General features: G+C 40.3%; 2 protein-coding genes across 6 annotated transcripts; one reads left to right on the plus strand and one right to left on the minus strand.

Annotated features, from left to right (window-relative positions):
* Positions 1 to 2,117: 2,117 nt before the first annotated feature.
* Positions 2,118 to 11,396, minus strand: WDR12 (WD repeat domain 12). 2 transcript variants are annotated; one of them, XM_050899812.1, is made up of 13 exons: positions 11,324 to 11,396; positions 11,144 to 11,238; positions 9,750 to 9,844; positions 8,966 to 9,072; positions 7,951 to 8,066; positions 7,398 to 7,552; positions 6,598 to 6,643; positions 5,709 to 5,794; positions 5,378 to 5,518; positions 5,163 to 5,268; positions 4,231 to 4,363; positions 3,318 to 3,390; positions 2,118 to 2,582 (listed from the first exon to the last, which is right to left on the minus strand). In XM_050899812.1, exons 1-13 carry the CDS (start codon positions 11,362 to 11,364, stop codon positions 2,505 to 2,507), a joined length of 1,272 nt encoding a protein of 423 aa, XP_050755769.1. In that variant the 5' UTR covers positions 11,365 to 11,396; the 3' UTR covers positions 2,118 to 2,504. The 2 variants fall into 2 exon arrangements, with proteins under 2 accessions (XP_050755769.1, XP_050755770.1); XM_050899813.1 differs by lacking the exons at positions 7,951 to 8,066; positions 9,750 to 9,844; positions 11,144 to 11,238; positions 11,324 to 11,396 and having other exon boundaries at positions 8,966 to 9,005.
* Positions 11,397 to 12,286: 890 nt separating this feature from the next.
* On the plus strand, positions 12,287 to 50,344 carry CARF (calcium responsive transcription factor). 4 transcript variants are annotated; one of them, XM_050899851.1, is made up of 21 exons: positions 12,287 to 12,346; positions 16,492 to 16,613; positions 18,208 to 18,429; positions 19,550 to 19,670; positions 21,969 to 22,098; positions 23,651 to 23,735; positions 27,310 to 27,499; positions 29,883 to 30,003; positions 30,948 to 31,091; positions 31,538 to 31,771; positions 32,166 to 32,328; positions 33,317 to 33,392; positions 37,197 to 37,327; positions 38,329 to 38,695; positions 41,080 to 41,773; positions 44,787 to 44,918; positions 46,141 to 46,184; positions 47,531 to 47,723; positions 48,151 to 48,204; positions 49,412 to 49,576; positions 49,692 to 50,344. In XM_050899851.1, the coding sequence occupies exons 2-15, from the start codon at positions 16,503 to 16,505 to the stop codon at positions 41,178 to 41,180; spliced, it is 2,196 nt and encodes a 731-aa protein (XP_050755808.1). In that variant the 5' UTR covers positions 12,287 to 12,346; positions 16,492 to 16,502; the 3' UTR covers positions 41,181 to 41,773; positions 44,787 to 44,918; positions 46,141 to 46,184; positions 47,531 to 47,723; positions 48,151 to 48,204; positions 49,412 to 49,576; positions 49,692 to 50,344. The 4 variants fall into 4 exon arrangements, with proteins under 4 accessions (XP_050755808.1, XP_050755807.1, XP_050755809.1 ...); XM_050899850.1 differs by having other exon boundaries at positions 47,557 to 47,723; XM_050899852.1 differs by having other exon boundaries at positions 47,557 to 47,723; positions 48,156 to 48,204.
* Positions 50,345 to 71,051: the final 20,707 nt, after the last annotated feature.

Raw genomic sequence — 71,051 nt, forward strand, 5'->3', positions numbered from 1 at the left:
GTAGGATAATTTATAGGCAGTGGTAATACAGATGCATTCCAAAAATGTTGTACTTATGCTAGTATCACTTCATAATGTTAATACGGTTTACTTAGTTGCTTCTTTCTGTGTCCGACACGGTACTTTTCCAAATAAGAGAACCCAAAGTGAGAGGAGGGTGTAAATACCCTCCTGCTTCTGAACTGTGGTCTACCAAAACCCACCTTTCTAGTTACACTCTGTGTATTTACTACAGGTGACAAGTGTAATAGATCAAATGGATTCAGTATTTGAAATAATTAATGCCAGCTGGGATTTCTTAAATCTAAATAATACTAATCTTTCTAAGCTAAGCTGACAGTCCAAGTGATGTGACCTTTTTAGAAAGTATTTTTTAAATCTTTCTGGGAAGGCAAGAAAACAGTATTTAGGTTACCCATCTTGCATTCATGAGTCTTTAGACATATGCATATAAGAAAACCCACTTATTTTTATCAACTACTTAATTGGCTGGAGGTGCTCCACAGCTATCTGCCTGTAAAATACCACAGTAATTCTAAAAGCTATGCTTAAGCATAATTTATCTGAAAGTGAAGAGAGAGTAATAAAATGGATGTTTCTTATAATACACAAAATAGCTCAAGACTTTAGATTAAATGGTCAGTGGGACTCTTTGACAAGAAATGAAGCAAACCAGGTTCCAAACTTCCTTCACTGTCTTGCTTTCCACTAAAAACCTCTCCAAACTTTATTGGGTTAAGACCTCCAAAAGTCAGGTATACTGGATTAAGGATTACCTAAAGAGGATATTACTTTCTTCTGTTTTCACACTAAAAAATTATTAGAGATTTTTTTAAACTTTATGAATATTAGGCCAACGATTGCTAGAATAGACTGGCATATCCACAAATGTGCAGGTGAAATTATACAAATCTGTAATAGTGGGGAGGAAGGAATGCTGCATGTTCCAGCACATACTAAATCCCTGCTTAAAAAATGGTTTATATTTTTGGTAGGCTTACAAAACAAAATAGTTATTCACACCATATTTGCAAGTTCCAGTTTGTGGAGTAAATAGAAGGCAATGTTTTAAAGGAATAAAGTTTCAATAAGAAAAAAATACAATTAGTTGCTATATTAAGGTATGAATAGTGTATATTGCTTTAGAAAGAATATAATTCTTACATACTAAGAACATGCACATGGATAATAAGATGATGGCATGACAACTAATTCCTTGTAAGCAGCATTTGTAAATAAAGGTTAGTCTATTAGTTGCAGTACATTACTTGCAGAGCCAAGGGATCAGAGATCCTTCCCCTGTACCCTTGCTGTTTTCACCATAGTTTTGCTGTTCTGGTATTCCCTAAACTGCTTACTCAGAACTTGTCCATATTGTAAACCTGGAAGTCAGAGTTTTCACTCTTCAAAGAAAAATTATTAACCTTGCAATTTAAGCATTTGACTTGATTGTGCTGTACACACATTTATTGTAAGACACACAAGGTCTTACATTTATTGACTACTAAGACATTAGTGGGGATATTCAAGTTTGGGGATATTCAATTTTGGTTTCCACATTGTTAAATTATGTGCTGGTTTAACATCACATATATGGCATCTAACAAACTGCAGTAATAGCTTTTTCATTTAAATGCTGAATTAAAAGCAAGACCCCCAGCAGAGAAAATGAGCATGTTTGGATAGTACTTATCCTCTATCAACCTAAAAGCTGTTGCAACTTTTTGTATCCATTCTTTCTAGGAACAAATTAATTCTTCTTCTGCCTTCTCTGTGTGATCCTCCACTTGTTTCTATACATCTGCTGCTTTTTAAGAGTAAGATACATTAGTTGTACTGCAACATAACTTACTGTGGCACAAGGCAGGCACGTTGTTATAAAGTAATTTAAAGCCCTAACTTATGAGCAACAAAAAACTGGAATATTTCATCTGCCAGTAAATCTGTCAAGTTCTTTTATATCATACCATTTGCACTGCAAACATACTAAATCTTCATTCTAGAAAGAAGCCTGGGTTCATCAATTAAGGACCTAATCGCAAGAACTGCCAACAGCCATACTGAAAGGAGAGCTGAAGTCTGATTTTTATCTAAAGTGAGGCACTAAACCAATGAACTGTAGATAAAAGGTTTATTTTTTTTTCAAGGGAAAACAGGTAAACTAAAAAAAATAATTTAGTCCAGTGAGTAATTTTTCTGTAAGTATCAGGAACAGTTTACTCCTTATTAAAAGGGCTATACAGATAGTCATTTAAAAGATGTTAATTCAAAGCCATCAAAAAGGGAGGAGACACCCTTTGCTTTGTTTCGTACTAATCACATTCGTAACTGCTTGTTGCCATTTTTCTGTGACAAATATAGGTTACCAATACAAACAACAGGAACAACAGCTCTCTGAGCAACAAAAAACTCCTTTCTTCAGATGTTGGTTGTGTAGGGATGCTAACAGAGAGTGACTGCTGCAAAAATCTTTTTTTAAAAAAAAGTCTTCTGGCTGTTGACCTTCATGCTCCAACATCTGAGGCTGTAGCTGGGTAGCTGTAGCAATACAGTTTGTTGTCTGCGCCTCCACTCAATAGCAACTGATGAGAGGAAAAGAAAACTGTGATTAATATCAGAACTAAGCAAAATACCAACACAAAAGTTGAGGACTCTAATTTTCTTTCCTTTGAAGACATAAAAAGAAGTAATGAATAATGAACTGTTAATGCATGACTAAAACCCAGAATCAAAGTGCAGAAGCAACCTTGTCTCTTACCCTCCTCCTAAAATTAGAAGCAAAGCTTTTGCAGGAAAATTTCTAGTGCTTTTCCTGCCTTTTACTGAGAACAGGAGCCACACTGAGAATCTTGACATTAACAAAATGTTTTTTTCCCATTTTATACATGTGTGTACCGCCACAGTAGCAGAACACCTTGCTATAGAGGATTATATAGTTCCCCCCTTCTACATGTACTGCCATGCCCCAGCTGTCAGTTCATGCTGCTGCTTTAGTCTCCATGGCAGCAAATGGTACCTTGGAACATGAATTTTCTCAGCGAGGTGTGGTGCTGTTCTTGTGTCTCTCCTTGTTTGGAATATCAGTGTAATGCCCACTTAATGCTACAGAGCTTAAACTCCCATCCTACTCCTTTGCACAGTAGCATGGGGAAGTGCTGCAGTGCGTATGACAATAACAGCCAGTTATCAACCACAGCACAACTAAAACTTCCTGTTCTATCTTTAAGCATAAAGGAAAAAATAGTCCATGACTGCTTTTAGCCCTCTTTCTAACCACCATGCATAGCTATTGAGTAACTTGCTCTTCAGATTCTTACCCCTGCTTCTGTCCAGTCCACACACAAAACCTTGTCTTCATGAGCAGCCAAGTCATACAGAGGAGCTTTGCAACTGGTAAAACACAGGTATTTACAGTCACATGTTGGAAGTTACGTGAGCAATCACAGAAAACAAAATTGGTCCCTGGAAGAAATACTATCATGATGCTATCAAACAGATGTAGTCTAGCAGTTATAAACACTTTCAGAGAGTACAGATATCTACCATCTGTGGCGTTTTCTCTGCTTTCTCCAGAGCTGATCACATCAGTGTTAACCTCTCCTACATCCCCAAAGAGAAAAGCGGCAACATTTTTCACCTGCTTGCAAACTACCTTGAGACTGAAATTCAATCAGTCTGCTTGTTAGGAACAGTTTATCATATAGTTTCCTTCTTCCATGTGTGGATGCTGCTCGACTGTGTGTGTTTTCCAGAAAAGCCATTTATGTCTTCCGAATGCAAACCACTTCATTGCTTGGAAATTTGTAATGAAAGGTCTGAAAAGAGTATCAAGTGAAACTTCACACTGTTAGGCTCATTCCTTACACAGAGAATGTATTTTGTTCCTTAAAATAGAGGAATGGTTAGCAGACCTTCTGCTGTTCCTAATCTCAGCAGCAATATTATGGTTGCTGCCTTCTGCATGTCAATCAATGCTGCTGTTAATGCCAGGTAAGTCCCGTGTTGGAATGCCATACAGCTCTCACAGATGTTAAGCCACAGGTCTTCTGGTAGACTACAAGTATTTTTCTCCCTTTTGTTATATGCTTGACTCCTAAAACCTAGAGGATTTTCACAAATGCCACAGGAGTTTCCAACAAATGTCTCAGGCTCCTTTTGCTATTTCATTAGGTTAACTCACCCTGTAAGCTTACATGCCTTTGAAAAACAAAGAATGCATGTTTATTTTACCTCCTTGTGTCCCAGAGCTTCACAATGTTGTCCAGAGAACCAGAGATCAGCTGATGCTCATGGGTAGGTGACCACTTCACAGACGTCACCCAGCCTGTGTGAGATGTCAGAGAGAGGAGAACCAGAGAGCCATCTGGACAGAAAAAGAGGGGGGAAAGACATCAGTAGACGCCAACTGGAACCGGCACTTTTAAGATGCATACAAAATCCAGTGAGAAAAGCAGTCAGCAACATATTTGTGTTCAAGGTAAGTGTTTCTCCCACCAGTAATTCTAACTTCAAAATCAAAGTGAACTTTAAAGAAAGCAAACAAAAATATAAGCCACACAAGTTCTGGGGAGGAAAAAAAAAAAACCACCACCAAACAAAACTCAAAATGTATCTTCTTGTCACTAAACTCTCTTTTCAAAGATTTTTGAAAAAGGCAAACCAAAAAATGCTTTTATTATTAACATATAAGAAGATAATACTGTTAAACTCTGCATTAGATTTATAGAAGCTAAACAAGTAAACATGTCTATGAAATAAATCTGGTAGGCTCAGTCATACGTTATCCGCAATCCTGTCAGACATGGCACCACTATATTGCAACAGAGTGACTACTATTTCACTTTAATGATGGTCCGACCAACTTAGGTGTAAACCTTACCAAAAAAAATAAAGTTCAGGCCTGCAACTGCACAGTTGAACATTCATTAGTAAGTTTAAAAAAAAAAAAAAAGGGAAAACCTAAGCTGAGTTATTAGGTGAGAAATCAAAAGAAGTCTTGCACTAGATTACGGAAAATAGACGTAATCTTTGTATTTAATAAAAGCCTCCAAATGGGTTGTTTCAAGCAGAGGGACCAGAAAACAGTTTGTGAGATGTCTCCCAACAGGGAGAAGTTCTGATTTTGAAAAAACAACTTTGAGAACATGCATGTTTTAGCTCACCTTTGCTGCGAGGATCCCATAGTCTAATGTGTCTGTCAGTGCTCCCGGATGCGAGGCGTCGACACAGTGGTGAGTAAGAGACAGAATTAAACACTTTGTTTCCTGTCTGTCAGAAAAGAAAATAGTAACTCTAAGAGAGGAGCCATTATTTTGCACAACTTTTTTCTTTAAGCTGGACTTCAGCTGAACCTACAGACAAATTATAATGACCTCACCAAACTTGATTTGAGATCTCCAGTCTCCGCATCCCAGAGTTTAATGGTGTGGTCCCATGACGCACTGCAAATTTCTTCAGCATCTGACCACAGCACAGAGGAGACAGCTTCTGTGTGGCCAGAGAGGGTTGCCAGGGGAGTCTAGAATTCAAAGGTGAGAGATTAGATTGAATATTGCCAATCTATTCTTTCAACAAATAAAAATATGTGTCTGATCAGCCTGAGACATATCACCAGAAGTTTTCACATAGTCACTTTTAACAAAGAGAAATTATTTTGTGTGGCCACGCTTCTAAAATAAAATCCTGGACAAACTTGGAGCTCATCTTACCCTTGTTAGTCCCAGCTGTTCAGTTTTCTGCTTCTTCCGTGGTCTGTTAGCTGCTTCTTCCATTTCATCCTCTTCATCTGTAGGTACTGTGATAGAAGACAGTCAGACTTGATCTAGAGGTTTTTGAATTGCACTTCCATATAAGTAATTAAGCAAAACCCCATATTTACAGTTCCTAACCTGTCTATGATGCATGAATATTTTAACCTTACACCTCTGATCAGATCAGTATTACCTCCATTTTGAGCAAGAGAAAAATGAATACAAATTGAGTGATATTCCCCAGGTCACGCAGTTTTAAAATGAAGTCCCAATGAATTTTTAAGACCATCCTTACTCATGGAAAATTCCAACAGTAATTCAGGTGTATGATAAACACAATCTTTCTTTTAGATACAATACGTACATATATACTCCCAAACTGAAAGAATATGACTTGGAACAGTGAAAGAAAGCACTCAGATCAAATGGGATTAGTCTACATTTCTAGAAAAGACCTGGTCATCTTACTGTCCTCCATATTATGGTGTCAATAATAGAACAGGAAAATAACCCCCAAACTTTTGATTTGTAAGAAGTCTATACTCAAACCTGCACATTTATATAAATCCATTAAAAATAAATGAAAGGGAAAGTACTGTGTTGTGAATAAAGTAAACATCAGCACGCAGTTGATAACCGTATCTGAAATTGTGCTACCAACCAAAACAGTAACTTAATATAGTGATGTATAGCCTTACAAAGCTTACCAAAGAAAAAAGTTCTAGCTTGCTTTTAATATTACAGACTCAAATTTTCTTAAAGATGAAAGTATTCAGATACCCATCTTTCAGGTTAAGTACAGGGTTTTTTTAAGAGAGCCAAGAATCCCAGTTTACACTTATCTTACCTGCAGACCAGATCTTTAACATCTTATCCCAGGAGCCACTGCAGAACTGTATGAAGAGAAACATTTTGTTAAAAGTTGATCCAGACAGACCTTGTGAGCCATACTAGATAGACCTCCTGCTTGAAAAGTTAACTAATGGGTCATAACACATGAAGAACAGTGCTGGGCTCCTCAAAAAAAAAAAAAAAAAAAAAAATTACACATAAATCAGATTACTCTTTTTCCTTCCTTTGCAGGAAAAATATCTACAAAATATCTCTATTTCCTTCAGCACCAGAACGTTTTGTTTTAACCTGATATTGAGTCAAACTGGGAGCGATGACTCCATCTTTGGTGTAAGTGCTCTTAACTGTTGAATTCTTGGATAAAGGGAAAGGACCTCTTCTACCACCTGCTTTTTCTGAGTATCACTCTGGAAATTTTTGTCCCACAATACTGTGAAAATTTAGGTAAAATTTGAAAATAGTTCATTACAACGCAAAATTTACATGCGTTAAAAGTAAAATTTACTTAAAAATAAATATTCAACTTCACTCACAGAAGTCAAAAGCAGCAATATAATGGCTTGTGCTATCTAAAGTCACCTTCAGCTTTTTGTGATATTAGAGGTTAAGTGCATCACTTTGAAAAGATGGCCTAGCGTTGATATAGCACTCCTAATCCTCAATAACCGCCATTTATAACAAGACTGGAAACTTATCAGTGTGTCAGTCATAATAACATGATGACTAGTACCTATGCAGGGACAATGGGCTGCTAATATCCCAAAAGACAAACGTTTCTTTCCAGGAGTCACTCACTTTAGTTCCCGTGCAATCAACAGCTATGGAGTCTACACTCCCAGCATGTCCCCTGCAGCAGTGAAGGGCTTTCACTTTGTTTTTCTCCACATTCCACTCCCATAGCAGGACAGTTTGGTCCATAGAAGCACTGAGTAACAGGCACGATAAACTATCTGAGGAAGAAAAAAGTCACGCTCACACCAACTCAGCTTTCCAGTCTTTATAGTCTATATATAATTATTCTAGTCAAAGAAGAAATAGCAGATAGACAGAAACTCATACATATCTCAGTTTACATCATGTTACCCTGCAAGTACAATTAATATAAATATACATACCAATATTTGCTAACGAAGACTGCAAAGTGGCTAGACAACGTACATGTTAAACTAACCACACTCATTACTGTTAAAGGACTGTTTTACTCGCACCATGACTTCATTTCTAACACCACTGACAGAGATCAAAATAATTGTAGCATTTAGATAATTAAATATTCATGGTTGAGGAATGCTGACATTTCTCCCCTAATAAATCAAACTATTACTACTCCCCTAATATATATACTGACCTTGCTTCACCCATGCCACATCCTTCACTACTTCTGTATGCCCAGCTATTGTCATGATGGATTTTCCTTCCAAAGACCAGATTCGAGCAGTCTGATCGTAGCAGCCAGTTAATATCCTATGGGGTACAGAATTTGAAACATTATTGTGTTTAAAACCAACAATGTTTTTATGAAAAAAAGCCTCAACCAGAAACTTGGAAAAATATGAGCATAGTAACTGGTTAGCTGAAACGAATTCAAAATATAGCTACTTTGTGTGTCTTAAAAAAAAAAAAAAAAAAAAAAGGTTTGGAAAAGTAAAAAAATCTTTTTGTTACAGAGCAAAGCTTCATTAAAATCTACAACTGCAAGGCTAGGAGTACAGGCCACAAAGAAAAGCAATGGGAGTACTGCATATTCTGGTAGGTGAGACTTAAGATCACTTACGTCATTTAAAATAAAAGATAATTTGTTGTTCATGGTATGTTACTAGAGGATCACAAAGCATTTTCAAACCATTACTTAATAGAGGAACAATACCTAGTTGATTGGAAAATGAATGCGAAAATACAGTAGAAAAAGACAACTATGGTTGGTTGGGTTTTTTTAAAGAAAAGCTCTGCATAAAGGTACACTATTATATTTGTTGCTAATGAACGTCGCATTTGAAGTCAAAGGTTTAAGCTAAAAAGAGAGATAAGGAAATCTTGCTGTCCTTTAAGAGAAAGGATAGTAAACACCATTTGTATTATCCATTTGTATTAACAGTATCTCATGTTCAGTGACTCCAGCTGTTTTCTACTTGTGTTAAAGTCACTGTCAGCATAGAGATGTTAAAACTGAACTGCGTACAAAAGCAAGTAGCTGACTGACTTGACAGGTTAAAAAAAACCCCACAAACCAAAAACAGAGCAAAGAGGGGGAAAAAATGCCAGATTATTAAAGAGACTGAATACCACTCCATTTGACACCATGGAGTCCTCTGCACACAACAGGAATAAGCAAGACAAAACTTAGAATTGGCTTAGTGCGGTACCATTCTTCAGTGGCTTGAACAGAACTGATCCAGTCATCATGGAAGATGCATTCCTCTGGCTGAGGGGCCATATATTTCTCCACATACTCTATCTCCACCACTTCTTCCTGAGTTCACAGACAAAATACTTTAGTGTCGTTTTATTTTTTTTTAATCAAAACCAGTAATATTTAACCGTAGTATGGTGCAAATATACAAGTTTATTGGGGAAAGATCTTGGTATCCAAGTCCTTTGCCACATTAGTGGAATTCAAGTCTTTAGAAAAAAGTGTCTGAATTATATTGCTTTCCATATTTTTATCAAATTACTATTAATAGCAAGGCTGGAAGCAAAAGCAAATAATTTCACTCTTCTCAGGTTCCTCTTCTTCTGTATTTACCCATACAAAACTGGTGTCTAAAATACTTCTCAACATTTTCTAGAGGTAATGCTAACCTCCTCCATTATCCCCCAATGTAACTAATGAGTAGGAGACAAAAATATATTAATGATGAACTGACTAAGACAAGAATTTCCCCTCTGAACTGTATACAGACAACAGACTGGATAATGATATTCCTTGCACTGCTCAGTCCCATACTCTTTAATCACTTTGCAGTTCAGAATGGATTTAAAAACACAGAATTCTCCTGGGAAAATCAGAAAAGAAATAAAACTGAGCAAGGAATTCTACCTAATCAGGATGACAGTAGAAATTACTTCAATGTGACAGAAATCAGATTGAAGTAAACTGGCTAAGTCTGTTCTACTGTCCAAGATGGTGAGAAACGGCGTATGACTTACCGTGGAGATATTTTCCATTTCCATGTGCGTGACCAGCGGCATACGCAAGAACTGGCCATTGATAAGGAAGTCAAATTCCACATATTTGTGATCCACTGAAACAAATTAGGAAAAATCCATGTTCATGTGTCACTATTTATTTGATACCATTAAGAACAGCATCATTCTGTGGCTGGTTCAGGAGAAGAGAGCCAGCAAGAGATTAAAAAAGACAAAACACAAACAAAAAAAACCCCAGCAGAACAGTCGGTTTCTTCTAGTTGTGTGGGCAGCCCATGAATTCCACAGGATTATGTGAGTTAAGAGGAAGGAAAATTTGCTGTTGGGGTTCAAAGAGTTAAGTTTGCCTCTTATTGTTAACACATTATTTTCTAAATCCTTTTCTCTGTAGCTATGTCTAATCAAACCCCAGTGGTGCTTCATCACTGTTCTGTACGGAGCTTGCCCCTGCTAGCCCACATCTTTATCATCACTAGCTAGAGCCCTGTATTTGAGGCAGCAATAGGAAAATCCTAAGAATCTTTGGTTCATATTTCTCTCTCTGTAATGGCATAGTTGACAAAGGCCCCACATTTCAACCAGAGCACTGCACTGTGCACTAGTTTGTTCGCAATTTCATGGGTTAAAAGCAACTTGCAGAAGTCTCAGCAGGTTAAGATACAACTAGTCTAGTTTCTTATAGAAAATGGGATTTTTCAACAACATTGCACAGGTCTTTCCCCTGAAAATCTTTCCAGTCAGGCCCATTTCAGCTAGCATTGACAGAACGGCTGAGCTCTTCTCAAAGGCTTTCATAAAAACCAAACCTTTGGTTTCATTAGTTCTTTTGCCAGGTTTTGCGGAACACTCCCACTCCCATCTACTGGGGCAGCTTGGTCTGTGGTGCTGGGCACACACTAATCCAGCCTTTGGAGCATTTCTCCTGGGGCTGCCCACCGGCACTGATACCTGCTGAGTTTCAGATAAGGTTCAAAAAGTGTCTTACTCTGGATAGCCAGACCAAAACAGAAGGGCAGGACCAGCGCAGGCTGAAGCCTGACCTCCCTGAGGGGCCTGTGGGTCACAGGGTGCCACTCCTGACTTTGACAGCACATTTCTTCGGCCGGGCCTGCCCTGAGCTGTCCCGCTTGCAGCACCACGTGCTGCAGCGAGCCAAGTTCAGCCAAAGCATGAGCCTGACTCGCCTGGTGCGTTCGGCAGCGGGGCAGCTTGTGGCAGAGCCGCAGCCTGTGCCCTCGCCTGGGGCGTGTGGTCAGAAACACGGGGATGAAGTGGAACTTGTCACCCCTTGGCAGAGCGGCTCTGAAAGACAGGCGAGCACGCGAGGCCAGCGCCTGCTCGGGGCTGCTCTGAGCTCTCGCTGGGGAGAAGCGGCCGCCCGCCCCGGCACCTACCGTTACCGGCCGCCAGCAGCTTGTTGATGAGGTGGCTGAGGTCAGTGGTCTCGGAGGCCGCGGGCACCGAGAAGGGCACATCCTCCACGGCGTACCTGCGGGCACACAGCGCCGTTACCGCCTCTGCGATACCCCCACCTCAAACCCACCCTCCCCCGGCCCGGGCGGGCGCCCCCTCACCTGCTGTTCTCGGTGCGGAACCGCGCCGTGAGCTGCGCCATGCTGCCGCTGCTGCTGCCGCCGCCACCGGCCTCGCCCCCGACCACGTGCCGCGATTAGCCGCGCCCGCCCGCGGGGCACCGCCTCCCCGCCCGCCGGCCCCGCCGAAGCCCCCTCCCGCGGCCCGGTCCGGCCGGGCCCGCGCCGCGCGCTGCCGAGCCCGCTGCGCCACGCGGCCGGCGGCGAGTTGCCCTGGAGACCACAACGCCCAGCATGCCGCGCGCGCCCCGGCCCCCGAGCTACGGCTCCCGGGAGGCCCCGCGCCGCCACCTTCCCGGCGCCCTCTGCGCGCCCCCTCCTCCCTCCCTCCTTCCCTCCCTCCCTCTCGGCTCGAGGGCGGGCGCGGTGGCGCGCGTGCGCCGAGGGGCGGTCTCCATGGCGGTGCCTGCGGGAGGTGAGGCGAGGCTGAGTGGACTGCTTCTGCATCCGCCGCCGCTCCCCGCGGGGCTGGCGGCGGCCGGGCCGCCGTGGGCCGGGCCGCGCTCTTCCCTCGGGGCGGCAGGCGGGGCCCGCGCTTGTGTGTCCCACTCCCCCCGCCCCGGGGCTGTGGCGCGGAGGGGTGTGACCGGTGTGGGAGGGCCGGGGGGCGCAGGGTGAGGGGGTGAGGTGCCCCCCCCGTTCCCCTCAGGGCTGGGGCGTGGGGGGGGGGCGCTTTCCGTGGGGCACTCGCAGGCCCTTGCGCCGCTGGAGGGGTGTCCCGTGCCTCCCCCTCACCCGGGGGTTGCCTTGCTGCACCCCCGGCCGGGCCGGGGCGATGCGGGGCAGCCCGCGGTACCGGCTTTGCCTCCGCGGCGGTGAGTAGTTCCCCGTGTGGGGCTGCGGCGTTGCTGGAGCCGGCGAGCTGGGGAGTGGGGCTATTCGCTGCTGATGGTGTCTTCTTGGTGTAACTTGGGTTGTGTTTCTTTGCATGTAAAGTGACACATCAACAATAAACTTCCTGCTAAAAGTAATAAATCCAACATGCAGTGGACTCTAAAAGAAGCTGTAAGTGAATTTGCTTTTTTGGGAGAAGGCTGCTTGTGTGAGTACCTGCTGTGTGCTTGGTTTATGTATATATTTTCCGACCTTTTGGCAGTTACTTGTGACCTCTCGGGGAACAGTTGAGCTTTCCCTAGGTGGTGACTCAGGTTGGGGCAACTTGCTGGAGCGGGCAGGTGTTGAGTCTTGATGTTTTGTGAGACTCTGAAATCTCATCTATTTCTTAAGCGTATTTAAAAGATCTAACGTTGTTTGTCAATGTAATTGACACAAGTGCATTTTCCAGATACTTGTGGTAGCTACATAAAAGTGACTTACTTGAGAAACCTTTTAAGTAGGAGTCCCTGGATCTTCTGTGCATTCTTAACAGTATCTGCCTGCTCTTCCATGACAGAGATAAGCTAAATCTCAAACCTGATACAAGTTAATATAAAGCTAATTGTAACTCATTTACTTGAGGGTATCACTGTGCCCTAATTTCCTCCCTGTTGTGTTTTACTGTAATTTGTGCCCTTCATAATGGTGGTAGAGAAATGCCATCAGGGGTAGCTTTTTCAGAGAGAGTGTTTAATTTTTGTAAGCTGTGCAATTATCTTAAATCTTTTTATAAAACCTCTGAAACATTTAATGGAAAACCCAAAAAAGATTGTTGGTGAGGCATTTGACTATGTATTTCCTGTCATAAAGTATAAATTAAAACCAGAATGGGGAATATTGTTGTCAGAAATGCTAAAAACGGTCAAGCTTTGATTTCCTTTTTTTTTTTTTTTTCTATTGGGTATGGATTGAAAACTTGAAGCTTGAAAAATGTAAGAGAATTCCCTCCCTTCTGCCCAAACAGGGTACTTCTAGGTAGAACGTGCTTATTATCACAATGGACTTACCTGTTTTTTATGGTTTAGGTTTCTTCTTATGACTAAAATATTGCACTATTGACTCGGTGTTAAAATAACTAGCTCTGGGACTTTGAAAGGCAGTGTTTCCTTTTGGAATCTGGCTGCATGTTGCCCTCACAAAGAGGCCTCATAACTGAGGGAAGGCAGAAGCAAGCATTCATATGAAGCCTTAAAATTATGTCAGTCTAGAACTGGTGTATTTTTAGGGTCCACTGCTTGTAGTTGGTAGGTATAGGTATTACCACAGAATAAAGAATCAGAGGCAAGAAAATACAGAAATCTAATAGAGGTGTGACTGGTCAATAATAGGATTTTAAAGTAATGCTAGTTTGACTTTTCTGTTAGTGTCTTTAAAAGTTTATATATTAAGAAACAATATATGGGCTTCTGAATTAGAGAGGAGAGATTGCAACTGTTACGAGAGAGGTTCACCTCAGAGTGGGCATTGAAATCCCATTCCTGTTGAAAGTTCCTGATGTTATACGAGTTATGTCTGTGCATGACAGTCGGTGAGAACCTAGCATATGCAAGAGGTACCCCTGGCTTTGATGGCTGTATTATCATGAGAGTTCTTGATGGCCAAATAAATTGAGATCTGACTGTCTTTTGTGTTTTGCTAAATGATCTTGAACTATCAGCGTGTTTGTCTTTGGAATTGAACCACTGATGGTAATGTGTGGGCTAGATTGCAGTGCATAGCGTTTGCTCTCTTGAAGATCCTGTCTGTAAGACCCTGCATAAAATGCTCACGATGGTTATCATGTTTGCCTGTGCTAGCAGTTTCTGTGGCTGCTTGCTCTCTTTGTAGAGTTCAACCAAGGATAGCAATGGCCATAGATTTCCCTTTATTTTGAGCGAAGTGCTTCCCAAATGGAGGCAGGGTGAAGAAAGCAGTCCTATGGCATTAAAATGCGCTAACCCTTGAGTTGGAAACGGCCTTGGAGTGGTGGACTTCACGGAGAGCAGCCTGTAGAGTGGTTTGGGTGGAGCTGCATTAAGGCTAAAGCTGAGGCATGGAGAGCTGCCTGTTTGATAGGTGCACTGAGGATACAGCTGTTGATCCCATTTTACACTAACATTAAACTCCCACATTTCTCCTTCAACTCGTTGCTAAACATGGGATACAGTGGTCATACATTGGAAATTTTTGTGGCACTTACGTAAAGTGTTTATGAAAAGAAGAGGTACTTGTATGTTATTTACTAATTCATGACAAAATATCTGTACATATATATATGTATACAGGATTTAACTGCCTTGTTTGGGGAATTTGTTAGCAATATTTATACAACTTTAAAATTTATTAACTATGTATGTACTTGTAAGTATCTGTAAAAGTATATTTCTTTAAGACAAAAAAAAAAATCTTTTTTGTTTGGGGTTGCACAGCACTTAGGTTAATGAAATCTGGGTGGTTAAACCTGAAGTTCATTGTCCAGGGTGATGTGCATGCCAATGGTTTGCCTGGGTTAGAACAGTGATTAGACAAAGTCGCAGGGCAAAAATGTACCAAGGGCATTTTTTAAACACAGAGATAAAACTTCAGATATTTCTGGGCTGCTTGTAAGAGGAAGCTGGATAAATATCACTGTATATTTACCCTACTGCTGTCATTTTTTCCCTGAGCTTTATTATTAACCAGTGTTAGATACAGGATATTGGGCTACTTGGGCTGTTGGTCTGTCCCGATACAGCTGTCCTTGTGTTCTGTAGTTGAGTTTCAGCACACTCAGGGTACGTGCCATCAGTATCCCTGGAAAAAACTTCTTCAGTTTATCTCAAAGAATTAAATGTGCTGCTTTGGCAAAACTGACATATCTTCTTTACATCTTTTAATTGAGGGGAAATGGTTGAGTGATGATGAAATCTAGTTTTCTGTCTTTTTTTCATTTGCTGCTAGCATGCTTCAGACATTTTAACTGAAACATCTCATAATTGTTCTTGGATTCAAAGCTACAAAATATTTGGTAAATGTGAGGTAACTTCATTTGGAACTTGGTTTGGAGTGTCATCACTTGAAAATTGAATGGAAAAATAAATTGCTTTAGATGAAAGTATTTAGTATATTGAGCATATGAGCAGCTTAACTTCACAATGTTGTTTGTATCAGGAGGATGCTTTATTCAGCTTGAGAAGCCAAGGAGATGTGGATTTGCTTTGCTTGTGGTCCTTTATATCTTTGCAAAGCAAAATAAATTTGTGCTTCCAGGGTTGTACAGTTCTTTTCAAGTGACTCTCTAGCCTTTTACATTCTCCTTACTAAAGCTGTAAACGGTTGAAATACCACAGCCAAGAAGGTCCATCTCAAGGAATTTACTTGAGAATCCTGAACACCTTCTCCCCTCCCCCCCCAAACTGCAGGAATTAAGTTTTCTTCTATTCAGTTTGGCATATTATGTGTGTAGTCTAGTATATATGTTCTCTAGTAACATAGGGGCCAAGGTAATTTGTCATTTTGTCTCATTGCTTATGAATATTTGGGATTGGTCACTGCTTTAAAGGGCATACTGTCTGGGTGAAAGCCTTATCCTGTGGATGTGGTAATTCACTGTCCAATATTATCTGTTGACTTGAAGGTTTATAGTGGGCAGCTGAGCTCCTTGAACTACTTTTCTTTGGGATAGGAGGTAAATCTCCAAAGTGCCGGGAGCTCTGTCTTTTTGTCTTTCACCACATGATTCATGCCAAATTTTGTTTCAGATATCTGGCATTTTTCTTGCCCAAAGCTTACTGCTGTAGACTAACAATAGTAATTTAATTTATATGTTGTTTTATAACCCTTAAAAACAAATGTAATTTACTTCAAGATGGCTGCATGACAGAGTTGGGTAACGCAAATCCTGTCTGATTATGGAAGTAGATGACTAATATTTTTGTAAAGCAGTGTTGGTGTATCTTTAAATATCAAGTGTCCCCTAGATGCATATGGTTGTTAGTTGAGTGCTTGTGGACATGTTTAGATGAAAATCATGAGAGTGTCTAAGTGTGTTTTGTATCTGTGTGTGCAATGACAAGTCAAGCAAATTGTCTTATACAAGAGGCTAAACTGTACTCCTGGGGCAATGCGCTGAAATTTTTCTGCAGTGAGTAATAAAGTGATAAAGAGGCAAGGATTTCTTGAGGGCTTTGCCTTTAGCTTGCAACAACGTTAGAACTTGTAAGACTAAATTTGTAAGACCAAAAAAAACCCTGCAGCAATGTCTTGGTTGAGGCTAAAGTACAGAGGGCTGAGATAAATTTTTGTAACTTTTTCAGGTCATCTTGTAATGGAAAAGTATGGAGCTGACCATGACATTGCTATGGAAGGATCTAATGATTTGTTCATAGGGAACTGTAATAGTACAGGAGAGTCAGAAACAAATGATCGGGTTTTTCAGGTGAGGTATGAATGTCCTGTCTTTGTAGATGCTTTCTTTACATCCTCTCCGATGAATTTACAGTATGATATTTCATCAACGTGTTTTTTCTTGCCTTTATAGTAATACATTGTGTCTTTTAAAAAATTATAAAAGTTCCTTCCCTTGGATTCTTGTGCCATTCAGTTTTGAACTGATAAATATCCAGATGTTACATGTAATGACAACCTTTAGTAATTATATTAATAGATCCTGTAATAGTGCTGAAGAAATATGTTTTATTGTGTTAACAAAATCCTTTAATAAAAGAATACTTGATGACATGCCTTGGAGTAGGAGGGGTTCAGAACACTTGAAAATCAGGTCAAATTGCTTAGTGGCCAAATGTGGCAAATGAGAATCGAGGGACACAGGACATCTGTGTAGGTATTGAGGAAGGGGAGTCTTTAATGTATTTATTATCAAATATTGCCAGATATTCTTAGTCAGAGAGATTTCTGTGCATAAATGTTCTTCTGCAGATTACTTCAGCTAACAAAATATCATTCAGGTAGTGATTTAGTAGTGTGCTTATGGTCTCTACACAATGTCTTTAACACAACTAGTGCCATTTATTTGTTGCTGCTTTTCTAGTGTAGTTTACAGTAGGCAGTTTCAGCACAGATTTATACCTGCAGAATTTTTGAGAAGGTTATTTGGCCCAGGTCTGACTTTAATATAAAATTTAGAAATATTTTTGCCCACTCTTTGGATTTGCAGTTTACAAATTTTTGTAGCAAAAACGTCAGAGTTGTTTGTGTGATTGCTGCAAGAGATACAACAAATTGCACTCCTTCTTGCATTGGCCAAATCACAGCCTGACATGATATTTTACACAAGGGCTGCCTATTTCCATTATTTTTACATGTTTAATATTTGTGTTGTCAGAGTTTCAACACGACAGATATTTGTGCTTAAACATTTAAATTTAATGAAAATGGGATGTGCTGTAAGAACTTGATTCTGCAAGCTTGATGAGAATAAGCTCTGAGTACCTGTTTTTTGAGACTTGCAAAATCTGATTCTTGGTCTTGCACTGTATAATTCTTGGACTTGAATTGGTGGCTTTGTGTTGCTTGTGTTTCTTCTGTGGTAAAGAATTAAGAAAGCGTATAGAGATTTTTGTCTTCATAGCTAAATGCATGTATCTAAAGGCCGAGTAGAATAGTATCTAGGATTTCTGTTGAAGTCAAATCAAGTTGGTGGATGTTTTACAGGGGTATTTTTTTGGTATAAGTTCTCTCAGTTTATGGGTAGACTTGAGGTGTTTTAAAGTGATGAGTGGTTTTGGGGAACAGATTTTGGGCACAAGGGATTTTCTTTCCCCTTAGTAGAGAGAGTTTGTTCTAGGAAGCAGGAATATGAATACATTTTCAGCATGGAAATGGAAAACAAAAATAAAACTGCTAATGTTAGCTAGTAGCCTCTTGATTGGAAGGACAAGAACTCCCTCCGAGTATACAATACAGCACACTGGTTTTAAATGTTCTTTTCTTTTTCTTTCTTCTTTTTTTTTTTTTAATAGAAATTGCTACTCAAGATTAAAGTACATTTTACTGTTTTTCCTCTGTGAAAGCATCTAACCTGCATGGATTCCAGGGATCCATTGTTTGGACAGAGTGACTCTCCAGCAGCCTTGCCCATCACAGTACGCCTCTCGGGCAGTTCTCCATCATCGGCTGCACCCGCGCGGCCACCCCAGCCGCAGCCTCACTCTGCAGAGGAGTTCCAACTGGTAGACCAAACCGGGCAGCCTGTCTATGAGCTGCAGCCCCTAGGAGGGCCCAGTGCGCCGATGGTGAGTGTGTGTGAAAACAGGGCAGGTGGTGTATTCACAGATGAGGGAGCTCTTTGAAGAACTCTTTTACGTGGTGCTTGTTTGTTGTAACAATAGCTGATTCAGACTTTAGCAACAAGGTGAAACTTTTCAGTGGTTCAGTTCATGCTCCAGTTGCCCTTCCTCAGGTAGGCAAATCCTTTCTCCAGCCATTACGAATTTTATTAAATAACTTATGTCTTTTGTCATTATCAAGCCTGGATGTTATTGTGTGATGAGATCTCATACTTCTACCGATACTGCTTTCTCTATATTTCCTGGATAAGTCTCTCTGTGGGTTTTTCAGGGGATTGGAACATTAGCAATAAGCTAACCTATTATGTCTCTGCTTCTCCCCCCCCCCCCCCCAATTAATTTGCTTAAAACATCGCTTTGTAATTTTTAACACTTATTTTGTAAAAAGGTAACTCTCTCACCCAGAGGGCTTGGTTGGCATGTGTACTGTCAGTAAAGACACTTCATCCATTTAAAGTGTAATAAATTAGAAGCAAGATGATATTTTATGTTATTCTAGGTTTTATAACATTGTTGGGAACAAGTCCTTGGTAATTACAGGAAAATTTACCATAAGGAGTTGTTTAAGTTTTCCAGAATTCTAGGAGATCTAATTTACGGGTTTTTTTAAAGTCCTGGAGCTTTTCTTCTATCTGCTTTTGCATAAAATGCTGCCCATAGAGGTCAGTTTCTTAGGAGTAAAGGTCAAAATTTTTATGTTGTGATTAATTCTGCTAGTCCATGAACGGGATTACAGTGAATCCAGCTATGAATGGCTTTCAGGTTTTTGATAGCTTTAATAATAGTGTTCTAAGTTTCAAATAAATGTGTAATTCATTGTAGAATTCTGTAAGGGTTTTTTTTCTTTCCTTTAATCAATTAAAGGGCTATTTTAAAAGGGGGAAAGTGATTTTAAGAAATTGACAGTAAATAGGCTGTTTCCTTATTATGTGAAATCAAGTTAATTTATAGGTCCTAATTCCAACCAAAATATTTCCTGTTCTGGTAATAAGCAAACCCAGTCGTGCTGCATGATCATCACCATACAAACTAGTGCCATTCGAGCTTTTGTGTGTTTGCCTCACAGATGATTGTTGCCAGCCAGTCAGAAAATGGACAGGTGCTGCATGTCATTCCTTCTGCCCAGTCAGGAGTGGCCCAAGTGATTATTCCTCAAGGTCAGCTTCTGGATGTGACCAGCACGCAGGGTGAGTTTAACCTGTAGGACTTGTGAGTGTGTGCTCCTGTGACTAAGCATATCCTGCATGATGTCTTTTTAAGCACCTTGTTGAATGTGTTTCCTTTCCTTAGTCAGTTATAAGACAAAAATACATACTTACTGAATCTGCTTTCTGATTATGAATCTGGCACCTGACACACCACGTTTTCTGTTGCGCAAAAGCCTTATGAATTAAGAGCTATTACGCACACTCTAGATATGTGATGGATAGATTGAGATATCAAGCACAAAGCTGCTTCTTGCCTTATTTACCATTAATAAGGATACATGTGCCAAGTCAGACAGCTGTACTATCAGCTTCAAATTTTCACTGTCTGTTTACTTCATTTTGAGTGAAGTAGTTAATTCATGTAATGCAGATAGAAGAATTAATGTACTTCTGGTCTGTTCCAGAGATCACTGGTGATGATGCATCTTTTGTGAAGCCAGGAATGAAGTACCTAGGTAGAAATTCAGTTCCCAGTGAAGAAAATGAGATGTAACTTTCAATTCATTGCTAAGTTTTTTCCCTCAGTGTGTTAATTGTCACATTTTAACTATGTGGTGAGAAACACGACTAGAAGTGCAAATTTTAAGCTTTTCTCTAGAAAAGGGACATACTGAAATCTGAAGGCATTGATTATTTATCTGCAAGCCTTGCTGGGTGGCAAAATGCTGTGTACTAGTTTGCATTCACAGAATAAGACTGAGAACTAGGCTGTCACATTTTGTTAAACTCTCCAAGGTTTTTTAAACTGATTTTGCATTTTCTGTATAAAATTCTTAAAATCTGAGCAAATTCTCAAAATCTGAGCACTAGTTAAGTGCTCGCGTGGAACAAGAGCTCAAAGGTAAGACTAGAGTCCTGATGCTGGGTGGATAGAAAAAAGAGTTGGGATTCAAGTCATGATCCAGCCTTTTTCACTTATGGTTGGAATATGGCTTCATGACCTTGCAGTGAAAGGCTTGCTCCTACCCTAATGCTCATCCTTCCCTCCCTCTCCCCCTGCTCTTGCAGGAGTGAGACCACTGTTTGGTTACAGTGTAGTCTTACGTGACTTTAAGCTGACTGTGAGCCTTTAGTTACTAAAGAATTGCTGCTACTTTTTGTAGGCAGGAAGTTGCAATGCTGAATAGTATTTTTGTGTAATTTTTCATCCTACGTGGGGCTCTCTGTTTGCAAATAGCTCGGTTTCACAGTATTTGAATACATGTTCTACAATGGTGCTACAGGGTTTTTTGTGGGGATATTTTTTTGGTTTTTTGTTGTTTTTTTCTAGGGACTTACTGTGTAAAAGACTTTGTAGTTATTTGATCTTTAAAAGACAGTTAGGAAGACTTGTCAGTGGTTTACTATGGAGGTTAAAGGGGAAGGAGAATGGACTGTCAGCCCTTGAGTTTCACTTGCCTGCACATGGTGGTAATGCACGAAATGGCACAGGCTTCAGAGTAGACCGTAGTGTCTTAAGGGCATGTCTGTGTAGAAGGAACCAGTGCTCCAAGCTTTGAGGCAGAGTGGTGTTACTCTGAGGTGCACACTTAGGAATCTTCTGGCACAAGTGCTCTAGTGGAGTGATTTCTGTACTGAGTCAATAGCTTATCACTCCCTCTCAGAATGGGGGAAAGAAGCTTTCATAATTGAAGGGCAAAAATCCCGCATCTAAAGAGAGCTCCCTTTTCTTTATGTTGAGACCAAAGTATCAAATGTCTGCTTTCACAGTTTTCCATTATGTTTTTGTTTAACTATACACACAGGCTTCAATCTAACAGTGTTTTTTGGCTTATGGATTGCTCCCTGTTATCAAGAAAGGCTAAAGCATTTGTTCTAACAGCATGTCAGATCCAATTACAAGACGCCTGTTTTTTCTTGTTTAGGTGTTCTTTTCTAAGTACAAAGCAGTATCGTAATCTCCTTTTTTCTTATTTTAAAAGCAACCAATGTGTAATTTGCAGCTGAACAAAATAGTTGTGCAATCCTATATGGATTTGTGGAAATGTAAAGCAGGTAATTTACAAGTTCTTCTGATTATTTGCTTTGTCGTGGAAGGATTCATTAGCAGTAGCATGATTACCAAAGTCCTTGAGTACAAACAACCTTATCAAGTGTATCTTCATGTGTGTGCCTAGAGTTTGAGTATTGATTCACATTAAACTACTTTATCATCTAGAAATCTTATTTCATATGTCAAAATGCTTGCTTTTCCAAAACACAAAGTTTAATCATAGCTTGTAATTTCCCCATTCTGAGTTCAGTTATTAACCAGGAGGCTGTTTTATTTTTGCAAAGATATTTCGGAAGAGAAGCGTGGTGATGGGAACTTGCAGACTGTGGCGGTGGCTGCTATAGCAGACAGTGCAAGCAGTTACATTCTACATCCCCAGGCATCTCTCACCATATCAAAAAAAACAACCACCAGGTAGGTCAGGAGTTAAAAGGATGAACAATCGCTTTCATCCACTGTTAGTACTGCCTTTTTTCCTTGCAGTTTGTTTTTGCAATGGTTATCACAAAATTACCATAGAACGGAGGTTATGAACCCTCAGCATTAGTGAATGATATGTAGCTAACTGTGTTTGCAGGCAGCTTTTGTATGTGCCAGAGCAGTGGAAAAAGCGATTAAAGTACCTGTATTCCAGAGATAGTTGGATATATTCTGACCAGAGCAATAGGTGGGCATTTAAAATAACACAGTGCAAATTACTGAAAGTACTCCAAATAGACACTGATACTGCCAACCAAGAGTTGAAAGTGATCCAGTGAAGGAACTGCAGGGAAAGTTGAAGCTTGAGGGAGCAGAGTTTCTTGTATGAGTATATTAAAACCTATATAAACCATCCTTCCACAAGAAGAGTTGATTGTAGACATTAATTTTTTTGATAGAGATTTAAATAGTTGGCATTAACAGGGAGAGCCTAATCTTTGTTCTCTGAATAACTTCTTCAGCTTCCTTTGATAAAATATGAGAAAGTAGCTGCTAACTGTGTTTCGGTAGAACATGTAGACAGGCAGATTGGTTAGCAAAGTTTCTAAAGTTAAAATAGTTGTTATGTTTTTCTTCTCTTGATATCCACCTGATTCTGTCCCCATGCTAAGTGATGCCTACTGTTTTAATTCCTGAATACTGTGGAATTCTTTTTTGCTTAAAAAAAACCAACCCCAAACCCAAATCAAACAAACAGAACAACAACAATAAAAAACCCCAAAGAAGACGTTTGCTCAGTGGACTGCAGGCTGGCTTTGCATTGGTTTATGCTCTTTTGAAATCGAGATGTGGAAGAGCTTAGAGTAATCTCACTATAGCACAAATTATATATATTCAAGAAACATTTAAAATGAAGAGAAACAATTTGTGAGTGGATTTTGTGAACACAGTCTGTACATGTTAGAAAAATAATCCTGGAAGGGAGACATATTTGTATGGACAGGAGGTGATGCACTTGAGTTTTGGAATAATAAACATTGAGTAAGCATTGTTTCTGCCCCAGGATTTAGGGAATGGAGAAACTAGGTACTTATTTAAAATAGTTCTTGGAGCTGGTTTTCAGTAATTTAAAATATACCAAAATGTGCAGCATTTAACAGGTGTTTAATGTTGGTTTCAATCTAACATTCTACCATCTGTCTGCGTAAGAAAATTATCAAGACAATCAACTGGTCTGCTTCACCATGTTTTGTCTATTGTTGTCAAGCAACAATACTGAGAATACTGAATGCTCAGAGGTCTTCTTGAATGTAGAAAACTGGTTTTTTTTAAATACTTATATTTACAGTGAATTATTTTAACAATGAAATAGAATATGGGGAAGTGAACCCCAGGTTTTTAAGGCAAGTTGATACAGTATCTATAGTTTAATCATATGCTGTAGGGTTATACATAATGCACTGATCTGATATGTTACCTGTAGTTTAGAATGAATTGTTGCTTTCCTGGATGTCTGTATAGACTTCTATATTTTTTTATTTTTCAGGGTAGTGGAGGATCCCTTTCCCATCCCTCTCCAGCCATTGCCGCCAAATACGCCCGCATGGGCGCGCCGTCTCAGGAACTGTGAGGTGGGCTGCAAAGAATTATGACTTGATGTTTTATCATCTAGATCTAAGATACTGATCCTATTCCATGAAAGGAATAATTCATAGTTGTAGAAGTTGTGTTCAAGCTTCTGGGTATTATGGAATAGTGCTGGTACTACTATCACATTTAAACACATAAAATGCTATGGAATCCCTTCCTTTTTTGGGAATGCTAGAATAACTGACCATCAACAGCTCCTGAAGCAAAAAATGTGCTTCTGAAATCTCGATGCCATACAGCACTGGGAAAAGCCATTGTGTGCCATGTTGGAGTTCATTCTTGAACTACAGTGCAAGCTCTGCTGTCTTCTGCTGAGCAAACTGCGTTTTGTTGCCCTTAGTGATCCGTTAATTAAAGAATAAAATTGCTTTTGTATGGCCTAAGTCTGCAACTATTCTTATTAGTTTATGTTGTCACGTAGAAATCAAAATCCGTGTGACTTGCCAGGGTCAAATCTGGGACTTAGAGCACCTTAATGTCAATGTTTTACTAAGGATTTCTATTTTAGATATTCTCCCAGTTTTTTGTGGGTTTTTTTACCAGCTTGGTTACCTGTGCTTGTTTTCTCTTTTGTTAAAAAGTGCTCTGTCTTTATTCCCTGTGATGGCTTTTGACCTAAACAGAACTCTCTCTTTATTTGCATATTGTTAGATGTCTACAGAACTGTCCTGATGACTGGGATATCATCAACAGCTAGAATGTCTCATAAATCATTTAAAAGGAAGGGAGAGATGGGAAGATTCTTAAGAGATCACCTACCCCTTCCCCCTGCCAGCAGACTCTTACTGATAGACGTTTATTTTACTTTCTCTTAATACTTTTTTAAAGGAAAACTCATACTCTCTCTAGCTGGTTCACCTCTTTAGATATCCCTACCATTTGAGGGTTTCTCCTATTGGCCACTGATAACTGGAAATTGCAGTTGCAGGGACTTAGAAATTGAATTTCTTTCTGTATCCACTTAGAAATAATTTTTAAATTAACTAAATATATTAATCTATTCCTCATTTTTATATGCCTTTTATTTCATACAAATGGTACTGTCCACTATTACATCCACTTTAAGAGGTCAGAAAATTAATAACACGAATTCTTCCACAGTGGAGATACCATTTTCACAGAATGAGTCACTTAATTCAGTTGGCCAGTTAGTTGTTAAAGTCCAGTAAGATGTATAACCCTTATTACTGTGTTTTTAGCACTACGTGGCACATACTGTCCTGTCTTAACATCCATGTAGCTTATCTGAATCATTTATTATTGGTTTCATTTTATAGGAGGACTTGTATTATGATCTGCTTCATTTATCTCAGTCTATTACGAGAAATTTCACCTGCTGTGTTTAAAATTCACAGCAGCAGCATTTATAGAAGAGTTCTTATTTTTAAAGAAAAGGAAATCAAAATATTGTCTGTTTGAATGTGTTCTGAGGATATAAACATCTGCCTCTGCTGTTCAGCAGAACTGTTGCCTGTATGCATTAATTCTCCCTGTTCCTTTAAAAAAAAATAAAAAAAATTGTTGCTGTTCTCCCTGCAGAGTCAGCCCATCCAAGGAGGAATAACCCAAATTTTCTTCCTCCTTGTGTGTTATCAGCAGAGGTGCTTTGCTGAGTTTGTGAGTTACAGAGCGTAAATCCACTGGAGACTGCTAGGATGCATGTGCCTTTTCATGGGCACAGACTAGAGACAATGGGATTTTGAGGTGTCATTTATCTTTCAGGTGTGACTGTCTTACAGAATGTTTTGTTACTAGTATCAGGATTGAAGGGTCCAACTGGAATTTGGACATCTAGTAGAGGTGCAGATAAATATGGCAACTCACAATTCCACTCTTTCAGTTACTTGCCAGAACAGAAACAAACGTAAACAGCGTTGAGGTCTGTGTAAATTTCACTGAAGATGCCAGCAGGTGAAGCCAGGGCATAGCCTGGGTACATGCTGCCAATCGTATATCCCTGGGAGCTGGCCAGGACTGAACTCCAAAGGGCAATGACTCCTTTGGCAGTTAGTACTGCACGCAAACACAGAGCAGTTAAAGCTGCAGCTGTCCAAAATTATCACTAAGCTCTGTGTTTGGTGTTGATTCCCTGACTGCCTTGAAATGTTCAGCTTATACTTGCTGTGCCTAGACAGTGTAATGCCTCTGGTATCCTGCTGCTGTTAGTTCACTCAAGGGAAACTGCAGTCTTGATGTGTGTACTTTAGTGTAAGCTTTTATATACCCTTGCTGAGATGAGGCCAAGGGGGTGAAAAGGAATTGCTCCTTTTTTTGGCTTGAAGCTTGGCTGCAGTTAAAGGGTTGGAGAGTATACAATTACTTCAAGGTAATTACATTGTTAATAAAAAGTGGATTTAAAAAAAAAATAGTTATTTTCTATAACTTAGTTTTCAGTGGTCTGATCAGAATGCATTTCCAGCATGTATCAGCATACTGAAATAGAGTGTAACTAAAAACTGCATTAATTAATCAACTGTACAAAGCTAAGTTCATTTATTTGTGCAGAGCAGATGGTCTCATTTGTCCATTTGTTCCTACTTGGGAAGCTCCTAGAGAGCAGGGGTCCTATGTACTGTGTGATTTTTTTTTTTTTTTCTTCTCTTCCTCCTCCCCTCCCACCAATTTTGGGAAAATGATCTATCTTGCGCAAAAGTAAAGCCAGAATAGGAGACAATGCCTTAACTGTTATTGCTACTTTTCTGGCACAACAGTTTTATCAGTCTTCTCATTTCCCTAGAATAAGGTCAATGACCTATTTATAGTGACAGGTACAAGATATGGAAAGAAAAATGCTGGTCACACAGTATCCACTGTGTGGAGTGGTACTGTAATCCCTCTTGCAAAAGGGGGCATCCCAGGTTTCTGTAAAGAAGGTACTTCTGGTAGCCTATGTAGACTTTCTTAACTGCTGGAGCAGTGTGCTTGCAGTGCAGTGAGCTGCTGAAGTGTAAGCAACTGGTATCTCAGAATGACTCATGCGGCCGATGCATACATAACCCTCTGCTTTTGGACTTGTGCAAGCAGCAACACCGTGCTGTCTCAGTTCATTCACAAAGTGTTCATTTGTTCTTTGTTGACTTTAGGTCTTGCTAACTACAGACTCAGTGCAGTGTGTGTGTGTTGAAGTAGATGCATAGACAACTTTTAGTGCTTCAGAGATTCTCTGTGGGAGTCAAGTGAAAATGTTCACCTAAGACAAATCTGTCTAGGAGGTGACTGCGACCGACGTGTGTGTTGGGGGAAACAACAGGAGTGAAGTTGTCCTATGGAAATCAGAGTTGGCAGTAACTATAATCTTTCCAGGGGTTCTTGGTGTACTTAGGATCTTGGAGGGCTGACAAACTCCTGACCTCAGTGGGGACTGCTCTGGTGTTAGATCCAATGGTAAATCTATTTGTGAGGATACTAGTGTGGGGAAAAAAAAAATCACAAAACGACAAAAATCTGGGCCTGTGTCCTCACCTGCCAGAGTCCCTGACTGCTTTTGTTTTCTTGTGTAATGTTCAGCAGTCAGCTGGGTGAATAATCCTATTATTTCACCTCCTTTCCATGCAGAAAATTGGGGACTCGTACCGCGGCTATTGTGTGAGCGAGACAGAATTAGAGAGCGTTCTAACGCTACACAAGCAGCAAACACAAAGTGTGTGGGGGACACGCCAGTCTCCAAGCCCAGCCAAACCCGCCACACGGTTGATGTGGAAATCTCAGTATGTCCCATATGATGGGATCCCCTTTGTCAATGCAGGTAACTAACTTTTATTTTAATAACTACTTTCAAAATTTCAACATCATTTGCCAACTGGCCATAAAGAAGAATCTTTATGGTGTTCCTTAGTGTTGATAAAGTCAAGGCACAAACATAAAAAAAGAGCAGCTTGGGCACCTCCGTGACACAGTCTGAAGGAGCTTGTTTCCCTGAGACTACAGGCTTCTGTTTTGTTGTGATTATTTCCTTTTGTTCTTTAGAAATAAATTAGTTAAGTACCATTTGATGGGGTGTTCTTGTGATGAGATCTTTAAGTGGAGATCCCATCTGCTCTATCAGGACGTGAAAGTTCTCATAAGGGTAAGAGCTTGTTTGAGTATTCTTGCCTAACTTGGAGATCCTTTGAAGAGTTTGTTCCACAGGAGCCAATAAACTATGTAAATGGCACCCTTTAAAAAAATTAAATAAATTTAAAAAACAAAATAGACATCAGCGTACCTCAACAGACAGATTTTTGTTTTTTAAAATGAATGTGCAGACTTCACAGGTTGATAATTACATATTTAGCTCATGCAATGCATATGTGAAATTACTAAGAGTTCATTCGGATATGAAATGAACAAGTTTTAATTGTTACACAGAGATCATGAATGACTGGAATGTAGGTTATGTGCTTGGTTTTTTCCTTTTTTTTTTCCTGAAAGTAACTGAAAAAGTGAAATTTTAGCACCAGTTTTAAAGCTTCACCAATAAACTGTGAGGTATAAGAAAGCTAAGAACTTTAGCTTACACTTTTATTTTTTTACTTTTAAAACAACTTACACTTTTATTTTTTCCCCAAAATGCATGAGACATCTTTAGTTTCCTGTAAGATTTGCCTGATAAATGAGTTACTCCACAGTAAGATATTTAGAGCAAAAACACACATAGATTTTTTTTTTTCCTTTAAAGTGTTGTAGACTAAAAGAGACTCAGATTATTAAATTGTAATATTTTTTGCTTTGCTCAGACCCCCAAACAGGCATTATTTATATTTCTAACGTGTTGCCTTTCCAATATGTTTAGGTTTAGGTTATAACTTCTCTACGAAAAGCATTCATTAGAATCCTTTATACCTGTAGAGCAGAGCCTGTAAATATGATATACTGAACTGCAGTTTAAATCCCAGATAACTGAATTCTAAACTGTGCAGGACAAAAGGGGTGTTCTTGAGGAATTTCTCTGTTCTGCATAAGTGGAACCAATTTGTAATACCTTCCCTGCTGTGCTTCAGCTGTGGAGAAATATAGAGAAGCTGGGTAGCTGCCTATAGTGTAAAACATGCACTAATCATCAAAATCTTGATTATTATTTTTAATAAGAATTCTGGATAGTTGATACTCTTGTAAAACAAGGGCCCCATCAAATTGCTTTTGAGATTCATATTAGCAAGGACTAATTTAAAGCTGTTGAAGTCTTTTCAATCCTAGAATGATTTTGTTTGTTTGTTTTTAAAAAAGAGACAAGATATGTTTGCTATACATAATTCTCTTTTAAATTTCCTGTTTCTTTATTTGCATAGTTGTTTTTTTTTTTTTTTAATGTCACACTCTAAGGCAATAAATCATTGGGTATCTTACGGAAACATATTACGTTGCTGTTGTGATAATTCAGAAGGTTTTGGTTGTATCACTTGTGGTATAGGCAGCTCCTTGCCTGTATACTGGAGTATATGAATTATAAATAAAAGATAACTAAACATGACATGGAAGAAATTTGGAAGAAGTTCCTTTCTTGACCACTTTAATGCTATGCCTGTTACCCCTTTTGTTAGAGGTCTGACTGGAAGAAGTCACTTCAAGTTTAGAGCTAAGCAATATTTGTTTAAGCCTGTCTGGTTTTGTGGGGGTACACCACACTGAAACAGTGTTATTTAGCAGATAAGATAGGTCAGACTTGCAAGTAAGAATTTATGGGACAGCATGGTCTAAAGTATTGATTTAAGACAGGAGGCTGGAAATAGCTGCTGACCTTTCATTTCAGCTGTGGATTTTCTCGGTTATTTTGGGGATTATGCTTCTCTTATGTTTATTACCAGCATTGTGCTCCTTTGGTAACTTGCAAGGCTGCTCATCTTGTAAAGTATTGGTGTTCACCAGGGCAGAATCCAATATTTTGCCTTCATGTATGTTGCAGGAGTGTTATGAGGTGTAATAAGTTTGGGAAATGCTTTGAAAATGCTCTGTGTTCCTTATATGCTGTGAGAGAAGCAGTTGCACTGTATTTGAATGCTAGCTACACTTAAGTGTTCTGCCTTCTGAAGAGTCTGATGGTAAACAGAAATAACTATTTTGGAACTCTCATCTTTTCTGTAGTTACTGTTTTACTGTAATAACTTCAGTGGTTGCTTGAATAAATAGAGTGCATTACTTTCTGTTCCCAGGAAGCAGAGCCATTGTAATGGAGTGCCAATATGGGCCAAGGAGGAAAGGGTTCCAGCCCAAAAAAGCTGGTGAGCAGGAAAGCACCTCTGGCCATCTGTACAAAGCCACTTGTCCAGCAAGGTAAGAATTGTCTATAAAGCTGGAAGAGCTACTCAGCATCCTAAGAAAGCGTTCTTTCTGTAAGCCTTGACAGAGCACTGTTTGGGGGTGGTAGCTGATATGCACTGTAGCTCTTAGCTTCATCTCCTTGATAACTTGAGGTTGATACTTATTTAGAGGGAAGGAGGAAATGCTGTCCTGTTAAACTGAGTAAGGCTGAGATTTGATAAGTTGCCTGGATGCAAAGTAGCAGTACATCAGGATGTGAAATACAAGTGCGAATCATTCTCTACCTGAGCATTAGTTAGTTATTGTGGTGTCCTTTAGTGACCATTTTTGGTCCTAAAACTTTGTCATCTTATTTGTTGTTTTTCCTTCAGGCTTTTAATTGCACTCATATCAGCCAATCATCCTAATTTAGCAGATGTCATATTTGCTGAAGGAGTTACAGTTCTTCCTGTTCATTGGGGACTTTTTCCTTATACAACACTAATGGGTTTTTTTTCCTTGTCCTTGAGCATCCTCCTGGGTGCTTGTTCAGTTTTTACTGAGCTAAGAGTGTGTTTACCTGGACAGTTGCAGCTAGGTATGTATGTGCTCAATTCTGGCTTCGAGCTGGGGGAACTACAGCCTGTTCAGAAATGGTGGTGTGCTTTTACTATACTGAGGGACAGAGGGTTTTTGCTGAGGTGCAGAATCACTCTGGCTGAGTGGCTTCCAGATCAGAACGGAAGTGTGTCTATCTGTATCCATCTGCATCTGTCTCTGTTGATGTGTCCTTAACAATTCTACAGTTCTCTTAGAGGCTCCTCACCCCCTGCAACACTCTGCTTCCAACTTTTTCTATGCTAATATCTGATACAAAGTAGGTGGTGTTTTTGCCTTCCCCCCAAGGGCAAAGTGTACTGAAGGAAAATTTTATTTTTTTTTTTTATTTCCACCCCCTCGCCCCCCCGCCCCGGAAGGATCTACATTAAAAAGGTTCAAAAGTTTCCGGAATATAGGGTTCCTACTGACCCTAAAATTGACAAGAAAATCATAAGAATGGAGCAGGAGAAAGCATTCAACATGCTGAAGAAGAACTTGATAGATGCTGGCGGTGTCCTCAGGTGAAATTTCCACTTTTTTCTTTATCTTGACAAATGAAGCAAGAAAGAGCAATAATTTGCTTGGTTTGCTTTATTTCTTACTTAGTCACTTTATTAAGGCTCTTGCTTAATAGTAAAAAATCCCACAATGTCAGTAAGGCTTCTGTGGCTCTGGAGTATTAATTTGGTAAATGTGTTAAGCACCAAGCTCTGGAACTTCAGCAGATGTTTTCATGCAGGGAATAGATAGAAATAGTTGTATTATTTGGGGGTTTGAGCTGGTTTATTTTGCATTGAAAGGTCTGAGGGCCCTGAGATCTGAAAGGCAGTATCTTCCAGCTCAGGGGCTGAAAAGACTTAAGTCACTCTAACTAGGTTGTTTGTGATTGTCAGACTGTTCCCCCAAGAGACTCATTTTTTTGCCTTTGCTTGAGAATTGTGTGTAGAAACTCTTTCCTTCTTGCCAGGTGGTATGTACAGTTACCCACTCAGCAAGCCCACCAATATCATGAAATGGAAACTTCCTGCCTCCCTTCTTCACCCTCCCATTTTCCTCTGTCTCCTCCTGAGGAGGAGGAGGAAGTTGTTAGAGACGAGAACTGTACTCTGCCTTCCCGACTTCATCCTCAAGTGGCAGACAAGATCCGAGAACTGGTGTCTCAGGGAATAGAGCAGGTCTATGCAGTGAGGAAGCAACTAAGGTACAGAACTGTCTGGCATGCTCTCAGTCTGTAGTGCTGTATCTACTTTAGCATTTGATTCATTTGGTTTGCAACTAAACGGCAGTGCTGATGCGTTACTGAATATACTTCCCATATGTCATGAGAATCTGTTTTTGCCAGCTTTTGTCTTCTCCCTCTATTTCGTTGTAGGTAGCCACTAAGAGCTGCTGTCCTCTTTAAAGTTAGTTGAATAAATGCAGATTTTTAATTCCAAACTCTGTAGCAGATGCACGAAGAACGGGGTCAGAAGATCATCTAGCTTGCTCTTGTCATTGCAACAAGGGGAGGGAGAAGTTAGCAGTGTCTATAACAGAGGGAAATAGCACAATATATTTTAAATATGCATATTTTAATGTCCTTTAACATGTGACAGAAAGTATGTGGAAAGAGAATTATTCAAGCCTGATGAAGTGCCAGAAAGACATAACCTGTCCTTCTTCCCCACTGTGAATGACATCAAGAACCACATTCATGAAGTGCAGAAGTCTCTGAGGAATGGCGAGATGGTGTATAATTCAGAAAGTATCCCAGCAACAGTATGTTGGCCTTTGTGTTTCTTTTTTATTTTTGGAGTTAAATACTGGAAATCTTATTTTTAATTTTTACCACTTAGCTGTATTTCATCCAAAATTCTCTATGACTTTATATTTCCAGCAGCAATATTTTCAGTGGCATCTCTGGCTGAGCAAGATTCGATTAAATGTGAATAAAACCTTCTGACCTTCTTCGGTATTTATCTCATCAGCATTAGATTGCTATTAGTTGATTGACAAATTATACAATACTAGCACTTCATGATGAGTGCATGAACTGAAAGCCATGTGGTGTAGAAAAATTGGCATGCGTCAGAAAATTTTATTCATGGCTTTGTCATTGTCTGTGTTTTGGAGAAGTTACTGCTACTTTTCCATATCTGGAAAATGGGGATGAAGTATGTCTCAGGTGCAGTCTAAACTAGGGCTTGCACAACATTTTGAATCTGTAAATATTAATAAATGCACTTTATAGCAAGTGATGTGAGCATGAAGTAGATACTTCAGAATGCTCGGTAACTCTTATGTGGCGTTCCTTAATTTTCTTCCACCTATTGAGTAATAAGGGATACACAGTGATCCTAGTTTTCCTAGTTATGAGGCTGACTGCTAAGGAATTGCTGATTTAAAAGCAACTTTGACAAACTGTACTGTTACATCATGCTATGTCATCAGTCTTTTCCCTCTCCCTACACTGCTCTTGGCCCAGGTGTGTGAGTGATACTTGTTAGGAAAATGGTTTGACTATTTTCTATTTTAAAGTCTTTGAACTGTCATGAGCAGACTTCAGCCTTCCTGATATAAGGCATGTTAAAAAATCTTTTACAGTATTTTTTTTTTGTAAACCAAGAGCTCCCAAAATGCATAGTTATAAGAAAATAAAAAAGTGTAGTTTTAGACACTGTTTTCCTATGGGTCCTGTATTGAGCCTGTGTTCCTGTAGTAGATGAACTTGCACCCTTTCTGAGAACTGAGATCTTTTTCCTTTCAGTTGCAGTGGGCCACAGACAGTGGGAATGTTCTGACAGAAACAGTGACTGTTACGTTTGCCTCACCACCTTCAGATGGTAGGACTGCATTAATAACTTAGCTGTCTCCAAGTGTGATTTGTTTTATTAGCTATGTCACAGAAGTTCAGTTTCCTTCCAGAGAGGTTGCTGTCATGTTCTGTCACTCAGCTGAACTTAAGAAGGATTATTTTGGTGTGTCTATTTTGGCATACTTTTTTTTTAACTATTTGACTGCATGTGTGGAAAAATACGTGTAGTCGTGATGGGATTGGCAGAAGTATGAAAATTATAAATTTGGCTTTTGTTTAGCATCCTCAAGCAACTGAAGATTTTAACGGAATGGTTATGTGGAAAGAACATTTTACCTTGGAAGAAGGTGCTAGTAACACCTCTGTAGAGAGAATTAAATTCCTACTGAACAGAGTACACAGTACCCAGGAGCCAACTGGGTACTTGAGTTCCTTGATGGTTTGTGCTTCACACATGCTTAAACATCTTGCTAAAAAGGACTTGAATGCATATTGGGATTCCTGCTTCTCACAAAGTCGTTGGCTTGATGAGTTCAGCTGATAGGATCAGGCTCTGAACAACAAATGCTGTATTTCTGTTGTCAGAATTGAGAGCACTCTTTTCCATTTTTCCTTAATGCTTAGAATAGAAACAGAAGCACAGGTGTTTAGTGGCAGCAGGGCTGTGAGATATGTTTCTTCAGTTCTTTATGTGGTGTAACTTCTTTATTAATGTGTGAAGCCAAAGTAGCATCTCTTCCCAGCAACTGCTGAGCCACCTAACAAAGTATTAAACTTCCTCCCACTCTGCTGCAAAACCAGAGTGTAGATAGTGTAGATTTCTATAGAAACTTGGTTTTATGAGTTCATGGTCGAAGGTCTGGTTTTTTTTGAAGAATAGTTACACTATTTTTCCTTTGTTGAAAGTGAGTTCCTACTACTATTACTTCAAAACATGTACTAAAACAAAATACAGGTGTTTAACTAGATCTACTTGCTACCCACATAGTTAGGATTACACATACGCTGAGATGCTCCACTGTGTCATAGTGGCTGATAATAAATTTAAAATGAAATTATTCTGCCCTTTTCCCCAGGTTTCAAGGCTATTTTATCTAGTGTGACACTGAAAGAACTTCTCTGCATGTTTGTGAATGCTTTCCCCATCACTTGTTTAATAAGTTTGACATGAAACTCATCAGAAAAGTTGTTGGCTTTTAGCAGGGATATGATTGCAGCAAGATAGAAGAGCCTAATTGTTTGCATACATTAAGATAATGCTGCAGACTTATTAGATGTTTTTAATCTCAGTGGCACTGCCAGCTTGTTTCCCCATTTAACTGGAACATGGTGGTGGTACTTTTTGTTCCAGACAGCTGATAGAGAAGTCTACAGGGACCAAAGGGGCACTGCCACAGTTCTCATGTTTAAAGATTTACTCGTGTCAACAGTTATCCTCCACTGTGGTTCTTGCCTGAAGAAGTCCTGATGTGTTTGCGTTTCTTTCCCCTTTGGCCCCTGTCACTCCCTGACCGATTTCTTATCTTTGTAGGAAGGAATATAAACCCCCAGAGGTTTGGCTCACTGTGTGATTTCTCCTAAATGACTTGGTGAACCTGATTTACGTGGAGCAGTTCCATGTACACCAGTGTATTTACAGTTAATAAAAAAGGCCAATGTTGGACTTTGTTTTGTTTGGGATTTTTTTAACTCTTATTTTAGCTGTTGCTGCAATGGATCAGTTTGAACAGAAAAGCATCATGTATGCTTGGTGCTCTTAGAGCAAGAATTTCAGGGTTGACAACTGTCAGAGGACAAGAGGTAAATTTTTAGGCTCAGTTTGAATAGTGTCCCTCTTTTAAGGAAGTCTTGGTTTTTAGGAGAAAAAAAAGGAATTTGCAATATGAGCAGACTTACTGTACTTGCATGTCTATGTTAATATTTCCAATACTGCGCTTTTATGGAGAGACACAGAATAATTGTGCCTTCAACAGCTGTGATAGAGCTCAGCAGGGATGACTTCTGATGTGAACTCTCTGAACGCTGGAGAAGGTTCAGGAAGACCGATTCTTGCTTTTTTTGTCTTTCACAGATAATTTTCTAAGGCAAAGTAGCCTATGAAATGTGTAAACATCCATCCATACTGAATTTTAAAGGAAACTAGAGAATTGGATTTGTTTAGTTTTCTGCACATGTGCACCAATTCAGTGAATATAAGCAGATACTCTAATTCCAGCATATCTTGTCTCCCCTTATATATGTGGGTATGTGTTTGTACACATTGCAAACACATGTTTATAATTGTATTACAAGTCTAAGCAAAAAAAGAAGCCTGACTTTGAAAAAATCAGCTCTCATTAATGTGTGTGAAGTGGTACTAGCAAGGGAAGACAACACTGACTTTTCAAACTACTATTTGTATACGTTTTTTTTTCATTTCAACTTGTGCCGAATGGGGACAAATTTATATTTAAGAAATCAAACAATAACAGAACTAAACCCAGCTGTTTGTTTTCTTCTTGTGCAGAACTCCGTATCTCCACATGATACAGCTTTCTCTGTTCTCTCCTAGGTGTAAGAATCACTGTAACTATCAAACTTAAGTGTGCTCCCTTTTACATCTTTTATGAAGTATAATGACAAGTGAGATAAACTACCTGTATATATATTTACTTTTTTTAAACTTCTGGCATTCATACTGAATGCCCATGCAGTGTAAGGAGTGGGTAGATTAGGAGTTGAACTATTAGCTTAATTCCTAGGCATGTTGGTGTAGAATACAACCTAAGGAAAGAACTACCATCTCTTCCTACATGTGAATATTCACATATGCATATGGGATCTCTGTATAGTATTAAAAAGAGCCTAAATATTTGAAGTAGTTGTGTTCAAGAAGATTTATAGTGTATCTTATGGTCAGTTACGATAAAGAGTTAGAGTTTGCAGATCAGTATGTATGTTGAAAAATATATCTCCACTCGCTTAGATTGCTTTTGTATGATTTCCTGTTAGAAAGCTTTCTGCGATTGACCATTCTCAATTTTTTTCCATTCACCGGGCACAAGGCAAGCTCTTCTTTTACAGTCACAGCAGTGAAACTGTGAAATAAGAGGCTAAGCAATGTCTACTTGTGTCTGGATAAATCTTAATGAAAATGCTCTGGGTGGCTCAAACAGGAAATGGAATGATCCCATGGGAAGTTTTCTTGCAGAAATTGCTGCAAGTGAATCTCAATTTTTACAAGTCTTCAGGAAATGAAGTCCATCATTCTTGCATTAAATAAGAATTTTGAGGATATGATGTAATCTGTAGGCTGAAAGGCCTCCAGATAAATGGACTTTTGGTGTGATATTGCATAGAAGTTATCCTAATTCCACAAAGATGTTTGGAAGGGAGTGGTGAGACTTAGAGGATTACCTGTATAGATTTTTATTTTGGAAGACAACCCTTTCTTTTGTTGCCTGTCTGTTATTGAGCCCTTACTGAGGTGTATGTATTGTCAAATTATTTGATTGCTGCTTTGATAGAAATGTTTCAGCTTTTCTGTTATAACTAGAAATTCAAAGCACAGTGTAGGGTACAATTACTTTGCTCTCCAAAACAGATTTATTGGTGCTTCTTTTTTTACTCTGAACAGGCACATACAATCTTCCTACAGTATTGTCTTTTTCTCGTACCCAGTCTTTTTTCTTTAGCATCCAAGTTTTTCTGCAAAGAGAACAGCATATGTGTATATACATGTCTTTTATATGTCTTTATTGAGATTGAAGGGGTTTGTTCAGTTTGCAGGGGAGGCTTTTAAACAGGAAGAAGTAGTTTCATAACTGTCTGCTTCCTGTCTGTGGCACTGTAGGGAGCTCAGCAGGGGAGTCAGTCATCACCAAAGGAGAATCCAACCAGACCGGGGAGTCCTTGCTACCAGAAACAGCTCAGCTGTTGTCTTCACTCTCTTCACTTCAGCCCAAGATATTTGCACAAATTCAGGTACAGTCAAGTCGTTTACACAACGTCAAACGTTCTGCATTGGGAATGCTGAAGGCAAGCTGAGAACAGCAAGTTCCCTCTCTGCTAATGATCCCAAACACTGGCTGGGTGACACGGACTTTGAAATAGCTGTCAACTCTTACTTTGGCCTCTCTTGCATGTCACACTTAGCATACAGCTGTGGTGCAGGGAATCCCACTACCATCTTTTGACACTTTGAAGTTAGGGTCTCTTGTGGAGGCAAAACCAAGAAGATGAAGGTAGTGGGCTTCTGCCTCAAACCAAGCACCTATTCATTTTCCACATGGTCCAGTCATTTCATAATGAAAATGCTGCAAAACTCAGGGGAGATAAGTCAGTCTTATTTATTCCTTTGAAGTCCTCCTCCAGCCTCTTAAGAAAATTTGTTAAAATCCTAAAACTGCTCCCAGCTCAGATCTGTAAACTTCCAGGTTGAAAGGCTGAAGAGTGGGGATAAGAATGTCATGCTAAAAGAGCTTCTTCTAAAGCTCATCTCCCTTCAAAACTGGCTCTCAGCCTTCTTCCCTAACTACTTCTTTGAAAAGCTACTTTCATACTCCTGAACCCCAATGAAATGCACGATCTCTTCCCTAGAAATACGGTCTGCAGTAAGATGCTGTTCTACTTGCTGTTTCCTTCTGTTTCTGAAGACAGCCTGGTTCCACCTCACTCTTTTTTTAAAGCAGTGCCCACCTCTTGTGGGAATGGGCAGCATTGGGGAATGATTTGAAACTGAATATCAATCCCAGATTAGAGCTTTATGGTCATAAGTACTCTTCTGGATGCTACTGGATACCATTGTCCTAAGTGTTTTCTAATACAACTTTAGCCCAGGGTTGCTGGGATTGACTTTCAAAAGAGATGATGTATAGGAAGTCAGAAGCTATCCAGTTCCAGCATTGCAAAATAAGTGCCATTAAATGCAAATGCCTCCTGCTGTAAATACTAGTATGTTAGTTCTTCTGCCTTCTCTTTCACAGGGATTACAGCTGCAGTCAACTTTTACCTCCACAAATGGATCAACAGCCCTGATAGCTGTAAATAACCATTCCCCTCCTAGCCCTGCAAGTCTGCTGGATTCCATAGGGAGTGCAATAACCAACCATTCTCTAGTACTTAGTCAGGGACACAGTCTGCAAGCAGGTGCTGGCCTAACACAGCATAGTGCTGCTGCCTCTGCTTTTGGGACTCCTCCTGGCTCTGATCAGAGTCTGGTCACCATGGGCCAGTTGGTAGCAGTTGGAGGGGTAGATGACTCCAGAAGCCTGGAAAGAGGAGTCCATCAGATTCTCCTGGGAGATGTACATGCTATTCCTGTACGGATTGTGGACAGCCATCCAGCACTTAGTAAGTTGCAGTCTTCCCAATAATGTGTAAATATAGAAAATATGGTGGATTTTGTTCTGTGTGTCTTGAAGAAAGGAGAGAAATGTGTTGATAATGGGGAACTCCAGCATAGACTTCTTTCAGCTGATTCTAATTAGTTTTTACTGTGGAAAACATGCTGACTGTACAAAAACAAAACAAAACCAAAAAACCCCCAAAAAACCAAAACAAAAAAAACCCAAAACCCTGTTAGTTTTTGCTGTAAAAAGATGACTTCTTAGTTAAACTGCTTGTCACTTTGACCAAATACCAACTTACTTGATGAACACAATATTTTTGCCAAAAATCCTAACATTTAGCTAAAATTATGATCTTCGAAATAATTTTTTTAAAGGAAAAATAAGAATAGAAAATAACCAGTATTGAATATAGTTAGAACTCTTTGGAAAGAAATGTTGGGTTTTTGGTGACTTCTTTCTTTGCACCATCCCAGCAGATTTCTGAATTTTTTTAATAAACTTTTACTAGGATCCTGTAGTCATCAATATGCTTTAGCAGTGATCAATTGGAGTTGTATATAATTGCTTGGAATTTCAAACTTCTGTTTGAAAATACTCTTTAAAAAATACACACTATAAATAACTTGCTATCGAAATAAAAGGCTCGTTAAAACAATTGTTATTAAATATAGATACCGTCTTTGAATTCTCAGCCATGGAACCTGACTGAGAATGAAAGCTTGCATTCTCAAAGAATGAGTTCTAATTCTTGGTGAAGAAAACCTATTAGATATGGAGCATATATAGATCAGTGCAACATATCCTTTTGACTTTCCAGAGACTCTGAAACATTAGCTGTGCAATGCTTTATTATTTCTATATTATATTTTCTTGTCATCTATGACTTCTAAAAAGATGACTCTTGAGTAGTTTTGCAGGAACATATAGGTAAAGATGTGCTAGATCATAGCCTACACCTTCGTAATGCCATAGCTATAATTATCTCCATATGTCCTGATGACTTTTGCAGGTCAGCAAAATGTAATTTGTACTAAATTCTGTAATATTCTGAAAATGGGAATATAAGACTACATAAAGAAATAAAAAGGAAATAAAGGGTACATGAGGAAATATACTGAAATTCCTATGTGTTAAAGTAATATTGGGATATTTTGCTGTGGCAATATTGTCAAATTTAAGGGATTTTCTGCCTGTTGTACTCAAATGTCTGTCTAATTGGTTGTTTTCCCTTTTATAATTGAATTTGACTAATCTCCTGAGAAATTCTGTTTTCATTCAGGGTAAAAATTTCAGAGAGGTTATCAAATGCACCTCCTCCATTCAGTTGTTTAACCCATTTGTTCAATCTAGATGTCGATGCCTCTCAAAAATTTTTGTAAGTGATGAGTGTTGTAAGTGAATTTTTAAAGGAATACTATTTTACACAAAAAGAAATGTAGTCAAATATAAAATTATATAACTGCAAGGAGTAAACTCACCGTTCCTTTGGGATTTCCTTTTTTTTTCTGCTCAAGGTCTCAGTCTATCATCACCGGCCTGAATTTGGAAATTGTGAGAATATTGGTGCCATTCCCAAGTTATGTGGAGGAGTTGTCTATAAAATGCCCAGATACTGCCCCCCCCCCCCCCCCCCCCCCCCCGCCTCCCCCTCCCCGAGGCAAGTTCTTTGTCTGGAGAGGAGGAGGACAAAAACCAGTCTAGACTGAAGAGGGAATAATGTTACAGAGCTTATTTGGAGGAAACACCATATACTTGAATGTAGCAGTTCAGTCAGTGTGTATTTCAAGATTTTTTTTTCGCCTGTGTGTGTGCATACTGTTATGCACATGTGAGCTTGGTTAAAATTATCCTGTGTGTTCCGATTTTCTCTTTTCCAAGTGCTAACTTAAGAATAAGCTATTTCCTGCTGAAAATGTATGTGCAGTCATTGAGAAGTGGCCAGTAATGGCTGAAGTGTAAGTCATTCTCTAAATCAACATGCTTTAGAGTTAATTTTTTCAGCAATAGCACCTCCATTCCTCCTTTCCCCTGGAAAAGACAAAAAAAAAAAAAAAGATAGTGGCTTTATTTTTCCATGGGGAAGAGCAAGGACATTTTGTGTGAGAGTAATTTTATATCTCAAAACAATTTTTTTTTAGAAAATGTTTTAAATAATCTTACTTGAGGGGGCTCTTACGGCAGTAAATTCATGTCAACTTGCAATGTCTTATAGCACATAGATGACGTAACTGGCTGTCAAACTAAACAGCAGTTAACTTCACAAATGCTTTACCTATTAGCTGGAGTTCCTGAAATATTTTTCTTTTAAATGCATGCAGTTATTGGGGCTGAAGCGTTATCAGTGGAGTGTGAACTTCAATGTTTGATTTTTGTTTTGTTTTTAAGCTGAAGAAAATACAGAGGGTGTTATCTGTGTGAGCCAAGTTAAACAAGAGCCAAGAGAAAAAGCATTGTCTATGGAGCCAGATAAAATCAGACTGCTGTAGTTCCTCACCTGTTTAAATCTGTGAAGCCTGGAAGGATTTTTCAAATCGGAGAACTCTAAATGTCTTGGAAGGAAAGGCGGGTGCTCTCAAAGTAATGCCATTCTTTTTAAGTCATATTGTGACATTCAGATTAGGTGTATTTTACACTAGTTCTGACAGACAGCTGTTTTGGTTTATGACTGATGTGGCTCACTGCCAATTCCAGGTCACTCGGTTGCCCAGTGGAACACTGTCTCTCTCTTCTATTTCAAGTTTTGAGTAATTTGGATGCTATCCAAATGGCCCATTTTGGTCGACATTTCTGAAGGTCTTCCACAATTTAATTCCTTAGCTTTAGAATGTGGATCACAATGCTGGGTTTGCTTTTCTCCTTGAGACCCTCGACTGTTATGGCACTACAGAGACCATAGAATCTGCCAGCTCTAAGACCACAGAATCCAACAGCAAAGTGTATCAATACAGCAATGGGTTTGTGACAAAATGAAGGTCCAAGATGCTAAATTTCAAAGTGATGAAGGACATGGATGCTTAAGAAAATGCAACTTTGACCTGATCATAATGTTAATGGTGTGAAGATCAAGGAGAGGAGAAAGGTGAGGTTGCCAGGTGAATGTAAGGTTGTATGATGAAGAAAAGTGTGTGAATTGTAACGGTGAATGTTTTCGACTTTGACATATTTAAACTTGCATTCTGGTTTTATAATAAGGTTCGTTGCTGCATGCAGCCTTTGCAGTGGTACTGTATTAGCAGTTGGTCGTAACAACTGAATGCAGGAGTCTTGTCTCATGGAAAATGATTGATGCTCCCGTTTCAGCTTATCTACCTTTTGCTTTATGCACTTATGATATCAGCTCGGATAATTATGATTTAACGTGCTGCTGTTCCTGATGTAGGGCTTATGGATACATTACTAACAAAGAGAGGCCCAAGAAAACCAAGTAATAGAAATCCAAGCAATATGTGCAAGTGTGCTGTCACTATAATATTCAGAAAACAAACTCATCTTTTTGAACAGTGGCAGCTTCTAAGACCGAAGTGGTCTGTATTACTTAAAATAATTACCAGGAATCTTTAAAAAACTGAATGTGATAAAGAAATATCTTTTAGCAATATTTAAGCCAAAGCCATAATAAGTGACAAGTACTGAGTTGTGTAATCTGTGATGGACATGTTTCTTTAAGAAAAAAAACCCCACCTACGAATAACTTGGAAACCATTTAAAGCAGTAAATGAAATGAAACTGATGCCAACATAGATACCAAGTTAAACAATAACATTGTTTGCTTCAGATGCTGAATTCTTAAAGCAACATTCAGAGTATTTTGTATACAGCAATATCAGCAGTTCTGTTATTAGTTCCTACTAAGTGGTTGAGAACTTGATCATAAAATTAGATTTTTTTTTTTCTGCTTGCTGTACAAGAATGCAGTCTGAGGACTTTCTCTTTTTCAGACTTAAAAAAAACCAAAAAAAACCCAAAAAACAAAAACAGGAAAAAGATTGGTTCATTTATGTAGACAAGAAAGTGTTAGGAATATTGTATGAACATAAAGACTAACATTTTTAAATAGTTAAATTTGTTAACATACATTGAAGGCATTCACAAACATCATCTAAATAGAGGCCATTTAAAATTAATTTTTAATTTTGAGTGTTTAAAGCTAAAACTTTCAAAAGTCTCACATTGAACTTGGGTTCCTAATACCTTTATATGCAGCATCTGTTAGGTAGGTGCTATATCTTACTTTTACCTTAAAATACATTAACTTCTGTGAGGTTAAATAACACTGTTAATGCTGTTCATTTAAAGCTAATATTTATAGGTTAGCTTAAATTAGAATTTTCCAACAGGATCATGCTCTTATTAAATAAGAGTCAGTATTTTATCAGGCAAGTGCATAGAGAATCTCCAGTTCTTTTGGAGTCTCTCATATGTAGTTTCTACACTGACTTGTTTTGTGGTATGCCTTACTCATTTCTGGGTAGGTAAAATCCCACAAGGTTCACCCTTTTGGGTTTTTTTTTTTGTTGTTGTTAATTGTGAAAATATGTCCAAAATGGATGTTCTCTGCTGTAGTCATAGTTCTGGAGCACACAGGCAGCAGTCACCTTTTCTCTTCCAACTCAGTAACTATATACCAGAATGGGTACCTCCTTCCACACTGCTGTATTCAGTGATTCCATCACCTTCGGTTTTTCTTAGAGTTTAAACTAATGCATTGCGAATTATATCACCTTTCTCAATATTACTCATTTTTTGAGAATTGTTCCTTATTTTTGAGAATGCTTATTCTCAAAAGAATAAATTACAGCTAAAGATTACCAGCAAGAGGTTATTTCAGTTTTAGTTCTCTTCAAAGCAGACAATACATTTGCAGTTGGAGTAAAAGCTTAAGGAAAGAGAAGTTACATTTCCATCAGTTCTTCCTTAGTTCCCTCATTAGCAGATCTGTTCTTTAACAGTCACTGTTCTTCCCACCATGAGCTACAGTCTCATCCTGTGCTGAACAATATTTCTGACAGTACTTCTATTTTTGGTTTAGTGCTCACAGCTGGAGGAAATACTCTTTTAGTCCATCTTGAATTGCAGGCTATGAAATGAATTTTATAATCTACCCTGAAAACAATAGAACAAAAAGTTGGGAGAAATTTAAAGAAGCAGTAAAGAATTAGTTGTTTTTAAAAGCTGGGGATGAGAATTGCAATTCTGTTCATCGAAAAATTTTATTTGAAATGCTTCTTCAGCCAATACTCACATTTTTTTTGTTTTCAGTTTCCTTCGTTTTCACAGAGTTTCAGTTCGTTGTCTTCTAAATACATATTCCAGTTTATTACTGTGTTGTTTTTTAATTTAGTGTAACCTTTCCTCTTTAAAGAGCATGTTTACATTTGTTTTGTGCATGTTGCTAATGGAGGAACTCAAACTCATCACCCATATCCAGTCTCTATATTCAGCTTAACACCTTAGTTCACTAATGTCCACAGAAAAGACTCTATTATGTATATGAAAAAAGTCACAAGTAAACAATACCGCTTTCAATGAACTTAAATTTGTTTGCACAGAATACTCGAGGCTGATTTTTCAGAGAAAGCTATGTAGCTTGGTGCAAAGTAGTTGGTTATTACTTTGTGTTGGAATTGTAGATGTTTTTCTGATGTTTACTTTGTTTTCTTGTGCTTGTTGTGTTCAAGCATTTATTTTGCAAACCTAGAGATCCTGAGCTTCCGCAGTACTGTAAATGAACAAATTATTCTCCGATTTAACCTCATTGTTGGTTACCCGTAACAGTGATTGGTTGGCTTGACAAGAAGGGCTGTGCTTATGTATGTGCATGCAATTTTTTGCTAAAATGTAGAGAAGACATAAAAGGGCACACATCCATAGCTCTCATTCAAGGCTGGCAGTCTCTTGGATGGAAACCAGTAGTGTTAATGAGTCCTTTTCGCGCTGTTCAAAAATCAAGACTTGGTCATGTGGTATGAAGATTGTTGCAGTTTGTACAAAATTTAGAGACAAATGTCTGTATATGAATGTGTATATATATTTATATAGTAACTTAATGTATAATATTCTTTTTCAAATGTAAACTACTTCTTCTTTTAAAGTGACGGTCTGTGTTGTGGTTATGGGTGCTCATGGGGAGAAATACAAGAGTTGCTTGAGCACAGTGGTTTCTGGGGATGAAGGAGAACAAGTAGGACAGCTCCAGGGAGACCAGGTGGAAGAAGATCCTGAAGGTGTGTGAAAAGCAAGGGTCCTGCAGGGAGGGCTGGAGGGGGCTGCGCTGGGGGGGCTCCGGGGCCCTGGAAAGGGATTGCGAGCCGATTGCAAAGGCTCAGTGCAGCTCCTGAACCTATGTGAGTAGTGGGTAGGGTGAGTTCATGGTAGGAATTTAAAGGTATGGAAGAAAAGGGAAGCCTGTCCTGCCCTCAAAACCGACAGAGCTGCTTGAGTTTTGGTGAGTACCAGAGGCAGCTGAACGACTTCCAGTAGGCTGAGACACCCATTCTTATATTCTAATATGAAGAAGAAACTCCTCTTGGACCTTCAACCCAGGAGTGTAGACTCTTTTCCTTTATATGTTACCAAGGGAAAATACACCTTTTCTTCCCAACTGAATTAACTTGCTGCTCTCCTCATCCCTGTGACTGCAGCTCTGTCTACCTCAAGCACATTCAGTATCCACCCAAGTCTCTCTTCCTTCACACTTTTATTAGGGCTTCCACCCAAGTCCCATGCCCTCAGGCCCTCCAGTTCTCAATGTTTCACTGTTACACTGTTGAAGCAGCTGGTGACTTTACTGCACAAGTAAACACTGGTGAGATTTGCTCCCATCAGTTTTTCTTCCTGTCTCCCCAGGATCCTAAGTCCATTATGTTCCTTTTAATTTCATTCAGTTTTTTCCTTGCTTGCTCTGGGACTTATCATCCTTACCTGGATGAATACCAGGCAGCCACATTTCACAGGACATTTGGTACATTCACAGCAACTGAAAAGATTTGAGAAAACAAGGAGAAAACGATAATTTCTGCCAGCTGTTAGGGCTTTATATTGAGAAACTGGCCTCTTGCCTTTCATACCACTTGAGTTCCTGATTCTGGCTGTGGATAATAGCTGGCTGTTGACTTGTCTGTCTTTGGCAAACTTACAATTTGCTCCCTTAAGCCTATTCAAACAGATACGTTCTCAGAAGGTAGGCAGGAAGAATCTGTTCCATTAGGGATAGAAAGTGTGATATAGCTGAGGATGGTGCTGTGAAAAGTTACTGCTCTTCATGGATCTCTGATGAGAAAATTCTCCTTGATCTGCCCTTCCCTTCTGAACAAAGCTTTTGTAGGAATAAACTTAAGAGCCTATCCCATCAGTAATGGTTATCTTCTCCCAGCAACAGCGCACCTCATTAATGAATGAAAAAAGCGTTGTGTAAAGTAGGCTGTGTTGATTTTTTTTTTTTTTTAGGTCAGAAGCTATCCAGCAGGTTTATCCAACAAGCATCAACTAAGGTATGATTTGGGGGGAGAAGGAGGGGAAGGCAAAAATCTCATCACATGACAGGAGTGTATGTGGGTTTGTTTGGGTTTTTTTTTCCAATGTAAGATGTTACACCTTAGTCTCTCATTCCATTTCTAATGCACATGACAAATGGCATATTTATTTTCTGAAGTGATTTGATGTGTTTTCTGGAGAGTCTTCAAAGGAGTGATCGTAAACAGTCCTGCTGTATCGTAGAAAGTATTAATGAGTCTTTGTCATCTAGAGCCCCATCCTGTTCTAGTACAGAAGGGATTTAAAAAGCATGGGGTGCTTTCTGAGGACAAATACTGAATGTCCTTGTCCTAAGGAGTTTTCCCTGGACAGAAAATTAGAAGCATTGGATGCCATGATAGTAATTCTCATCAGTAATCCATTAGCCTGCACTAGATAGAAGAAAACTTACAAAAAGCATGCATACGATAACCTCTTAATGGAAAAAGTTTCCTTTGGATGCTTAATAGTTTTAAGTGATAAATGCATAAAGGACTGTATGTATCCTGAAAAAAAAAAAAGGAAAAAAGAAAATGGAGACATGAATATAGTTGTTTGCATGTAGTTCTTTAATACAGTTTTAATTACACTTAACTGGTTAAATGATGCAGATATTTTAGGGCACATATAATCAGATCTTTTAATGTGGATAATTGGAATTCATGTTTTTACTACCATCCTTAGCTCTCTGCAGCGCAGCTCAGTTGGTCATTTGGCATGTACTGGGCTTCTGCTAATGACAGTCTGCCTGTTTAAACAAGAGCATGCTGTTCTAAGCAAATTAAATTTCTCGCTCTTCCTGATCTTTTTTCTAATAGAGATTGATAAGGCTCATAGGAGGATGAAAATCTGTTTGTGGTATAGTGATTTCATAAGAGTTGGTTTCTGGGTCCACAGTATGAAGGAACTAGAGAGCAAAAACTTGCATACTATTGGATCTGCCATTTGGTAATTTTTCTAATGTACTTGGATATCTACAGCGGGACAGCGTCAATACAGCATAAGCTACCACTAAAATACTGTTAAAATTTTAGCTCTATCCTTTGGTTAAATGTTGATAGTTCAGTGGCTCCAGGAAAGATCAGAGACTTGCTTCTGCTCTTTGTAGAATAGTCTTTGTCTCTAGATACTATTTAAAATGTAATTAGGTATGGCAATCAAATGGCAGCAGGAGAGCCAGAAACAGAGATGTGTGTGTTGGCAGATCAGTGGGAGAGGGAGGAGTTCAGTCCCAGTGTCCTCATTCCAGACTAATGTTCTATGTGCTAGTCCTGAATGCACCCCTTGAGAAACAGTGGTGATTTGTCTTTGTGTTCTGACATAGCTGTTCTTTCTGCTTGCCCACTCAAGAAGTTGTACAAGCCTGCAAGGGACATGGAGATCATGAAGAAAGTGTGTAAGATCTTATGGGAGGAACTGTATGAATGGAATGGAGGAGATTAAAGGTTGATGACATGACTTCCATAAAGCCCACATTCTTTGGTGGGAGGAAGAGGATTTTTCAATAGCGAATAAAAGTAAATCTTCCTTTTCTGAAGTATTAGAATTACGGTGTCTCTCCAATCTGCTTGACAAGATGCCTAGTGTTTGGACAGATCTCAATGTTTATATGAGTATGTACCAAAATGTTAATGAATATTTATCCATGCATTGCCATCTTTGCATGTCATACTGAAACTGTAGGCCAGTGGTGCCTCCCGATATTTGTATTGTCTGTGTACATTTTCTTAAAGTAAATGAAAGCTTGTTTTATAAAGAAACAGTGGAGAGCTTTTGTCTGAACTCCTTTCAGATATATGCTTTTTACAGAGTAAGCTTTAACTTAAAGTGGATAATGTATTTCTGCAGAAATTTCTTATGAGGAAATACTAGTGTATACTTCTAACCCTGTGATAACCTAAAACAACCAAAGCCTTTTCCAATTTTTTTTTTCTTTTTATCCAGAACAGGAAGCATTCCAAACTGTCCTTCAAAACCACCACGTTCAGAGCCTCAAAGGTTTGGCACTTTTGTTCCTCTGTACGTGATCTTCCATCTATGCTATAAATAACTGTATTCAGGGTCTTCCACAAAAAAAGAACAACAATTATAGAACCAAACTTGCGCAGGGGAAGGGGTGGGGTAGGAAACAGGGATGACACCAGAATCCTTACTTACCCCTTCTCCCATCACATGAGGGCCCTTCCTTTCCATTTGTATAATCTGACCTGGTCACTTGACAGCATGTCAATAACAACATCTGCACACCATAGTTTGTTTATAAACATCTGTGTCACATCAAGTCTAGATGTGACAAGTTTTCTTTGTGCTTGGAATTTGCATTGGTTTAGTGAAAACAATGGTGTCATAAATGGTCAAGTCTCAAGAACTGACAGAGCCTTCAGCTGTGAATTTGGTCTTAATCTGAGCTAGGGAGAAATTCTGAGGCTGTGACCATGTATTCTGCGGTACTTGTTGAGCAGAAGAAAAACCTTCAGTTTCTTCCAGCTCGCAGGAAGAGCTGCATTTGTGTTTCTACCTGATGCAGATCTGCTCATATTTATCTCCTCAAGGATGGCTCATGGAATTCTGCTTTCCAGCTTAAGGAAAGATAGAGGTCTCCCTGCGTGAAAACTTGATGGTCAGCGTACATAGTCTGAGTGAGTTGGGAGCACCTAGAACAGTCACCCTCAAGCATGCTGTAATTTAAGCTGTGTTAGGAATGGGAGCTGGTAGAAGGAATAAGCAACTGAAGAATATAATGGTAAAAGTAGGCATTCTTGCTCTTCACGTAGTACCCTCCTCACACGGTACCTTTTCTTAAACATCTTGAGAGAAACACTGGCCAGCAGTGGGAGGAAAACAAATCTCAATTTCTCTCCCCCTCGCCCCCCACCTTACAGTTTAACAGTGCTTTTGCTAATTAGCCGCAAATTTGGCCTAAAAAATATCTTCTGTCCTAGATCTAAGTGTACAGTGTTTAATTCTTAAAGGACCATGCTAAAAATTCAGTTGTGCTTTGTCAGGTCACTGTTCTTTTAGACATAAATTTAACTTTTTCTCACAGATGTTTCTCTTAAAGCTAAAATTAAATGGGAGAGAGAATTGGAAATTAATTAATTATGTTTATTACAGATGACGCTTCAGTTTTCTAAAGTGTGCAGGTGTTTCCTCCTTGGCTTCTACTTTTAGCTCTTAGTTCACTACGTGTTGAATGTTTTCTCAGGATCACTTACCTCTGAGAGTACTCCAGATAACCGGCAAGAGACCAGAACAGAGAACAGAAGAGGAAGTGAAGCTTGTAAAAAGCTGCTTGCAGGAGGTCGAAAGCTCTCAAAGTTACAGCTCAAGATTGCAGTTTCTTCTGGCTGAAGTGGTTCACTTTTAAATGGTAAATGTTTTTTTTAATATACAACTTTTTTTATTGTTGATTTTGGTGCTATTTATGCTCTGAGCTCACATCTAATAAAAGAATGGTAATCGTGTATATTTGCTTTTATCTTCAGTGCACTAGCTACCTTCTGAATGCAAACTGATGTAACAACTCCATGTTCTTGGCTGTTGACAAAGCTGTTACCGCATCTAACGTGTTTTGTACGTGGAAGGAGATGGAGAAAATGGGAACCTTCTTGACCTTTTTACTTCTGCTGAGAACAGATGATCTGTGGAAAGGGGGCTTTACCAGTTTTAAATCAGTGTCTTCACAGTAATTTGGTGGGTGCACAGGTTTTTCATGTCAGGTTCTAGTGCATGTTGAACTTTGAACATAATATAAGACATAAAATTACCTCTCCCTGGCCTCCCTATATTATTTTTTGTCTCCTACCACTGTACTCATACTCAGCACTTTATGGGAGTGGGGGAATTGTTTTAACACATTCTCATCTACCACTTTTCTGCTCACTTTTCTGCCTTTCTCCCATTGCCTTTCTCTCCCATCCAGAGCAGCACAGAAACAAAAATTTCTCTTTTTAAAAAACTGCTCTATTATCCCCAGTTTCCCATGTTTGGGGATGAATTTCCTCTCTGCTTTATTGTGCTGGAGGTTGATTCCTTGCATGACTGAAATGTAAGATGCCATTATGTTTTGCCTGAGGAGGAGGAGTGTTGTGGTTTAACCCAGCAGGCAGCTAAACACCACACAGCTGCTCACTCACTTCCCGCCCCCCCCCCCCCCCCCCCCCAGTGGGATGGGGGAGAGGATAGGGGAAAAAAAAAAGTAAAATTCCTGGGTTGAGATAAAGACAGTTTAATAGGACAGGAAAGGAAGGGAAAATAGTAATAATAATGTTAAAAGAATTAGAATATACAAAACAAGTGATGCACAATGCAGTTGCTCGCCAGTCGCCGACTGATGCCCAGCCAGTTCCCCCCAGCCAGTTCCTGAGCAGTGGCTTCCAGCCAGCTTTCCCCCTAGTTTATATACTGAGCATGACATCATACGGTATGGAATATCCCTTTGGCCCCTTGGGGTCAGCTGTCCTGGCTGTGTCCCCTCCCAACTTCTTGTGCACTCCAGCCTACTCTCTGGTGGGGTGGGGTGAGAAGCTGAAAAGTCCTTGACTTAGTGTAAACACTGCTTAGCAACAACTAAAACATCAGTGTGTTATAGTTATCAACATTATTCTCATCCTAAATCCAAAACACAGCACTATTAGATACTAGGAAGAAAACTTAACTCTATCCCAGCCGAAACCAGGACAGGGAGATACTGGGGTGAGCTCCACTGCCCCCTTTGCTCCAGATGTTCTTGCAGGAAGCACCTGCCGCAGGTTCTGCTCCTGCACCTGCGTCTTCACACAGGCCAGCACAACTGCAGAGCCGTGCTGATGAGAGCAGCGTCTTGCACTACGTGTACCAGCAAATTATCGGTACGAATAACTGTCCTTCTCCCCCTTATATTGTTTTAAATCCAGATCAGTCTGTGGGTCTGGCCCATTGTGCACCCCACAAATGACTCTTTGGGTACAACTTGAAGGGGAGCACAGGAGAGGGTCAGGAAGTTCTTAATCTCCAGCTTTTAGGTTATGCTTCTGTATTGGGTGCCAGTGCCCAGGTGTGGGTGGCCCTGTGCAGGGCACAGCTGGTTCCAGCCAGCTCTGCAATGGACGTACTGCAGGACACAGCTGAGCTCATCAGTGAAGCTGGTGGCAGCTCTGTGAAAGCCTATTTAAGAAAGGGCGAAATGCTGCATGGCAGAGAGGAGTGAGGAAGAAAATTAGAGAAACACTCCTTTGAACACCAAGGTCAGAGAAGAAGGAGAGGGAGGAATTGCTTCAGGTGCTGGAGCAGGTATTTCCCTGCAGCCCATGGAAGACCTCATACCGGAGCAGGTGGAGATTTCCTGAAGGAACTGCAGTCCACAGAGAGAAGCCATGGAGGAGCAGGCTTATGCTGAAGGACTGCAGACTGTGGAGAGGACCCATGGTGGAGCAGGGGAAAAGTGTGAGGAGGATGGAGCGATAGAAAGGAGGTGTTACAGACTGACTGCAACCCCCCATTCCCCTTTGCCGTGTGCTGCTTCGGGTGGGAGGGAGGTAGAGGAGTTGGGGGTTGAAGGTGCGAAGTTGAGCATGGGGAAAGAGGGGAGCATGAGGGGAGGGTGGTGTTTTAATTTGTATTTGTTTCTCACTATTTTAATCTATTTTAGTTGGCAATAAATTAATTTTCCTCATATCAAATCAAGTACTTGAAATTTATATCTGGACTCGAGTCACAGTGGAAAACACTTACTGATTTCTCTTTGATCACTGCAAGCCATTATTGCCTTTAATTTTTTAAGTAGAACACAAAATGGATCAAATTTTAATTTTTAAGAAGTCATTCCGTGTGTAGAAAGGAGTGCACCTTGTTTGAATCAGGAGTTGCATTTTTGGATGTATTCCGGTTAGGCCTTTCAAGTTCTGGTTATTCACCTTTTCACTAGAGTAAATCTCAGCTGCAGAGGCAACTCAGGAATGGGTCTAATCCATTACATTTCTGCTGGAGAAGAATAGCAGCCGTATTTTTACAGGTTTGAGCATGGGAGAATCATTCTGAGGAAAGGATGCTGCAGCAGTAGATTCCACTTTATCTACTTTGGTAGTGTTGTTCTTACAGATGTTAAGGATGCAGCATCTTCACGGCATTATATCTAGCTGTGCTTCAGAAGGGGCCAAAGTTTGGGGTGAGTGGCATCTTTGGTGAAAGTACTCTTAATCTTGGGAAAAGAAATAAGCAGAGTTTGGGAATGAGACTTATATTCCTGTGCTTTTCAGAGATTATTTTCCTGAATGAGAAGGAAACTTCCTTAGAAGGTAAGTTATTTTATGTGGGTTCTTACACCACCTACCAAAAATATCTGGCACTGGCCACCAAAGGTATCTAAATGGGGTACTAGGTGACATGACACACTTAATGGTTTCTAATAGAGGCACTGTTTGGAGTACAAAATTGATGGATAGCTTCCTAGCATTAGCTAAATTTTTAATTTCTTCCCCTCTCTTCACGTCTTGCTATGAAAGGAAGATTCTCTGTTAAAAGGAACATGGTGAATTGTTAGTTGTCTGTATGGAGGACACAAAGTTATTTGTGGTGGATGAAGAAGACTTCTTTGACAATAAATTAGATGAGCTTCAGAAAGAGTTGCACCATCATTATAGCTTCATCAAGTAATTTCTTCCAATGATATCACTCACTTTTGATTATTTTCTTACTGTTTACTTGTTCCATAAGCTTTCCTGGCTATGCCAAGGCCATAGAAGAAATGCATATAACAATTCTCTTTTCTCTTGAAGTTCTATGAAAGGGAAAGGAATTCCCCATTTTGCAGCTCTCGGAGACAGCCGTGCTTGGTTAGCCACCAGCTGCTGTGGAAGAATACATGATTATCCATGTTCCCTAGCTACCAAAAAATCTTTTGCACTGAAGTACTCCATAAATTTGTGAACTTGGATCAGGCAAAGTGTATTTGGCACCTTCAAAAAAAAAAAAAAAAAAAAGGCAGGCAAACTACGCTGGAACCAAATTTAGTATCTTCAGGAGCTGTGGCCTAGGGTTTATGAGTTGCAATTGTAAAAAGGTCAATGTTTTCATAGTGAAACATGTTTTTATTCAGCCAGTTCAATCTTATCAAAAAAGTGTCTCCATTCCTTTTATTTCAGGCTTGTGAACTTCTTTGCAAAATGATCTGAGAGATCACTAGTGAGATTAGCTAATAACTGCAAAATGGAAAATTTTCACTGTGGGCAGGTGGTAACAAAAGATACCATAAAGTCAGCCAGCATAATTGTCATTAGTAAGGTAAGATCTTTCAGACATTAACCACAGGCTAATACTTTTGGTGATATGCTGACATTTATTCTGATCTTGCAAACAAAAATAGTGATTATGAGCCATTGCAGAAAGAACTGGGAAATAAAGCACTTCGTAAAATACCAGTCTGTGATGGTTTTGGTTTCTGCTGGCTTTGTCATGCTTTTACTTAGTGTTCAGCTCTTTTGCGTACTGTGTGTAGCATCTGTTTTATCCAATCTCTTATGTAGAATAAGTTAAAATAAGTTAATAGTTAACACATAGAGCATAATATACAAGTTCTTCATGGCAAGATATATGATATTTCATATATTTTCGAACAGAAAAAGTGAATATTACTGGTAATTATCAGAAGAGAGAAACTTAACATGTTCTATATTCACTCTTTTATCTATGTTTTGCTTTTGGAATTGATGAATTCCCATTTCTTTCAGAGCAGTTATTAGCAATGAAGTGACTACTTTCAAATGAGCTATAGGTTCCTGACTGCAGCAGAAATGGCTTCAGGTAGGGAAACAGGAACCATATTTAGTTTTGAGTGACCAGAATTTCTGAAGAGAAGAGGCACTGGAGCCACCTCTGCACTCACAAAAACATTACCTTTTGGGCATAATGTTATACAGATCAACAAGGTTTCCAGAGGGGTTTTGATGGCATCATACACAAATATAGTATGCTGTGAGGCAGCGATGCTTCCTGCTTTGTTATGAGACGCCTAAAATACTTTGTGTTCATTATTTAGTGTCTTGCCACTGACGTACTAGTGGGATGATACAAAGAAGAGAGTCCACAATAAATGTTTTGTTTAAACCCAGAGACAGAGGCAACAGCTGGCATATTTTAATTTTTCCCATGGGTAACTATCTTGAGATATTTGAGGGGTAAAAAACTGTTTTGTTTTTTATTTTCCCCTATAGCATTGTCTGGTGACAAAAGATAATATGTTAAGTTTATTTGGAGGATTTTCTAGGATCCAGGATCAGGTAGTGCTAATAATATTACAGATTGTTAATACTGCCATTTGGGCTTTTTTCAGATTTCCAGTTGCCATAACTTAATTTCTTCAGGGGAGTTTTGTCCATACATTCCAGTGGTCATGCTGTCTCTGGGATGTGAAGTATTGTAGCCTTGTTTACTAATTTACTCAGAAAAGATTTGTTTGCCATTACTTAGATGATTTACAGAAAGGTTAGTACAGTTGGCTGTCTAGATAAAAACTAGTTTTCCAGAGATGGAGTTATTTAAGGCTGCTGAGAAGGCAACACTGGCTTAAGATGGTGAGTACTGACGTTTTGAGGAATCGGAGGGGAACAATTTTTTTGATGATGTCATTGTTGAATCATAGCATTCACCAAGGGCTGATAGCTGAAGCAGAACGTCTTTTGCATAGGTCAGCAAGCAGTTATCATCTTTGCCCAGAGAGTAAGAAGTGAAGTAGCGTTACTGGCTACTTGACCAGCACTTACTCGGGTTCCTTCTTGCTGTTTTAGAATGAATGGTTAACCTTTGGCTACATGAGAAGTGAAATTTCCCAACCAAATATTTTGGCTGTCTTCTCAGTGATAACGAGCTGTGTCAGAAATTTCTAGAAGAGAAGCAGTGGAAAATATTGAATAAAGACCTAACAAAATCTGTATCGCAAAGAAAATGTGCACCAAAAGTAACTCCTGCATTTGAAAAGCCTATAGAACATGTTCGTAAATCCTGGAGCATGAACCAAGACGGCATTGTGGACCTGAGCACACACTATCACATATCTCCAAAACCGTCGCAGCAGCACCCACACAAGTTTCTTCCTGTTCACCCCGAGCAAGGAAAGGAGTCTCTAGTTAAGCCACATACTGAGCTAAAGTTAACTTATAGTGTCATTTTGCCACATCTCAGTTTAAATGGTTTGCTTGAGAAAGCAGTTTAAAAGCACTGATGCAGTCGTCAAATGAAACTCCATTTTTAAAAGTAGAAGTTGGAAAAATAAATCTGTGTTCAAATTTGTAGTTCCCCCTGTTTTGCATTAGAAGGGAGACAGAGGGGAAATAATATTTGCTTGACTATTGCTACTTTCTTATGCCTGTCATCCCTCCAGGACTGCTGCTGTGAACTTGGGTGTACATACTGGTTTTTTTCCAGTGGTAATTTACTTTTCATTATGATAAGGAAATGTGTCTGTGTCCTCAACCATTTTCACCTGTGTTTTCCTCTGTGGAATACACCTTTCAGATGAAATACTGAGAGTCTTTTTAAGATTCCGAGATACTTTCATGTTTGTATATCCATCAAATACAACTAGGAGTAAAACTGAATAAAACTCTTGTCCCTCTTTCAGTTCAGGTGATAAGTTGTGTGATGTAATTGCTATGACATTTAAAGTACGTTGATTGATTAGAGTTGTAATAAATGCTGTAATCTTTGTAAAATGTATGCTTCCAGGTATTTGGGAAGTGGATACTATTGAAATGTGGTAATCGGAACCATAGCACTGTGTTCTGAACATTGCCAGGGTAAGCTGATTAAAGTTTTTGGTTAAACATGAAATAGGGAGGTCTTGATTAGTCTCAAGGGTTATTTTTGTAGCATTGAACTTAAAGGTACATAATCAAACCATAAAGACATGTTCTTCCATTACATTAAATCTCTTGAGAAATGTTGAGACCTACTTACACTTGCAACAGGTTTACGCTAGAGAAATGTCTGTCTGGTACCTTAGTGATATTCCAGAAGCATAATGATCCTGTAAAAAGTGATCCTATGAAAAGGAAGATAGCTTGAAAGAGCTGATCAGTGGATGTTTTCCTGGACTATGTATATGTGTAAGCTACTTGTGGAGAAGTCTTACGCATGAGGAATACAGGGCTGGAATTTTCTCATGCTTAGATGGGAATCTGTCCATGACCTTAGCTGAGATTCGGCCACTTGACCTGTGGTGGCCCCCTCCAGTGTACATGACTCTGTTCAGTCAATCTGTGTTGTCAAGAGGTTATAGAAAATAATCTGTATGTGTACAGAGTGCACTAGCAAGATGGACAGTGTAACTGTAGCTTCTGATTATTCCACATCTTTATCCTCCCATTAATGCAGAAGTCATTTATTGCAGAGTATAAATTGGAAGGAGTGTGCTGTATTATGCAAGATATCTTGATGTAGGCTTTAGGGTTTTCTATTTTATTTGACCCAATTTTGTGCTTGAGCAATTAACACACTTCTAACATGCTGGTGTCTGAGGAGAAAAAACTTATCCTGAGAGATGTCTATTTAAATGTACCCAGAGAGATGCTACAGTCTCTTACCTAGTACCTTGAAAGAAAAATTAGATTATGAACTTTAGGTGTCTGGAATGTATAAATTGACGTAAGATTCTGCAAGAAATTGGGGACCTAATTATTCACAAATGCTAGGCATTTGTAATGTAGGTGCTTAAAGCAGCAAAAGCACCAAACTGATCTGACCTGTTTTCATCTGTTGTGAATTTAGCTTCTGCTATAATGGGTAAAGTTGATCATTTTCATTCTACAGTACTTCTCCTTTAACAGAAAAATATTCTATTTATTAAGTTCTCAATAGATGCTTAGCATGTCTAGATATAGGCCAGGTTATTGCTTCAAATCTAAGCCAAACTGGTAATGATCTATTGATTTGTTTACCCCTCTTACGACAGAACCTAGTTTTAGGTTGGTGCCCAGAAGTAATAATGCCTGAGAACAAAAACTAGCATTAACTGATACATCCTTCTTGAAAGTTTCACTTCTAAAGACAACTTCCTGAATTGCTTTAAAGCATGCTAATAGGAAATGTGAGGAGGTCTTTCTTGCTGCATTTGTTCTCAGGATGATAAAGGTACACACAACAGTGTGTGTACTACAAAGAAGATAAACTGACAGTTCCTCTGTTCCTTTTGGAAAAGGGACTTCGAGTAAAAAAATTAAAACAATTATTTAAAGTGGAGAAAAAGAAGTCATTCTTTCCAAATACATTGTTAATCTACAAATGATGTGTCCGCAAAGTAGTATTGAGGTCAAACATTATTTAGAATGATAATTTAGAATATCCATAGTTATGTTACTGCTTTTATGTTGAAGCAATCTAAACCTTTAGCGCAGAGAGTACAAGCTAACCATGAACTGATGGGGATAAAGAATAACAGGATATTCTTTGGGGATCTGGGGAGGGTAACATCCCTTGCACTTCATCGTGAAATAATCTGGTACTGGCAACTTTCAGTGACAATTTATTTGACTAAATGGGCCAGAGGTCTGATTCATTTGTGCCAGAAAGGAGTGTTAACATTGACTTAAACTACTAGGATGAAAAGTACAATTCTTTTTGTTTGTTTTAATTTTAAAAAAAACTTTTAATTTTCTATCTTTATCTATATTTACTTGACTTGGTGTTTTAATATATTGTATGAGGAAAGCAGGCAATTTTTCTATTTTTGGATGGTGCTAATTCACATCTTGAAGTTCTAATCCGCATTTATGACACTATCACTTATACAGGGACAAGCAGTGTCAGACAGGATTAGAGAATTAGCACAGAGTGAGGCATCCAAAACCATTTCTCCTGGCTTTTATTAGATTTTTGTTTGTTTTGAGTGGCAGTAGATAACTGAGTTAATAATAATTATAGGGTCTTTAAGACCCCACTCTGTCCTTGGAAGGTCTGTGCCGTGCTGAAAATTTTTTGTCATCTACAGGGTCAAGCAAAAGAGACAGGCTGAAGGTGCTGCTGTTTGGAAAACAATAGCTACAGAGCTATTGAGTGTTGGCAGGGGACACAACCATTATCCCTATTTCTCAGCAGATGAGAGAACAAGGAGGGAAATAGAAGATGGACGTGAGCCCTGTTTTTCTTCTGGTTGTCCCCATACTAGATCAAAAGACTTCTAGGAGAATTAGTGAGCAGCGCTGCAAGAGAAAGCAGAGGTGGGAGCTCGGTAATGGCAGCTGGTTGAACTCTAAGTCATCCAGCTATTTCTGTAGCATTTGGAGTGAGAAGGTGCTTTCCCAGTCCTCCTTCAGGCTGTTTAGAAGGAGTATGTTTTATCCCAGACTGTCCATTCTCTAATTCTTCGCTTTGGGGGGGGGTGATGGCCACTTAGGCCAACAGGTTATGAAAGGAGGTGGGTGTTGGACAAGTGCTCTCTGCTCAGACAACATTAGTAGCAGTTCTTCTAAATGTTGCCAGTTCTCTGTGCAGCAGGTTGCTCTGGACACATTGAGAGAGAGCAAATTTAGGAAGTAGCTATACCTCTGGAGGCCGCAAAAACCCTGAAATTTGTGTGTGTATGTATAGCCTCACACAACGCGTGCACACACACACGTAACTATGTATATAATTTTTTTATCAGACTCAGTCATTGCTATAAACAACTGTTGGCACAAAGCCGTTTTCAGTCATGTTATAAAAAGCAAATAGCTTGTTTTCATGTGACAGCTCGATGAGACAAGAACCTTAGAAACTCTTTATAGTATGTACAGCTGTTTTACAAAGACTGTTGTTCAAAAATACATGTTTCCTGAAATGTTAGCTAACTTGCTTGTGTGTTGAAAGAACTTTAAACGTTTAGCATGGCTGTTATTGCTGCTTCTGTGCCGAGCAGTCAGTCATTGAAATCTACATTATAAATTAGTCACATACTCACCAATTTGATTTTTTTTACCTTTAAGTAGACAATATAGAGCCCAAGCTCTTTTCAATCTGACATGCATTATAGAAGAATTAGAGGTTTTGTTCTAATTAAATATTTAAATTTAAGAAATGTTAATAAAATCAGTAACGGCTGTGGTCAATGACAGTCTTACTTTTACTTCAGTGCATGTAAACTCAGATCCTAGGAAAGGATCTGAATGGTTTGTGAATCATTCAGCAGCACTCTGCTGCTTTCTCCAGCCAACATCAAAAAGATGTTTTCAGCTTGTATTAGCTGATATCCAGGCATTGCTTTGTTCTGCAGACAGATCGAGAGAGGGGGATTGCAATGGGGTCGCCCATGCAGCCATAGACAAGAGATGAGATGGTGCACATAAGACATCAGAAAAAGTAGCAATGAATGAAGGAGAGGCAGTCCAAAGTTCTAAATGTAGATGAGCACTAAGCAATACCAACATTATTAGGCACCACGCTGGAGCATCTGCACTGCTAGACCTGTGCTTATCTCCACCTGGCCTGATGTGGTTCTCCATGTCAGCTGGTTTCCCTGCCCTTCACAGTTTGTGTCTTTTCCCCCTGCCCTGGCAGTAGGGAGGGGAGGCAGGAGGGCACTTGCTCCTCTTCTACTCTTCCTGCTCAGTACCATTATGTTCTTTTCCTAAGAATCTACACAACAGATTTGTCTTGTATGTGGGTCATTGGGACTCTCTGACCACAACGCGAGTGCATGAAGATAAAGGATCTCAGACTATATGAAGGGAGAAGCAGAGGTTCCAGTACTTTCAGTGCTACTTATACTGCAACTTGCAGCATGGAATGAAGTCTGTGGCCCTCCCAGCAAGATTGGACCAGTTTAGTAGAGATGGACTCTTCTTGCACTAACAGCCTCTTCAAAACTGAAACTTTGTAGTGACTTTAATAGGTGCTTGGTCTTTCTGGAGTATTGGTAGCATGAGGGAATCTTCTTTCACTGATGGACATGTGATATATGTCAAGGACAGCAGACACTAGTGGAGAGGAGTCATTGGGAAGTGTCACAAACGACTGAAATCTGCAATGCCTGCGTGGACTACAGTGTTACGGCTTTCTCTTGAACAGGGGAGAAGGAACTCTCGCTCTTAACTACTGAGCACTAGTGTAAAGGTTGGTGTTGCTTCTCCGTATTATTTTGGCTTGCAATTTTGGCCAGCAACTATGTGTAGCTGCAGATCCATTTGACCTTGCCTCTCTTTTGTCAGGAGTTTTGCCCCATTCTGTTTGACACTCTTTGCTCCCTCTGTGTTTTGAGAGAATTGCTCTGCCACAGAGAGAGGCTGCCTGGGCCTCTGGCACAGCACAAATACTGTAGTCAGTAGAGCAGAGACATACAGGCTTTAGCACATGTTTGTGCTTGTCACCTCCCACCTCTAAAACCACTCCCAAATGCCACCAAAAAAAGATGTCGGCTACATCTCTTCTTCTTTCCCTCAGTCTGGGAAAGGAGACTTGCCAGCACACTCTAGATGTAAGATCTAAACCGTAGCAAGGGAACCCCTTTCCCACTCACATAATTCACTCAAGGGACACCATTTAGGTACTCTTGGGGAAGAGGAGCTCTTGCACAACCAAAAGAATCCTCTGTTTTGCTCCCAAATGCTATAAAATGGAACTAATGACTAGAGAAAGAAAGTCTCTAAAAACCCAGCCTGAGTATTGTGGCCTGAGATACTCTAAAGGATTATTTCACCCCCCTCTTGTCTAAGTTCTTTTCTGGTTTTCTCTTTTTATCTCCTTCTTGGTGACAGTGCTGTTTTTGGCAATAAGCACAGTGGTCTCCCTCCATAGAAATCTTTATGGCCAGAATCATCATCTTGCCAATTTACACTGTTCTCCTGTGAAAGCTGATGACGAGGGTGGACTTCTGCAATTTGTACCTCTGTTTCATGGATAAGGATGTAAACTACAATCCTGCCTTTTCCTGTCCTGTGAGCGTGTTTGCCTCATAATTCTTAAGATGCCAGTGCTTAGCTATGTGCACACAACTAGCTTCAAGTTGGTGGTTTGGGTTTTTTTTGTCAAAAATGAAGAGAAGGGGGAGAATTCCCTTGTCTTACTGATATTTCCTTACCACGTTTGCTCTCTGTTCCTTTAGGATGGCAAAGGTACCAACTGCATTAATCCTTTTTGATACTAGAGGGAGCTCATGCCTTGAGCAGTCAGAGTGAAACATGATATCTTGGACAATTCTTGAGGAAACACAGATGGGAAGTAAAGTGGCATTGATGACTATAATGCACCTTTTTCCATCACTGGCAAAACTAGAAGGGCTGAATTTATCTGCTTAGGAAATTACACATGGCTTTCAGAGACACTCAAATAATGAAATGCTGTAGCTGCAATTTCTTCTCTATCTGAGCACCTCTCTGTCATGGCTGGATTTATTTTCACAACTTCCTCTGAGGAAATAAGCCCTCTCATATCCCTATTAATACATGGGGGACTGTAACACAGGGAGCATTCACGGTAGTGCAGCTTTCAGACTGTACCTGCCATAGTGACTTCAGTCAGGCATCGGTCTTGTACATAGGCAGGAAAGCACCACGTAAGTGTTCTTGAGAAGTCCCAATGTGCTGCATTTCTGTGCTCAGTCAGTTCCTTGGGGCACAAACGCAGGCCTGTCACAGTACCTTCTCGTCCACCCTCGCAAGACTTCAGTTGGGACAGGCTGCTGGGTGGACAAAGCTAAGAGACATGCTTCTTAAGCCTCTCTGCGTTGTGCCCTCTCCCCAGCTCTAGCTCAGCCAGCAGCAGTCATGGAGCTGGAGAGAGGTCACGGGGCTGAGCTGTGAGTGCCCACTGTCTCAGGGTAGGGAGGAGATGACAGCAGGCATCTCATGCGCATTCCCATGAGATACCATTCAGCAAACAACTGTTCAGTGGGTTTCGGGCAGTGAAAGGCAAATACATCTTGGACTTGTTAAGGTCTTCTCTGAGACAGTGAAGGCTGTGCCAGCCTGGTGGACCTAAGGCATCCCAGAAGCACCTCAACAAGATGAACAGCCAGCAGTAGGCTGTAAAGAAGGCTGTTTCTCAGTGGCCAGAGGTGAGGAACAGCTCACCAGGTGTCCACAGAGAGTATTAGCCAGAACAGAAGACTGGGAAAGGAAGCTGGCAGGATTTGTACCCTGGAAGAGCCCTAGGACGGGAAGGAAGTGTAGAAAGAGTGTAAGCAGCGTGACAGGGTTGCTGTGTGAAGGGATTGGACGATCAGAGGAGAGAGGACATGCACATGCGAACAGATGTATGCAAATGCATTATATATATATGCACAAAGAAGTATTGCAAGGGGAATTTTCCAAAGCACCCAGGAGGAGACTTGAAAGCACAAGGTAACATCCTGAAACATGTTGGCTGACTCTTTTGCCACCTCCTTGTTTTTCTGCACTAGGGATCTGTTGCTGTAACAGGGCAGTTGAGAGCAGATTAGCCACCAGAAGCTGGGGTCTTTGGAGGCTGAAATGCAGCCACACTTGCAATGGGCTAGCTTAAATATCTTAGTTAAGATAACTTTGCATAATCAGAGCAAATTTAATTTACATTACAGCCATTTAATCACTCAGTTCTTGACATGTGGACTTCTAATCCTAGTGAGCACTACCTGTATCCTGCTTAATTATATTTCAAAAAATCCTTATTCCTTTAGAAGTAGCTCAGCTGTCACTGTGATGCTCAGTGAGGTTACTGAAAGTGTCAGGGAAAAACAGTAAGTGGACAATCATATTCCTTCAATGCCTGAGGCAAAGCAAAATTAACTGCTCGGCTGAGTTTTGGCAACCAGGGCTCCGTGTTTGTGCAGGGGCAGATCTGCCCGGGAGAGGGCAGTGATGCACAGACGCACATTCCAGCAAGGGGTGCTGGTGGCTTGCATAAACACAGACTTTTAATAGCCATCTCCTGCACGTATAGCTGAACTGCTCTTAGTTTATTCTAAATGTGAAGTGTTTAATGCAAGATAAACAAGTGCGATACCACAGGATGGAAGTGTGAGGCTTCTTTGACCCTTTCCAGTTCAGGGGTGAGAAGTGTTCAGTGCCATGATTTTTCTCTTTAGTTCCACATCCTTCCTTCCACAAGGAGGGAGCAGTGTCCTTCTGAGGGGCTTTCAGGTGCTGTCAGGCCAGCATCAACGTAACTGGGAGCCGTTAGCCTGCGCTTCACAGTAATAGCCATGGTGGGGAAAGTACAATATATCAGATAGGAAGGACCATACAGACAGGTGGATATTAGATATGTCACAGAATAATCGCTCAAATGCAAGTCACAGTAGGGGGATTTCAGTGGAATATTACAGCCAGAAACATGCTCTCCTGCTGGAATAGATGCTGTTCAGGAAACCATACAAGGGGGCTCTTGCAAATAGCTGAAAATAGGAAGGCATTACAGCATGTTGACTTCATAGATACCTGGGCTTAAGTACTACAGTTTTCCCAACATTCAGTGCTGATGATTACTGTGATTAGTAGCTCAGTCTAGTTTGTGGAATAGAAGATACTAGGATATACCTGGGTGCAGAGGGCTGAAGTTTTTCTCCTCAGTATCTTGTAACACAATTGCATAAAGCTAGATTGTTGGGCTTTACTCTTAAAGGATGCAGTAAGTACCAAAAGATGCTGTTACTTGCTCTCTTATAGGTGACACTGTAGAAAATCCTCTGGCCAAGGCAGTCATGTTCCTTTTTCACCTAAGCAGTTCATCTTCATGAACACCAATGGCATCATTTTTATTTAGCTGGATTCCCTGTAAATTGTCAGCCTTTTTTTTTTTTCTTCTTCTTTTTATTTGTGCCTGAACAATAGCAGTTGAAATGAAAAAGGCTGAGACTATTATAGCACGTACTACTCAGGATTTACAAAATGATTGATCATGTTCTTGGATGTACGCTGAATATGAGTACATATACATAGACTAAAGAGGATTTAGCTCTCAGGACAGTATTTGTATAGGAGTTGCAAGCTATGGGGGAAGTATACCTGGGGGTCACATTTATGCCCTTGCTCCTCATACCATAAAGAAAAAGAGCCTTGAGGTTGCTCTAACTTGTATCTAACTGCAGCTGCACCTGAATAGCTACAACATCAGCCAGAGATCTCAGGAATGCAGCAGCAGCAATGAAATCTTGCTTCTTTCCCCCCTCTGCTACTTGCTAATTAAATTAGCATTAAGATGAAGAGTCACTGTAGAGGAGTGCAGAGGCAGACACTGAAGGTCTGGCTGTAACTTCTGAGGAGAAAACAAGAGCAAGTTTCTAGCAGCAACAACTAGCAATAGTCAGTTGTCAGAGACATTTTTTAAAGTAGAGTCAGCAGATTACGTTTGTGAAAGCTCTGGCATCTCAGACTTCTTCTAGATGGGATCAGTTTCAGGTGTCTATCCAAATCTTTCCAGGGGAGTTGGGGCTGGAAGTCATTGCTGTATAACATCTGTTCACTGATCTCACTCCAGCTTCAGTATTTTCTTCTTACAGTATTTGCTGCCCAGCAAGGAGCTCACATAGGCTGTATCTATATTACATGCAAGCAGTGCCTTGTGAGAGATCCCTGAATTGGCTGGAGGCTCCACACAGTTGTGCTGCTATGCAGAGGGTCTGGCCTAGGCTGTGGGTGCAGGATGGCTGTTAGTGCAGTGCCACAGCTAGATGAGTTAAGTGCTGCACAGCACTGAGGTGTCAGTATTACTCCCAGTCCCAAAGCTGGCAGGATTGGCACTGGCTAGGGGATCTCTGCACTGAGCTGCCTCTCATAGTATAGATATTCCTCTTGTCTGCTTTATTAAAGGCTTCACAGGGAGAGTGAGCAGTGTCCTGAGACCAGAACCAGGTCAATGCCTGTGACGGGAAGCTGGAGAAACCATGGACTGCACCAAAACAGGCCATGAAAGGCCAAGAAACTGGGGTGGGACCAGGACAAGAAGAAAGATGGGCCTGGAGCAAAGGCAGGCAGGGAGACTTCATAGGCAGGGAGAACAGAGCAAAGACATGTCAGGAAATGACAGCACTGAACATTCAGCTGCATCCCTTAAGGCTGCCTATGCCCCCATAACATGGGGAGGCTGAACACAGTGCCCTGGTGATCCCAGTCCTTGGGTTGTTGGGATACATGAGCCACATCAGACTGGTCAGGAGATGAATTAATGAACAACTTAATTTCTCAGTCCCTATCAGTGTAGAGCTTAAGTGTTCTCAAATGTATCCTCACAGCAGCATTCCCCTTTCTGAACAGGGAGATGGAGATGTGGAGACAGAACCAGCTTGCCTAAACTCACACAGGAAGCCCATGGCATGCCCAAGGAGTAAAGGCAGAAAGTCACCACCCTAATCTGGCCTTTCTGCCTTTAAACCTTTCCAAATGGGGCTGCATGGACAGGCAAAAATGTCACACAATTGCTGCTGTCCCCCCTGTTCTTGTGAGGCTTTGGTCTAACTGGCTGCTAAGCAGGTGAGTACTTCTCTCCTGTACCACTCTTGTTGGCTAGGAGAATGGCCAGCAGGAATGAAAAGCAGAGGGCAGGTGCAGCAAGTGCCAGTTGAGGGCATGAGAGGGAAAGGTTTTTGCTAAGCTGGCAAAGCAAGACCTGTTTTGTAGAGAAAGAAGAGCTGAAAGGATACGAAAACAAAGCAGGGAAGTTACCCTGAACTAAACCAGGATGTGCTTGCAGAGATTAATAGCTGCTTCCTGTCCCATATTTCAGTATGTCTTCTGCTTGCAGTAATTTGCAACATACACAAATGATTTTCTGAAAAGTCATCTTTTACTCCTCCTTACTCCTGTTCATTTTCCCCTGGGTTTCAAGGCACAGGTGCAATTGAAAAAATGGCTCAAATCTACATTGATGAGCTCAAACACAATTCAGGGCACAATCTAAAACTGCACAGCCAATGCAGACCTGTTCATTGTTTTAGTGGGATTCAGATCAGATCTCGGTTAGATAGTTTAATTAAAGTGTGACAGTATAACAGCAGTAGAGTGAAGTAGAGCATCCTGGAAGGAATCCACTTACAGTCATTGTCTGTTAGCCTCAAATGCTAGCAGAAGTAACACACAAAAAGAAGGGAAAACTGGGGAGAAAATATCCCTGTACTAAACTATAGGTGTTAAAGAGCAAATCTAAATAGAACTGGCTTGACCAGGTCCAATGTAGTCACTCCCTGCTCCCTGCAGGAACTATACCTGAAGGAGAATAAATTGGACAAAGACTTGCTGACAAGGTGATGGCTTTCAGACTGCAGCTTTTGTTCCAAGACCTTACTTGCTGTGTTCCCATCTCTTTCATACTAGATGCCTCACCTTCAACTGTACTATTCTGGCTGAAGTTCTAAGAAATAGACCCACCAGCCTCTCATCGCCCATCCTATTTCCGTCACTGCTGTGAGCTCTCCTCCCTTCTACCACAGGACCATCTCATTTCAGTGTGCCATGCACAAGCTGCTCACTGAGTTTTTCTTCATGCGGCATCTCAAAACTCCCCTTTCTCATGACAAATCTCTTTGTCTGCCTTGGCCATACCTCCTTTCCCATGCTGCAAATGCTTTTTCTGTGGTACCCATATCTTCTAAGCCATAAACCAACTTTTTTTTTTTTTCCCCCACCTCCATTCATTCCCCCTTGTTGGATATCGACAAGATCTCAATTCTCCCTTCTGAGTCGCTATTTTGTTTTTGTTCAGATATCGTCTTCGTTTGCAACAATGCTGACTGTATTATCTGCTAGTGGCAAAGAAGGATGACATTTAAAGACACTTATAAAGCAAAACCCCCACCAATCAGAGGCTAGGTCATGTGCTCCTGGTAAACCATTGCTTTATGTATCAGTATATTAAGTCCCTCATTTAGATTGGAAAATCCATAGGCAAAGGCAGTTCCTCTGTATATGTTTAATGATTATTCTTCTAAAAAGAAAAAGAGAATATGAACAGAAACTGTGATTAACATGACGAATGAAATGCTGAAAATAGGACCGATTTTCTGTTTCAGGAGTGTGATCCTCCAGACATTTCAAAAGAGGGAGAAGGAATACTGCTGATCTCGGAACACTGCAGTAAGACTCTGGAGAAAGAACTGTATCCACTTCCTAGCTCTGCAATGGCAAGAATGACCTCAGGTATTGTTATTTAATTTCCCTGTGACTTAGCTCTCTATGTGTAAAGGGTGACTTAGCTCTCTATGTGTAAAGGGTGATTGCTCTCTTTGACTTGCAAGGTTGTTCTGAGATGTTTTGATCCTATAGAGATGAGTCAGAGGAGCACCTATGAAAAGTTTCTTTTGTTACAAGAGATGCAGTTACTGATGAACTGTTGAAAGGAAAAGGCCAAAATCATGAAAATTTCAAAACTACCAAGCCCTCAGGAAACAAGGGTGAAATCCTGTGTGGAGTCTGTTTCTTCCAACGAGAGTCTTGTGGTTTAAGCAGTGAGGAGTTTCCACCTGTCTTTCTTCCTCTGCTTGTGATAAACCTTTAGCACGAGGACATTTGCCTAAGTGGAGAGGGCTGGGTGGGTGCCTATACAGAGAAGTTCATTGTTCCATACCTCAGCTGAATAAAATCATTTCTCATAACAAAAGGGTAGCACTGGCATTGGGTGGTCACCAGGGCAGTTCCTGAGACTGCTGACGTGCACACCTACAGGTACAGAGGCACGCAGGTGCTGCTCTGTCTCTGCCGTCCAGGGGCTGGTTGTACGGTACAACCGTCTATTAGGGGTGCCTCATTTGAAGGTGAGGTAGAATAGCACAATGTCTAGGGCTTGGCTTCAGTAAAAGACCTGCACAAACTTGGGGGAATAATTTCCTTTTATTGTTCTTTAGTTTCCTCATTGGCTAAAAATGAGTCTAGCAGTTCTCAACCTTGTATCCACAACACCTTGCACACTGTAGTTGAAAAAGGCTATATTGTTCATTATTCGTGTATGTGTGTATCATTACAGTTCACTGTTTGAATGCTGTCTTTTGCAGAGACCTCCTGAGACCTCTTGTCCACATTTCACTGTTTTAGTGACCAGCGTGCATCTGAGCCTGTAATATTGCAAATTGCCTCAGAAGTTGGCCCCTTGCAACTGGTGTTTGAAGATGAGGACAGTCTAGGAGCCCTCAGAAGAATTTGAGCTGCATGCTCCTGAAGGTGGCTCTGAAGGATCTCAGGACGGAGGTTCATGCTGGCTTTTGCCTCAGTCCATCTCTCCATCACCAGAAAAGCACCCACAGCCAGAAGGTAGGGGACATTGGCCTGTGCTAGATCCCAGCCTGCCTTCTCCAGTGGTGTGGGGAGGGGAGGCTGCTCCGGTCCTGCCTTCCCAGCAGCATCTCCCAGTTCCAGCTGCTGGATAATGGACAGCAGCCCCAGGTTTTGCTGAGAGAACTTAATCTGCACTGTCATCCCTCATTACTGCCACTCAGTGCCGTCGGGTCCAGCCATGAAGGGTCACAAGATGACATGAGAGAGGTCGGGCGGGGGGTGTATAAAAGGGCCTGGCAAGCACCGGGAAATATGGAAAGGCTAAAAAGAGAACAGCTACCCAAACGATGCTCCCAGCGGCTCGGTGGGGCTGGGGCTGAAAGCGGCTGGGTTCACACTAAGTTTTCCCGAAGGTCATTCTGCAATATGGTAACTCCCAGCTCGGCTGTCAGCGCCCATAAAGGCAGCTCTCCTCACAGTGCGGGGGTGGGGAAGGGAAGGAGGTTTGTTTAGAAGCATTAGCGTGCCCCTCCCCCGGCCCCATTAGTGGCCCTTATTAAACCAACACAGACAAAGAGCAAAGATGCCCTCGTTAATGGAGAGTCTCCGATAATTACTCTGCTCTGCCGCTTCTTTTGGGGCCTGAATGGCCTTTGAATAATGTTTCTCTTGCTGTGGTTGCAGACAATACCCTCGCAGACTGCTTTAAGCGGTGCCAATCCCATTAGCAGAAGAATAGCAGAGCTTTCTGGTTGTGTGGGTGTGTGTGCTCACGGGGAGACAGCGGGCTCGCAGTGGGAACAGGGCTACGCTGCCCACTGCTTCGCTTGCCTCTCTTGCCCTCCACGGCCCAAGAAAGCAAAACAGGGAAGTGCTGGGCGAAACTCCATCTCGCAAACAATCTCCCTATTTAAGCAGCGCCCGAGCCAGGGGGCTTGCGAGGGCCGCGTTGCCCCTTGCTGCAGGAGCGCAGAGGCGGACGTGTCCGCTCACCAAGCGGGAAGGGAAGAGCTGGGAGGCAGAAGGCCCGCAGGACTGAAGGAGTGCCTCCAGCCCTTCCTCATGTTCCCCAGGCACAGCTCTCCTCTCACACCCACACAAGACACCAAAGGGGACAGAGGCCCAAGAGTCTCCGAAATCAGAATCAGGCTCTGCTTCTGCTTTACCGTACAGAGGAAATGAGGTGACAGTCATCCCTCAGCATCCCGTTGATCACAGAGCATGAAAATGGCTATACCGCCCAATTTCGGGAGGGTTAATTTTGTGCTGCATACCCCAAGCGGGAAGCTAATTAGTGTGTTCAATAGGTAGCTATCAACCAAACTTGGAGGAGTTGGAATAACTCTACCTGAGCCTTTCTCTTTGATCTCCCCTTCTGCATGATAAGTGAAAATAGTTTATAGCTGGGCTGGCTGCGGTGTTTAATTTAATCATCTGATGATATTTATTTTCACAAACATGAACTCAAGGAACAATTATCGGAAAGGCTTCATCTTGTGCTGAACGTGCCAGTTAACGGCCTTTCTGTGAGGTAATAGCTTCTATGTAGGGAGTCAGTAATTAAAACGTGTGAAAAAAGGCCCCTTCTTCAGAGGCAGCTGGGAAAGACAGTGGGTCTAACGCTCAGCTGGTGTGAACTGGCAAGTCTGTCAATGGCCACAATAAATGGGCATTGCTCCTTCCACATTATGCTAGCAAAGGATGTGCCCAAAGGGTTCTTGAGAGTTTCCCAGTTTGAGAAAGATGTTTGGATTCTTATCAACAGGAGCCAAACTCAGGAATACATGGTACAATGATCTGGTCTTTGGAAGATGATTCTGCAGTACTCATGGGAGATCTTCGGATCTGAAGAAGGGCACTCGGTCCTGCAAACTCTCCCACAAGGAAAGCAGCTAAGTTAAGTTTCTCGTGTTAACAGATAAAGCCATTTTCTCCCTGTTTCGGTGTTAACTCTCTAGACTTCCAGAACCATAATCTCAAAGCTAAGAAAAAGCTGACATTTGAGACATTCCAAGTAGAAGGAAGATGACTTCCTTTATGTCTTCATCGCATGGACATATAGGACACAATTTGTTTACTTGTACAGTTAACCACCAGATGGCTCTATGCACTCTGTTCAGTTTTGGGCCATATGTTGGTGGTTGAAGAGCAAGAGGGACAAAGCTGAAAGTTGAGCTGTGTGGAAGGTTCTGTTGGATAGCCACCACCATGTTTGTAACCATTATATCCTGCTTGAAACGGCTTGTGATTTCATGTTGGAGGATGGTGATATGCTTAAACGATGAAAATTGCAAAATCTGGATCTTGCATTCTTAAATATATATAGTAATAACAACAAAAATTTTTCCAAGGTTCATATTTCTTCAGAATTAGAGCGTGTTATCCTGCAGCTTTGAAGGATAACGTTGGTCATTTATTCTTTTCCACTGGCACACAGACTGCAGGAAGAGACTAGAGGAAGAAAATGTAGAGCCACCTGTTCTCAGATTCAGTTGTTTTAAGCTGTGGTAGAGGGATGTGTAATGCATCACAGATATAAAAATGTGATTTAGAAAGGGGATGGAACCTCTTCCTCCTGTCAATAAAATGGTGACAATTGTTTATAAAGTGCCTCTCAGACAGAATGGAAAATTAAAAACTTGAACTCCAACTGTTCCCTAGCAGCCAGTGTAAGAAAGGTGCATGTTAATTGCGTTTTACGTAGGAAATGGAAAGTGTTACCCA

The sequence above is a fragment of the Gymnogyps californianus genome, chromosome 7 (genome assembly GCF_018139145.2).
Source record: "Gymnogyps californianus isolate 813 chromosome 7, ASM1813914v2, whole genome shotgun sequence".
NCBI classification, from domain to species: Eukaryota; Metazoa; Chordata; class Aves; order Accipitriformes; family Cathartidae; genus Gymnogyps; species Gymnogyps californianus.

What these genes read in the sequence shown, in the direction of transcription:
- WDR12 (XM_050899812.1), bottom strand. Translation starts at nt 11,364, where the DNA reads ATGGCGCAGCTCACGGCGCGGTTCCGCACCGAGAACAGCAG. An exon ending in GTTCAAGCCACTGAAGAATG is followed by an intron (nt 8,067 to 8,965) that starts GTACCGCACTAA and finishes TGTACCCCATAG; the next exon opens with GATATTAACTGGCTGCTACG. An exon ending in TTGATTGCACGGGAACTAAA is followed by an intron (nt 6,644 to 7,397) that starts GTGAGTGACTCC and finishes CTCTTCATACAG; the next exon opens with TTCTGCAGTGGCTCCTGGGA.
- CARF (XM_050899851.1), top strand. Translation starts at nt 16,503, where the DNA reads ATGGAAAAGTATGGAGCTGACCATGACATTGCTATGGAAGGATCTAAT. An exon ending in AAAGCCACTTGTCCAGCAAG is followed by an intron (nt 30,004 to 30,947) that starts GTAAGAATTGTC and finishes CCGCCCCGGAAG; the next exon opens with GATCTACATTAAAAAGGTTC. An exon ending in TGCCTCACCACCTTCAGATG is followed by an intron (nt 33,393 to 37,196) that starts GTAGGACTGCAT and finishes GTGGCACTGTAG; the next exon opens with GGAGCTCAGCAGGGGAGTCA.